Here is a 60,948-nt window from a genome sequence, read left to right on the forward strand (position 1 = left end):
AGCTAGGACATGTAGCTCCTGTTATCATGACCAAGTTAAAAAAAAAGGACAGAAATGAGGGGAGAGACAGAGAGAATGAGCTGACAAGATGACAAAAACAAATCTCTGTTTTGCATCATTTTCCTGAATCATGTCTTTTTTTGTAAATCGTGCACTCAGGGGAACACAGTGTCAGTCAAAGAACACACTCACTCTGTGCTGTTCTCATGATGCATTTCAAACAGCATTGTTGTGTTCTGAATCATCATAGCTCTAAATTACGAATTACGGAAGAAGGTTCCTGCATGGAACTGCTCAACAACAAGATTATTTTTGAGTGACCAAGTCGTGACTTGTAGAAACAGACACTGCTCTTGAGTTTTTCACATTTTTTTTTGTAAACAGAATCCCCTCTGCTCAGCCAGTATCAGGGATCAGGTGCTGGTCGGTTGTAGGAACATCTCAGGTATGAACATAAACCAGCGCATACTCAACTGAGTCACTGTCATTTTATTTGAAGTGAAGTGAAAAATGTGTTTCAGCTTTGGCTTCTGCAGGTTTGCTCAACAGAATCACATGAGCGCCCACAGATGTGATAAATATACATGGGTCACATGACTAACTATAACAGTCATTTAATTTTTTATTTATATTCTGAAATGCCCATGTGGTTTAATGTATGTGGGCCAAACAAAGCGTCATCTTCAGCTGCTGAGTGTTTTGAGCGTTTGCCATTACAAACAGGAACATGAACTACACCATCACTAAACACTACAAGGAGAAAAACCATGGATGGGCTATGTAACCAGTTTTTAAGAAAGGAGGCATATGGGATCCATATGGACTAAAAGAAACACAGGATTTGAAGCCTCTAGGTCTGCTGTCGCTCTCCCTTTCCACCTAACAGTGTAGAGGGACAGATTTTCAGCTCAGTTCAGCTTACATATAAAATGTTTTCATTGTAACTCTTATGAATCTTGCTATTTTTTCTGATTAATGTCATTTTGTTGCTATGTTTTCTGATAAATGTCATTTCGTGTAAATCATTATGCTCTTTTGCAGTATCACATGATGTCATACTCTGAAGTTTATGATGCCACTTCTGCAGGAACTGATCTTTTAACCTCTATTCATCTGTAAGCTTAGGCCAGTTGATATAATCACACTTCTGGTCCAGCCAAAGGTATGAGAATCTACAAATGAGATCCACGGTGATACATACAATATATTCCAGTCACATACAGATTAAATAAAAAACAGTACAACATCCAGCTGAGTTTTGTTTCCTTTCAGCAAACTCCCCCAATAACCAATAAATCTAATTTTAATGCTAATACAGAGTGCATATCTTCCTAGCTCTCTGTATATCACGTTATTACAAGTAGACAGCTTATCTTTTAAAATGTACTCAAGGAATTTCAGTTGTAGCTTCTCTAAAATGCCCAGTGAGAAACAGTTTTTTCCTCATAGTCTTATTTTCTTCACCTACTATACTTTTAAGTAGGAACTGGCAAGTATTTTACTGGTACCTGTTATTGGTACATCTTCCTGATCTTTTGATTTACCTGCCTGATATTGGTACAAGTGTTGTGTTTCTGAGATGGCATTCTTTTCATGTATCTATGCATGTTTGCTGATTATTATTATATATTGACCCAATTTGAAATGTCCAGGTCCCTATATTCTTTTCCAGTCTCTGACACTACGAGCTCTGATGCTGACCTGTTGTTTTATTATTTTGGCTCTCTATAAATACTATTACAAAGAGGTCGGTGTCAACTATATAACAAATGCCCTGAGATAACTTCTGCTATGATTCTGCGCTATATAAATAAAACTGACTGTACATGACTTGGTTTCACTGAGGCAAAGTAAATATAATGTACCTGAATAAATGCATAGACCTACACAAACCTGACAGACACCATACTGTATTTCATACAGATAAATGGACTGAAATGAAATTCTAACCACAGTGGTTTTATTTTAGAAATAATGCAGGCTAAATGCTGGGAAACACATATTTTAATCCTCTTCTTTGGCCTTTATAAACATCATGGCCAACTCATGAGTCATACTGGCAACTTGTCTGTAGTCTGCGAAATGTTTTGTGGCTGTTTGTGTTGTTACGTGCTGCTCTGCTGACAATAAGAACATTAAATATCATATTAAACAGTTTTTGTGCCACAACCCATGGATTTGTCTTGTTTTTTTGTTGACATGAAATGTACAGGTGCTGATTTTAATTACAGGTGTGATCATCTGCTGAAACTGATTCCTTTGCACACAGAAGCAGTCAGCCTTAATGGTGTTGTGCCAATAGCCCTTTCTGGCAGAAATCTTGCTATTATCACTAAAAACATGATTTGTTTCCCCCCTCTAAACCCAAGAAGGGCTTTTAAAGTGTTCAAAAGAGATTGGATGGTTAGAATTTACAACACAGAACAGGTAAAATAATACAGATGATAAACAAGAATATAAGACCAAACACATATACAAGAGGACATGACATTATGTTTATTGCACATTATGACTGTTTGATCCAGATAAATGCAGCTGTTATGATATTAGATGTATATAAACTGGTTGATTCAGTTTTTGGTGGACTAACGTTATCACTTTTGGCTCGACACAAGTCAACATCAGCACCTACGGTCCCAAAATGTTTTCCAGTAGTAGTTGTACAGTACAGTAGTAGCACAAGTAGCAGTATTGACAGGTTACTGACAGGTTTTTGGCATGTTAGCAAGCTAACAAACCTTAACTTTAGCTTACTGGATTTCTGTGTGTTTCAGCAAACATTAGCAATTTGTCTTTATCCCTGCAGATGTTTCTTTAAGTTGAACATCAAGTCTCTGGATGATGACAGTGTTTTGACAACTGGGAGACATAATTTGATGTTGTTCCACTTTTCTGATTTAAACTCAAAATGATGCCGGAGTTTCCATCCAGTAAAAGCATTTCTCTCTCCGGCAGTGGCCATAATGATGATCGACCGTAGCTTACATTATGTTGACACACGGATCGAGGCTACGCGTTGGTCGTTCCACGTGTTGATTTGTTGTGGTGTTGAGTCGTAAAGTGTTGCAATGCGTGCGCACTGTGCATGTGTCTGCTGCATTGTAGTATATCCCATTTGATTTTAAAATGTAATCTTTCTAACTAATCCCTGTTTTTATCAAATATACTGGTAATCTGATTACATATTTTTGTCTGTACTGTAACAGATTACAGGTACCTTTTTTTGTATCCTAATTACAAAACGCTGTTACATGTAATCCGTTACTCCCCAAGCCTGACAAAATGTTATTGGCTTGTAAGTTAAAGAAACGCTCAGCCTTAACAATAATGTTTACAATAGATACATCAGTTTTCAATTCTCAGTGTGAACAATTCAATGTCATGAAATGTGACTGCATTCCCTCCAGGAGACACTTAAACACATTAGTCACATATTTCAGTTTATGACTCTGTGCATTCAGTTTTATTTTATTTTTTTTATTTTTTTTTACAGTGTGAATAGTACATCTTTTTTTTCATCTTGTTCACATCTACCACTCTCAGTTTGACCATGACTGAGGTCATCGCTTGTTGTGACTTTATGCAACAATGAAGAAGCATCAGGACCAGATGACAGAGGTGGTCTGATTGAACCAGATTTTGTTTGTTTGTGTGGGGAACAGCTGCTCTTTCATCAAAAAACAGCAATCCTCCAGTTTTTTGTGACTAAGTTAACAAAGAAAAAAAAAAAAAAAAAAAACAGATTTACAAACACTGGACCAATACTATGAATTTGAAGACTTGGACCCGAGTGCACCAGCTGGGTGTATACCTGGGTGTAACGATACGTCCAAATGGAAAGTTATGACCAGTTTAAGGTTGAGACGAGTGCACCAGTTAGACTTAAGCCCTGTGTGTGTTCCGCCTGGGTGTAACTTTTATGCCCAGTGTGAAGCAGGTGTAAGTTGAAAACTCAGACTTGTATCCGTGGTCATTTTAATGGAATCACACAGCCAGAAAAGAGAAAAAAGAATAGCAGCGCATCTTGTTCACAGGATGATTAACAAGAGGGCATTCAGAAGAGAAAGAGTCATCCATGACAGGATAAACCCGCTCAAGATATATTTAGAAAGTGATGGAGAAGTTTCATTTTAGCAGACAAGCGCTTTTTGAAAATTAAGGTGCTCTCCCCTCAACTGCAGTATCTGTTGGACAGAAACTTGGTGCTGTCCCCCACCCTGCAGGTGCTGATTGCAGTTTTATGCCAACAGAGCTTTTCAAAATACTACGGGAGACATAATAAATACTTAAAATGCTTTGTGTGTTGCTTAGCAACAATCAACAATCTGCATGTACTCAGCTTGATGCACATTGTAAGACCAGGCACAGCTACAACCGTCAGTCAGGCTCGGTGTACTCAGTGTAAATTCTAATCACAACGGCGGACATAGTTAAGTCCGGCCTAAGAGTTAAAATCTTCTTTTTTACACCCAGCAGGTGCACTCGGCTCCTGAACTGTTAACTTGAAAAACAGAAGTACGAAGCTGAAGACCAGAAATACAAACTTGAGGACCAGAACCACAAGGCTGAAGAACACAACTATGAAGGCGAGAACTATTAACTTTACTTAATCAGGTGAATCCCACTGAGACAGAATCTCATCCAGACCTGAATAACAAAACACACCTGAGCAGGAAATTGAAAGAGAAACTGCAATACACTTTAAATAAGAAGTCACAATAAATCATAATAAAGTACAATTGTGATGAAACAGTATATAAAGTCATTTAAAAACATAAAAATGTTTGATGAACACAACTATTCAACAACATAAAACCTCATCACTTAAAACAAACCTTCTGTTGTTAGAAGGTTTAAGATATTATTTCCAAATTGTTGGTGACTCATTTTTTTAAGCACACTGCCACTTATTCCATGTGTGAGGCACATTGAATTCATTAGCAGTCTTTCCAAATTCTGAATTGATTTTTGGGTGTGTAGAGTGTGAGCCAAATATGAGACTGTATCTGTTAAGACTGATGAGACCAGAGAGATGAACTATGAGATGGAAGTTTACCAGTAAGGGCTTTATAGATGGATAAATAAATACCAGTGTCTGTTACATTTCTCTGAGGACCAACCCACCCTCTCATATAAGCTGCAATAATGGCTACTGAGTCCAAAGAGGCAGCATGACTATAAATGACATCACCATAATCTAAAACAGACAGAAATACTGCTTCAATAATCCTTTATCTGCAAACTGGGGGAAGCTGGCTCTGTTACTGTACAGCAGACGAATCATCTGTCACAACTTTTACATGAGTATCGACATGAAGTTTGAAATTAAGCTTTTCATCAAGCCAGATGCCAGCAGCACAAACTGTCTGCATTGTGCTGTCATGATGGTAACCTCCGATTGGTGATGCAGAGTCATTTTTCCCGTTTGCAGATCATATTAACTCTTTAAATTGACATGGTATATAATCCACACACTAAAATAATGATGAAGCAACTACAGACACTTTGAATACTTTTTACTGTTATCTGTTTTGTCTTGGTGATTTTGTAGCTCAGATCACTGATTAGAAAATTCATCATCATTTATCACAGACAACCTTAAATCAGTTACTCATTTTACATTGGTTTGGTCAAAAACTTTAGTGATGTCCATGTCTCTGTCATCATAGGACAGTGTCAGACTTCATCATATTTAAATCTGCTGTATGGAGTTTTATTGTTTAATGTGCAGTTTTCATGTTAGAATAAACGGCAGCATTAAGACCACATTTAGTCCATCAGTCATTTTCTGACGGCATTCTTCTTCTCCTGCTTTATTTGCAGCAACAAATGCTGCTTTTTACCGTAATGTATTTTGTATATTTTTCACAGCTCATAATTATAACAACTTGATCATTTTGACTTAAGTAAGTGGCTCACGATCGCTTCATTTCATGCGGAAGAAGAGTCAAATGACGCAACAAACGCCACTTTTATGTGAGTCTGAAGACGAAAGCCTGGATTAAGAAAGTGAGTTGATAACCACCATCGTGATACCTGTTAACTCAGATTGCGGTTTAAGGCTTTGTCGATCCAGATCATGTAAAGAAAGCCTGGCTGTGTTGAGCTTGCTTCATAGTATACCTCAGGTAGCATAGCACACTGTTGTGGAGGCAGCAGTGAACATAATAGGTACGTTCGAGATGAACTGCGCCTCGCCTGAAGAGTAGACGAGATCAGGCGGCCACAGCAGGAGGTGGAGACAAAAGTCTGCAGTCAAGTCGGACAGTTTTCAACAGACTTACGAGAGACTAGAGGAGGAGACACGAACATCCTGTTAGATCACCTGTAGGTTACCTGTAGTTTGCAGATCATGCTCATAGCTGAAACTTTTGCTTTAAAATGTCACCTTTTATTTAATATGTTACTTGGTGTTTGTTTGTAATTATGTATCCTCATTTCCATATGTAAAGTTTATCACTTACATCAAGTAAAATTAACTAAACTACTGTAGTGACTGCATAACCTGACACAAGAAAGTAAAATGTACTTCACAATAGGAGTAAATCTGACAACCTTGTGCTGCTCAGTGGGTTTGGTCAGAGGAGAGTTTGCACTTTTTCAAAAGTGACACCAACCGAACCAGCTGGACAAGGACAACGGACTGACTGTGGTGGTTTTGTCACTTATTTGATTAAAAAGAGTCATGGATGTGAAGCCACAGGGGTAAGTTAAATGCTTAATTAACTTTGTATATTCCTGTTGGCCTGTCAGCTTCAGTCAGTGTTTGAGTCCTGAATATTTTAAAATTAGCATTAGTTTATCAGTTTAGCTTGCTAGCTAGTTATCTTGCTGACACACATGCTGCTTTTCAAGACACAGGCTGCTACTTTTTGTGACCAGGTTTTCATTTGCAGAAGAGGATGTTGTGTTTGAAACGACTGAAAAGTCACATTTATGATGTATGCTTTATCTGCTAGCTAATGCCTTTCTTAGCTTGCCCTTTTAGGCACTGTTGCAGGCTTACAGTAGCATCTTTTTCTGATATGGAGGTATATATTGTTCTCTTAAATAAACTTATGTCAAACAGCAACATGTTGAAGGCAGAACAGATGTCTGATGGGAAAAACACCCAGGTAGAGTTTGAAAATTTGTTTTTCCAATGATTATGTGGACCATAATAAACTTGTCTTTTTTACAACCTAATAATCTGGGTTAACTTTTTAATTCAATTCAACAAATTTTAAGGCATTAACTAAAATTGGCATTTATGATACAGTAAGTTGTTGGGACAAATTTTTACATGTACTGTATCTTGAATGTTTAAAACATTTTACCTTATTCTATTTTGTAACTTATGTCTTAATTTATTTGTCAATCATTTTTTATTCAGTTTCTGAATTTATTTTGAAGTTGAATCCAAATCTCAAAGCTTATCTCAGGTGTTAAAAATGAAAAATGAAAAATATTAACTTAATATAACTTAAAAATTAAAAATATTTGTGGTCCATCTTGTTTTAACTTATTGCTGATGCCAGTGACAGGTACTGTACAGAAGACAGCTAGCTAACATTGCTATAAAACAATACACATTAAATTCACAGTTTATTACATGGCTAAGAAACTGGTTAACAAACTTCAGCATATCAAAAGTTAAACAGAATATTAGTTTGAAATTGTGAATCAAAGTGCTGAACTTACTATAGTGGACTGTGTAATCAGTATTTAGTGATTTCAGACACTTACAGGGTCGGGTAGTAATGCATTGCATGTAGGCTGGGTAATAAATTGATATTATATAGTATTGTGATATGAGATGAGATATTATGATAGATTGTGGATATAGTGGTATCATGACATGGCATAAGTGTTCCTGGTTTTAAAGGCTGCATTACAGTAAAACTATGTATTTTCTGAACTTAAATATAAATCTAAAAAACCATAATGAGCCCCAGTGAGATCTGAAAAATGTGTGATGAGATTATAGTTACATTGTTAAAGATTATTTGATAACACTTTGATTACAGCTTCAAAATATGACATTAAAATAATGAAACTTTTTTCATAATAAATAGTAATAAATAATACTCTGTTAACACAATAAAAGTGCATCTGACATACAGCATTTCCTAGATGAGTGCTCCAGAGAACCCGATGCACAAAATGCATTTTATTTGAAATGAAAGGATTTTGAGATATTTAAAAAGTAAAAAGAAGATTTATGGAAATCAGAATTTTGAGGGAGGAACCTTTTTTTTTTTTTTTTTTAAGTAGAGTAGTGGAATTTTTTCAGTGTTTGATTTTGAAGGAATCCACATGTAATCCAAAAGTCACTTATTCTTTGGCCTCCTAATTTCCCGATGCCTCCTGTTGTCTTCTCCATGTTAGCACTTTTATCTGCCCTTTTGAGGGGAAACAAAACAAAACAGAACAGAAAACACTCCTGGGCTACTGTAGAAACATGGAGGACTCCGTGGAAGAGTGGACGCTCCCTCTGTAGATATAAAGGACTCATTCTACGCGAACAAAAACACAACAATTCTTCTAACATTCTTAGAATTATTTCATTCAATTTCTGACAATTCTGACTATAAATCCCCCTAAATCTGACATCTTTGACGACGTTGCATTAAATGACTCACAGTCAAAGATAAGAGGAGAGGGAGACAGTCGCCTAAGTATGGAGGTACCAAAACATTCAGAGCTGAGTAATAAATTAGTAATACAAAGTTTAAATCAATTCTACAGAGACAGGAAGCTAAAGTAAAGCTGCTGAATAATGTACTATTACACATTTGTTGTCTCAGTGTTACTTTCTCAACATCATGTGCAATATTACTTTTTAATATCTTGGGCTATATTATGTTCTTTATCATTCACAGAAATATTTTTTAATACCATGGGCTATGTTATGTTGATCATCATTTGCAATATTAATTTTGTATTCCATTTAATATTGTATTTTACTATTGTGCGATATATTTTTCAATAGCATGGGCTACATTATGTTCATTATCATTATTTTTCATTATCAAGCATTACATTATGTTCATTATCATGTGCATCTGATCTTATTTCTGTTGTTATTCTATCCTTTGATCTACCCCTCATACACTTTATATTTTATGTGTCACTTATATTTGACGCTCTTTTGTTCTTATTCTTATCTCTTATATTGTGTCAAATAACAACAACAGTAATAACAAAATAATCATAAAGATTATTATATTATTATCATTAGTATTAGTAGTAGTAGTAGTTTTCAGTGCAGTATTACTCAGTCATTCATTTATCTGATTGTTTTATTAATCATTCATTTTTTCCTCCAGTCTGTTTTTGTCTTGTTTTTCCTGGTCTCTCAGCTCTTCCTCTTCGGTGGCACTAATCACCCTCCATACCTCACAGCTCACGCCACCCTCTCGCTCCATAAAAGAAGCAGGGCGCTGACCAGCAGCGGTACAGTCATCTCTAACACACGTAGCCTTTTCCTCAGGACACACGGTGACACGACATGAAGATGATGAGAGGAGAAGCGGACCGGCAGCCGTGTGTGTGAAGGTGAGCCTGTTTCTGTCGTGTGTTTCTCTGCCGCTCATGTGGAGGATGCTCCGCTCAGCAGCATCAGCAGCGTGGATCACATCCATGATGGATCCACATGTACACAGCTGAAATAATACAGGCACTGTGTGATCTGCATGTTCAACGATCAGTGGTGGATACGTGGTCACAGACGCCGCTTCTCTTCGATATTAACACGTGTCTTTATCACACTAACTGGACAAAAGCTTCGTCCATCGGCTGCATCTGTTTGCATTAATCCCTCTCATGGAGCTGTCTCTGTCTCTAATCCATGGACATGTTCTGCCAGACAGCAGCGCGCTGCATGGAGCGAATACTGCGATTTATAGAGAAGCATCAGCAGAGGAGAATATTATTCAACACACACACACAGACACACACGGTGTGTCACCGTCATTACAGCACATCATCCTTCATTCAGTGCAGATATTTATGATTCAGTGCGAGTAGAATATGAGCAAGGTTGGGAGGGTTTCTTTAAAAATGTATTCAGATACAGTTACTAATTACCTGTTACAAAATGTAGTCAGTAATGTAATCCAAGTATCAAAATACCGAGGCAATGTAACGTGATTACTTTCTAATTACCTCAGTATAAAATATGGTGAAATTGTTTAGCCTAATATAGTGTTTTTAAGGTTGAACTGTCATTAGCGCTTAATCAGTGGATTATTTTCTCATTGGACCATAAAATGGTGAAAATGTTGATCAGAGTCCAAGACGATGTCCCCAAATGTCTCATTTTGTCCACAACTCAAAAATATTGAGTTTACTGTTGGAGAGGAGTAAAGAAGTCAGAGTATATTCACATTAACAAATCTGAAATCAGAGAATTTAGATTTTTTTTAAATTAAAATATGACCAAAAACTATTAATCGGTTAATTAATCTTGTCACAGTCTTGTCAGCCAAAATACATCTGTGTGCTCCACGTTTGGACCTAATTTTCAAGTCTCTCCTGTAATGATTATTTTCATTATTGATTAATCTGTTGACCATTTTCTCCATTAATCCATGAGACTTTTGACCATAAAAAGTCGTAAAATGTTGATCAAAGTCCAAGATGACGTCCTCCACAACTCAAAAATATTCAGTTTACTGTCAGAGAGGAGTAAACAAACCAGAAAATATTCACATTAAAGAAGCTGAAACTAGATAATTTGGTTACTTTTTATTTTTAAAAAAAGACTCAAAACAATTGACTATCAAAATAGATGCAGATTAATTTAATAGTTAATTAATAATTGATTAATCATTAAGTGTTTTATGTTTCGGTATATTCGTTTATCCAGCTGTTCCTTCCTTTATTGTGCACAATTTATTGATTGATTGGTTGAATTATTAATTTTAAGACAAAAAATGTTGAAATTTCCACAAAGTGAAGCATTTTTTGGCAGCTCTGTGTGCACTGTGTGTGGTAGAATATGGTTCTTTATTTTAAAATTGTAATAATCCCCATTTTCACTTAATGTATCTGTAATTTTTTTTATCTGTAACTGTAAGGGAACACAGTTACAGATTACATAATCCCATTACCTATAATCTGTTGCTCCCCAAACCTGAGTACAGAATATACAAAACCCCTGATGATGTGATCGTGTGTTTTAGTCCCATCATCAGTAGACAGACACATTCAGTGAACTCTCTGTCCTGAGAAGCTGTAGTGATCTGGCACTAGTTTATCTGTCTGTATCAGCTGTGAGACAGCATGTGTGAACCACTGCAGGTTGCGAGACAGACAGTTGTGGTAGACTAACATACGTGTCTGATAGCGTCGCTTTGTTTCCTATCAGACACGGTGAGTGTGTGCTGTTTTGGTCTGAGCTCAGGGGACACTGAGCACGCTCTGTGTGCCCATGTGATCACACAGTAACGATCATCAGGGGATTACCCACAACTCCTCTGTGCTTCACAGCAGAGAACAACACTGGATTATCAACCATAATAATACGAAAGATTTCATATTCACCAGAGAGCTTAAAGTTATTTACTTTGATTTATTAATGCCCAGATACACTGTGATATACACACAGCATTTGTCTTAATGTTGTAAGTGTTAAAGATCCTCTCTAGACATGTTTCAAGAAATAATGATTTGAGTGATAAGTTTCTTAAAATAATAATAATTCTTGAAATAACACCCATTCCTTTGCCCTCTTTTATGAATCCATAATATACTGAACACAAAAACTGACAGCCTTTTGTTTTATCTGTGTGCACGTCACACTTGTGTAAATTGTATACTGAGCTATGATTGGCTCAAATTTAGCTGTTCTGTCCTGTTGGTACTTGTTTTGACTAAAATGTTATAATGAGCTCAAAGCAGTATCAGCAGGAATCACGTGTTGTCCATAGATTGTATTATAATGAATAGATAGATAGTGTATGTAAAGATGCCGCCCTTTTAGTCCAAGGAGAGTTGCTCGCTTGGTGCATAAGCCAAAAAAAGTTTCCGAGCTTCCATCCACAGATATTTAAATCCTTTTCTCAGCTCAAGGAAAGTTCAAATAGAAAAAAAGAAGAAGAAGGTGGTATTAGTTACTAATACCCGTGGGGAAATTACATTTTTCACTCTGTAATTTTGTACATTCACACACAGCCTTTTATGAGGGTGGTCTATGGAGGAAAATGCTTTTTGGGCTGCAGGGGAATTCTTTGTGGCAATACCACAAATGACCACTGGGAAATACTGGCAGCAAGGCTGAGCAGCAGTGTCCTGTCTGGGTTTATACTGTATGATGTTCCCTGGCAAAAGAAAATATCAACAGCCAAAATGTCCAAAATGCGCCCCTCAACAACAACAACAACAACAACAACAAAAAATGGTGGAAAACCATAGAAATCTATTTTAAAAAGCCGATTGTATTACTTTAATTACTAATTACTAGTTTCTATTCAATACTGAAGTTTGCTGCAGGCTGCACATAGAGCTGAATGAACATTAATGGGCTCATCTGGCTGAGTGACACCATGCTCAGTCCTGACAGGAGTGATGGGGATTAAATTCTGCATTGTTAAATTAGCATTTGACATTTTGTTTTGTCATTAAACATTTCTTTTGTTCGCACTGACGGCTATGCAATTATTAGTATCAATTTGTAAAGATCAACATATTGGTTTTTATGAAGTGGCAGAAAGAGTACTGCAAACCTGTACTCAAGTACAAGTGCTGTTATATTACTAAAATATTACTATTACAAGTAAAAGTACTCATAAAAGTACAAGTGCCCTGAAAAACGTTTACATTTTGACGTTCTTTTTTAAAATGATAATCTATATGTGTGTATGTCTCGAGTGTAATATAACTACCAGTGTGTCATCACTGAAGTAGGTGGGGTGGAGAGACAAAAAGTACTGGGAGACTCAGTGAGTCTGCCTTTCGGTTGGATTATTGAAATTAAAAGCTTGTTTTGATTTTCTGTTTAATATTGTAATTGTGAAACCTCAGATAGGATCATATCCCCGGTGTGTGTGGATGAGGAAAGGACAAAGAAATGAAGTTGTCGTCACTTTTTTTTCCCCCAAGTGAAGAAACAGAAGATTCTCAGTTCATTCTCAGTTTCAATAATCTGGTTTTTTTTGTTGTGTTTGAAGATCCACTCATGACTGAAGTGTATGTCCTTGAGCAGACAGAGTGTGGTTTTTGCAGTGAGAAGCGTCTTTGTCCAGTCTTTTTTTGCACATTGTTAATGTGCTCTGGGTGTAGACTGTAGAATTATTATACTGGATAGTGCAGTGTTTCCCAAACTTTTTTCTTGGGGACCTGCATTTTAAAAATGACAAACACGTGACCCACGTCACAGTAAGCCTTCTTCAGCTATTCTGGGAAGAGTTTATTTTTTATGTTTAGTTCATAAATGAACTTCTCTGACCATTTTGACTGTCACATCTGCATCACTGTATACTATCATGATGCTTTATTGAAAATATACACATTAAAACTTTATAAATGAGAAATAAATTAATTTAGGATGAGTTAACAGGTCATGTCTTGTTTTTATTTCCTCTTATCAGGAAAACAACATGGGACATTTTAACCTAAATGAAACAAAATAAGTGCATTTAGACAGAATTAACAGGCTTTTGTCTTCACCTCTCCTAGGTAAAACAGTATGCACATTTTAAATGCTTTATGAAAGCTGTACTGCAGATATAAATCTTACATTTGCAGAATTTCCTCCAAGTCTTCTGTGGGTCCCGACCCAGTCTTTTGTATAGTATCTAATCATCTATTCGATGTACTGTAATGCAGTTTCAAATGATAAAACTTTTTTGATCTGCCTGCACATCTGGAAAAGCGGTTTTATTGTCAAACTGTAAAGGCATCACTCTGCACAGTGAACCTGAAACATCTAAGAGAAGTAACAGGAAGCTCAAGGTTTTCATAAAGAATAACCCTGTTCTTTACACTATTTATGGTCAGCATTTCTCAGCAGCAGCTGCATTAGTTTTTATTGTCATAAATACCACCTATACATGAGGAAACCACAGGAAACAATGCAGCATGTAACCTTGCTGTGCTGTTCCTAACTTTATCTCATTCATATCAGCCTCTCTGTTCACTGTTTATTCTCCTGACCGTGTCAGATAGAACCACTGCAAACGGAACATTCACTGCTGCTTCTGATTCACATTGAATGCACTTCACCAGAAAAAAACATGCTCGCTCGTTTATTTTCTAAATCATACTCACACATGTGGCGTCACTGTTTGTATTGCACTGTAATCTTATCTAACATTGTTGGCATACACATGTGCACACACACACACACACACATAGAGTGACAATAACAGCAGTCATTAACCACAGTGATGCAGTGGCAGTTTCTGACAGCTGTCACAGCAGTCTGTGTTTACTGGTAGAAGTGAGTCAATCTGTCATTTTGTAGTGAAATCTTTGTTTTTTTGGTGCCTCTTATCTGACATGGTGAGAGCAGTATCAGCTGACACATGAACGGCAGAGGAAAAGATGTGAAAAAAGTCTCAAGACAAAGCTCATTCTCAATTTTATGATGACAGCTGGGAAAACTCCAACTGTGAAGTCTGCTCTGGACTTCAGATTAGATTTGTCAAATCCCCCAAACCCTGGACATGTAACAAATTAGTGACAAACTGGGTTCTTTCTGCGATAACCTAACATTTATTTAATGACAGGAATTAAGACTCGACCCTGATTGTTGGTGGGAACCAGTTTTCAACAATTAAAGTCAGTTAAGCTCTTTTTTTGTTTGTTTCTTGCACTGTAGGGGTCGACCATTGTCTTTTTCGGGGCCAATATACCAATACAGATACGGATCCTTTCCATTATGTTGTCAGACTGTGTGAAAAAGGGTGAGAGGATTACAGGAGGGATTACACTGCAGCGGAGTTTCACTTCTGCCACTGGACCAATAATAAAACTAGCCATTTGCAATTGAAAAATCCAGAATTTCCCCTCTAAGAATCTTACTGCTGCTGCATGAGGATATCCTCTAAACTGATCTCACATGTGTTCAGGGTGGGTCACAGAGGCAGCACGGTTCTGGTTAGGACACAAAGTCGCTGTCTCTTTTCCGGATATTACCTTGGTTTGATCCAGCTGCCAGAGTGCTGATAAAGACTCCCATCATCTGGCTGCTGTGTGTAGGTGTGAGTGTGTGGGCCAGGGCTTCAGTGCTGCTATATTTGTTTGATGTTTTTCAGTCCAGTAATTATAGTTGAATGTATTCAAAGCAGTATTTTTCTATATATTTCTATGTCTGATTCAGATTTTAAAATAATCTAGAATTACTTAGGGCAAGAAACAGTTAAATGTATTTTATAAGGTCATTAACATGTTATTTTAACATTAATAATAACAAATATCCACCTAGAACATCACAAAAAATAATCAGTCTATGGGAAAAGGCTGGAAATGAATACAAAAATAAAACCAAAAAAGTTGGAAACATTGCTATTTGTAATAAGTAAGGGTCCTTTGTTTCAACATCTGAGAGCTTTAACACAAAAATTCAATGAGTTATAGGTGCAGAGACAATAAGTGTTACAACCATCCCTGGTCTCCCCTACTTTATTTTTAATTTAGTCTAATTAATTAATTTTTTGTATTTTAACATTGAAAAATTGGAAATCTGTTCAAAGACAATTTATGAAATTTTATTGACAAAGACAATGATATGATTAATGAATTGCTAAGCAACCATGATGCATTTCCAACTGTGCAAAAGGTAATATATATGTGGCAGTGACCAAAACAGGTAAAAATGATCACATTTTATTTGCCTTTTGTGAAATTGTTATATATATTAAAAAAAAAAAACAACAACAACATTTTAAATGACATTCCAGGCACTAAAACATTTGTACACACAGTTTAAGCACAAATCTGTGCGTACACACTGTTTGTGAATGAGGCCCAATGAAACTGTGAGTCAGACATTTGACCTGAATCCTGTCCTGTTCTTTATTGCTTTAAGACTCACTCACTCTGAGATAAAACCTACATTTTTGATATTTGTATGTGAGTATGCAGGCTTGTATTGCAAGTGTCTGCGTCTGTACGCTACACTGCACTAAAGTCAGTGTGTTTCTGTATGTGGTCTGTCAGAGCAATGCCTCAGCATTTCCTGTGGAACCATCAGTCATCTCATCAAAGGCTGAACTTTGCCTAAACTCTGCAGTTTGTTCCATCTTAACCACAGCTGCAACAAGCTGCTCACCGATTCCTCCATCAGTGATGCCATCTGTTAACAGAGGTGTGTTATTACCCTGATTTTAATCACAGTCCTGTGTGATGCACCATGTAAAATCACAGTGTGCATCTAATGTGGCACATCAGATGTTTTTTTGTAATGACAGCACAGTTCGGTCACCGTGGTGATAAGCATAGTGTGGAACTAATGCAGTTTAATTTGAAGAGATTGTCTGACCCAGTTCACAGAAAGAGACGGGGCCAGAGGAGGATAAAGGACTCGCCGGTGCTCCAGTGCTGTGCATTCAAGTGGCAATCGAGTTATGTAATTTTTAAGCCATGAAATCTCAATGGCTCCTATCATGTGTTAACATAGCACCCTAAGTTTATTGTCAGCATTAGTCTTTGCATTGTTTTCTCTGCTATGTCAGGGAAGACCAACTTCAAACCGTTTCATCAGCCTCATTCAAGGGTGCAGAAATTAGAGACTGTATGAAAATTACTGGGGTTGGAAGGGGGCTTAATCTGACATTTTTATGAAAATGCAAGACCCTCCTCAGTGTTACTAAAGTGTGGGGGTAAAAAGGAAGTTTTTCTTCTAAATACTTACACGTTAGAACATAATGACTAAAAAGTGAAAACAGAACTATGTAGTACTGAATCTCTGTGTTTTTTGGGCAGACCTGAAACATGGCTCAATGACATACCGGAGTCATGGTCCGCCAACACTATACAAGCCCACACATGAATGACACCGCCTTGCTCAGTTACAAAGGTACCTTAAGTGACTCTCTCAGTCCAGATCAGCCCAGCAGTTCACTTCAGCTCACTTCAGTTCCAACAACCTGACACAGAAGAAAAAAAATACCATCCTGTCACTGTCCTCTGGCTCTGGTGCCCCAAACATGTCTGGACATGTCCAATAAAGCTGCTAGACAGAGTGTCCATGTTTCAGGTGGTTTTCAGGCCGTAGTGGTGTTTGACACTGAGACAAAGGACACAGCCCCAGTGTTTCAGAGCAGAGAAAAATGCTCATTTTTTTCATGATTTTGAGTCTTAATTTTCTGATATTTAACTTTTTTCTAATCATTCTAATTTGGCTGGGGGGTTAATAACGTGTGTTTCTGTGGTGTGAACTCAAAATACGCAGCAATTGGTGCTTTATTCAATCTTTAATATTTTCCTTTTCTTATCAAAATAATATATTCATGATAAACAAACACTCTCTAATCTATACTTCATATATTACACAGGCTTTTCAAATATTAAAAAATTGTTTTGGTCAAATTGACATCCACTACAGCACTTTATGTTAGATATTCATTTGTGATTTTAAGTTTTTAAGTTAAGCAATTATTAATTTGTTAGCTTACCAAAAGTTGACACTTCTGTTGAAGAGTTACCAGCACATTTGCAGGTACTTTTGTTATCTTAATTTGTTTTGGTCCATATCAGTGTTGGAGTGAAACTAACCTAACTGAGACCAAATCATGACCAAGACCAAGTGCTGCCACATCTCTAGTCCCTTACCCAACTGAGGGAGTGGTGCTGTGGTGTGACACAGCTGATGCAATGTAGCTTTATGTGGCCGGTCTCTTAATTATTGTCACAAGCAAAAACATAACAATTTGTCACCACATGCAGCGCCCCATCAGTCTCTCACAAATTTAACACTGTATTAGCTACATGCTAAAATATGTTAACTGAGTCAGTTAGCTTGCGTGCTTAGAGAGGTGGCAAATATCTGGCAAGCAACTGAAACTAGCACTCTGAGACATACAGTGCTGATGTAGTTAGCTAACGTGCAGAGCTAATATTCAGTAAAATCACTCTGGGCGAGGGGTGATGAGATTTCTGAAAGTTTTGGCACAGAGACAGAGTCCTAATGTTAGTTAGCTAGCTTTGCTAGCATGACTCACACATACCTTACCTTTCTTTATGCTTACTGTCTAGGTGCCGACAGTTTACAGTGCTGATAAAAGTGTTGTTGCATTGCAGAGTTGAAACACTGCTGTGTGTTTTCTTTTGGATACTGTTTTGCTGATGAAATCTTTGTGGTTGAAGGAGCCAAGTTTGATCACAGAACATTAGTCTGACACCTGCACCCATAAAGTGTGGGTATGGGGCAGAGGTGACAGATGATAGTAACAGGAAGTTTTACAGAAATGAGAAGTGAGTCAAGTTATTGGTTGCATTTGAAGCACAAAGTTTAACACTCAAACAGAGCAATAATGTTAACAAGTAAATCAGACTGTGCAGTTTAGTGATATCTCCGTAGTCATCTCAACAAAATCCCAGTCCTTCTTGACCGAGTAAAAGGTGTTTATTAAAGACTGCTAAAAATATAATTGTTAAAACAATATTAGAAATTTGTGGTCAATGAAGACATAATTGTTGAGTATGACTCTGTTCCACTGGGATTGTAGTTTACTCAGTCTTGAGAAGTGGGACAAAACCATATTCTGAGGGGGTTTTGATTTTTAATTTTATGCTGGAAAATGTATTTTAAAAGATCAAAGTATTGGCTATTAAACTTTGTAATTGGCCGTCCAGTTAACAAAATAGCATAGTCATAGTGAGCAGCCATTTTATTTTTTTTAAAGTGTCTCAGAGTTTCTTTTAATGTTAATCAAAATACACATTTTTAAACCATAAAGCTTATTTATCTTTTATTTAGAAGGACTACAGAGTCAACATGTTATGGTTGAGACACATCTGATAGAAATATTATTTAATGAATTTGTCACAAAAAATAGAAACTTTACCAGTGTTTGAGCAGTATTCCCATCTTTTGAAAACCACAAAGTGAGACTGAGGATATAGCTAACCCTTTTTATGCCTGATTAAATCATGTTATCAGTAGGTATCATTAGTTTTATATTTTAAACACATTTTTAAATTGTTGATGTTGAAGTTGTGAAGTCTTGACTGGGACAAGGGTATTTTAAGGTGCAGAGCAAGTTTAGAAATAAAATAATAAAAAAAAAAAATTAAAGCAAAGCAAAACATTTTATAAATGGCATGTATTTCATATGTAAAGATTAAAATTTGTCTCAGAACTCTAAAATCAAACTTTGTTTGCATTATTACAAATAATTATAAATGTCAGTGGGATTCTGAATGAGGTTTTCTTAATTTGTAGTACCACTATGGCTCTGTATAGCCTGATATGCATAAGATCAGATCTCTGACTGTCTGTCGTTACATAATAAAAGAGCCTTATAACCCTGACCCTGTAATAACATCTGCACAGTCCCTTATTACAGCCTGTCTGAGGCTGATTTTAATCCTCAGCTCATCTAGCACATCACTCACTCACTGGTAAAGAAAAAAAGGAAGAAAAAAATTATGGAAAATGATTCAACTATGGGTTGTGGTTGAGATGAGTAACAAAAAGTTGCAGATTACATCATACTGAACAGATATAGAAATCTTAGTTTCAATATGACAGTAACGGTCACAGTCTGGTGCGAGAGAGAAGGCGTGTTCCTGAAAGTGTATGATTTAGCGACTCCCCCACATCCTCTGTGTTCATGGAGACAGCACTCTTTGTTTTTTCAAAACATATATTTCTGTGCAGTCATTTTCCTCCTCTCGCCCTCCATCGCGCCAGACTGAGAAGGTATTGCTGAGGCTTGGAGCAACTTCAGGTTCGCGCAGACAGTCAGAGAGCACTGCAGAGCTCTGCCGACAGCTTTCCAGGTCTCGCCTCCTCTTGAATGAGACGACGCTAACGTGTCTGAGTTCTGAGCCGCCCTATAGGCTGCCTTTCTCTGGGTCATTTCTTCCAGCTGGTTTCACCACCAACAGGAGGCAGCAAGGTCACATGTGCTGGCATGTCTGAGAGATGTAGGGCAGGAGGTTGATGTGAATCTGACTGTGAGTGTAGAAACATGCAGCCCTTTGTTTTACACACGTGGCAGCATCTGTGTGCTGTTATTCCAACATGTCAGCATTTAGATATTATTGAAAAAACATCAATCATGAAGGGTCCCCTGGGCCTCTAAATCTATAACGTCCTGGGTATAAGTTTATGTAGTGATGTCAATATTCAGTATTATGGAGTAATAAATCTTTTGGGTAAAAAAGAAATCACATTCACTGGGCAGTGTTCAAGATTTGGAACATGCATGTTGCAGAAAAGACACATTTATCAGATTTCTTAATGTCTTTTACCAAAAGTTTTGCTTGCAACATTATGATTCGGCCTCAAGCTGTGGAGATGTTAATTAGAAATCACCCCTGAGAAAAAATGCAATTATTTGTCCAAAACTATGATAGTTGTGAGTTTGAATATTTCAAGAAGGTGTACTTTTACATAAAAGTTTCAGTATTGTCAAGCAGTCAAGTGGTGCAACAGCAGAACCGACCCAAACAGAGACATGCAACAGTCTGAGGAGAGATGCAAAGTGTAATAGGAAAGCAAAAACATAAAAAAAAAAAAAAAAAAAAAAAAAAAAAAACTTACAAAACCAACAAAATAGGCAAACAAACAGTCCAAAACTTCACAGGGAGACACAAGGAAAACATAAGGAGTCTTGACCACAAAATGAAGACAAACTAGCAACTAAGGAGGTGAAGACACAGGATTAAATACACAAAGGAGGGGGAGGAAAACAAGACACAGGTGAGGGAAATCGAGAACAGGTGAATAAATAATAATCAGTGATCAAAAAGAGAGGGGAAAACAGACAAAGACAGGAAGTAAAGGCAACAAAGACACAAGGGAAGACATACCAAAATAAAACAGGAAGTGACTGAAAAACCCAAACCATGACAAGTATTTCAAAATTAGTGTTGTTTAAAACAAAACAATCACAATGTTTTGTGAAAACAGTCACAATATTTCAAGATGAAGCCATAAATGTATGAGATAAACTCACTTTATGGGGAAAATATATCAATATTTTTAAGCAGTCCAAATTATAATAAATAATTATGCAATATGACTAGTAAAGATCATAACATTTTGAGATGATTATATGAAGTCATAAAATTATGAGAATATTTTTTTTTGCATACTGACAATGACAACGCTGATGTTTAGCAGATGTAATCTTTACACCTGCTCCTAATGTCCACCATCTTACTTTAGCGTGTTAGCATGCTAGCATTTGTTAATCAGCAGTAAACACAAAGCACAATGACCATGCAGAAAATGACCATGATGTCATCATCACAGATGTTTTAAGTTTAAATACTGGCTATATATTAATATATATGTAAGCCTAGAAATGTCCTGTATTGGTTTCTTGATGAGAGGAAATAAAAACTGTGAGATGGCCTGTTAACACTATAGAACTGCAATTATTATTCAGTTATTCATTGAGTATCAAATTAATTGCCAACTATTCTGATAATCGATTAATCGGTTTGAGTACATTTTTAAGAAAAAATTCTTTAATGTGAATATTTTCTGGTTTCTTTACTCCTCTCTGACAGTAAACTGAATATTTTTGAGTTATGGACAAAATAAGACATTTGAGGACGTCATCTTGGACTTTGATCAACATTTTTCACCATGTTCTGAAATTTTATGAACAACTAATCATTTAGTGGAGAAATTATTGCCAGATTTATCAATAGTTGACATTTGACACAATTGACAAGATTGTGACATCATTAGTTTTTCACCATTTTTATAGACCAACTGTCTATAGTATATGAGCAACTATAAAGTATTTTGACCTGGGTCACAATGGTTTGTCATGTTCAAAAAGTGGGTCCTCAGAAAAAAGGTTTGGGGAAACACTGCCTTAAACTGGATATGAAATAGCCTGTAATCCTGTTTAATATACGAATCCTCTTTAAAAATCAAGTCAGTTATCACCTGGAAGGCCAAATATTTGCTTCTTCTAGCTTGTCAAATGTGAGTATTTGCTGCTGTCCACAGTTTTTTGTTGTAAACTGATTATCTTTGGATTTTTGATTGTTGGTTGTAGGAAACAAGACATTTGAAACTGTGATGCACTATATTCTAACATTCATGACTTTATTGGAAAAAGTCCTCTTTAGTTGCAGCTTTATATAGACTGCATGTTTGCGGTCTTTAAAAATAACTGTGACTTCCTGTCAGATGTGATAGGTGCTCCAATATTCTGTCACACTGCCAACTGCCAACTTCCTCATAATATTCTCGGAATTTATTTATTCAAATATTTATTCAAACCAGGAAATGATATATACGCCTGATGCACAGCACAGAGTTATTTGAATGTTTTGGTGTGCAGTTGTCAAGTGAGACTGCACTCCTGTCTCCTTCTATTCCTGTTCCTATTTTTGTGGAAGTGGATGGAGGGAGGAGGACATAAAGATGAGCAGAGCAGACAACAGAGGAGCTTCATGGCCACAGAGGTGAGGGCTAGATGAGCAGTGCTGTCTGTTGCCTGTGGGGCTCGTTGATGTTTGCTCTCTGAGCTGCAGCCAAGCAGAAGAGCGTTATTGGGTCAGTGGCCACTTTGTCCCATCCCATTAACTCCCCACAGTGAGAGTGGGGCCCCCGAGGGCTGGATTGCCCCGCCTACTGTAAGATGACTGACTACTGTACTGGCAGGACTGGAACTGGATAGAACAACAGATAGGAACTCACCTGGGTGCTAGTTTACTGGCCATGTATAGAACTGGTTCCCATGTGTGTCATCAACAACATGCAGTTAGCACTTGATGCAGCACAAGGTGGAGATGGAAAAGGGACAAATTTTGTTGTGTGTCATGGTATTGATTCTAGAAAATCTGATTTGATAGATTTTTGCTATCTTGAATAGAGCGAATTTTGGAATACCTAATTACTGAGATCTGGAGGCCTGTAGTTTAGCTTCATTTAACTCTTGATGCTCCAGTGTTGTGTTTTCAATCAGGTGAAGTCAGGTTTATAGGTCACTTGCCAGCAGTGTGAACCTGGAAATGTTAAAGGGATAGTTCACCCCAAAATGAAAATTCAGTCAGTATCTACTCACCCTCATTCTGACTAAAGTTCTGGTTTAGTTTTTAAGTCCTCAAAACACTGCAAGAAAACCATGTTGCAAAATCTGAAATCTGAAATCTCAAAATCTCAAAATCAGAAAACATAAAATGCCTCCATGCTGCTCGTCTGGTGTAATCCAAGTCTCCTAAAGCCCTGACATGCCATTTGCACACTGTCACACCACACACCTTGCTCAGACAGTGTGCATGTACTCGTGAACGTGGCTCCAAGCTACGGATCTACAGTGAAGATTCATGCTAAAAACATGGAAATAACTTATTGTTTAGTTAACTTGGCATGTTGGGTCTTTAGGAGACTTGGATTACACCAGACGAGCAGTATGAAGGCATTTTATGTTTTTATTCTGTTATTTTTTTAGCGTTGGAAACTGGTCACCATTCACTTCCATTGTTTGTGAGATTCTGCAGTACTGTTTTCCGGTGAAACTCCAGCGGTGTTCTGTGGACTAACAAACTAAACCCAACCTTCAACTGGCATTAGGGCGAGTAGATAATGACTGAATTTTTATTTTTGAGTGAACTATCCCTTTAAGCACCCCAAACATGTCAGAAATGTTAGTTAAAGAATGGGTCCACAGCTTTATGAAACTGCTGGTTGCTAACTTGCATATATTGGGGAATTTGAATACTTAGCGTGGACAATATTTCAGCAACTGCTTGGCCAATAAGGACAATATTGGCACAGTTTGAAGGTTATTGAGGATGATGAATCCATTTCAGAATTCAGAATGGCCATTTACACTGGACGTAGCCATATTCAAACGAGAGATGCACTGATCTCAATTTTCTTTATTTATATTTCTGATTTTTTTTTAAGAGTCTGACCTGCTGATTCTGATTTTGGCCGATTCTGATTTTTTTCTAAGAACTATAATTGACAGCATTCACAAACACTGCAACTTTTCTTGTAAATTTCACAATTTCATCACAAAACACTGGCTAATTCCTTTTACATTTTCTCTAAAAGCATTCCATAGCCAGGCCTTATTATATTATTATATTAAGATAATCCAGCATGCGTCTGAGTGTGTGTGGCTGTGACGTTACTGTCTGTGTCGCTGCATGCATGGTGTGACCATCATGGGGAGCGTGTGTGTGAATTTGACTGGTCCAGAATGGAATATATGACGCTGACCAGCCAATTAATGGTCAGGGCCAGTCACGTTGAAAACCGGGTGGCCAGTCGATCAGTGCATCCCTAGCTCCTAATTGTAATTAAATTCAAGTCCATTTAGAATACACTGAAAGAAGACGCTGAATTGTTTGGATTCCAGTAGAGTTGCAAAAATTTTCCAAGCAATCATCATCAGCCCATCCATTTCTCATTTAAACTGCCATTTTTTATTTTGAATGTGTCAGAAATGGATTCACCGTTCACTGAAATGTTGTCCATATAGATAATTATGCTAATTATGCTAATTGTCCAACATCTGCAAAGTAGCATCTGGCAGTTTCATATTGCTGTGGGCCCATACTTTACATTTTTGAAGAACCCCTTTTGGAACCCTTATTTCTGAGAGTGTACTGCTGCATTGGGTGTGGCTATCCCAAGCACTAACCTCCGGGGCTAAGAGACGAAGCCAACACGGGAAGATTGTTATACTTTTAATTATTTCATGCATACAGCTATCTGCTAACTGTAAGGCTTCTGATGAAATTAAACAGTGTGTGATTTTGTTCTTGAGGGCAGATTGCGAGCAGGTTCCATCCAGGACTGAGGCGTGGAAACCCTGCAGCAGATGAACTGAACCCATGAGCAGCATTTTAAACATGCTCTGTAAAACCAGGGGAAATGAAGGATCTAAGAAGGGACGACTACCAAGAAAACAGCAGATGCACTGTGTATTAAATGAGAGGAAGTTGTGCTGCAGTGTGACAGTAACAGAGACAATATGTTGTCATGGAAACAGGTAGAGCAAAACATTACAGTGAGTACAGCAGATGGAGATGTTGGAGTTTGTTTTCCTTTGTGAAAAGTGAGCCACCAAAACAAGTCTGGAAATACAGGCGTGTTTAAAGCCCATCTGTGGTACACTATTAGACATAAACTAACTAGAACCATACACAGTTCTCTGGATTTTCCCCATGGGAGAATGCTTTTTTTTCTACCTATAACCCAATGTAAAGGGTTATACCTAGGACCGTCTGTGAAAGGTTCCACCTGGAACCCTGTATGACAGGTTCTACGGAGAACCCTTCTACACTGTAAAAAAAAAAACAACAACTCAAACTCCTGAGTTTTGAGACAAACTGATGAAAAAGTTTTGCCGACCTACAATCTTCAGCTGAGATAATTTACTTTTCTTCTTTTGATAAACTTGAATCTTTGAGTTTTAGAAACTTAAAACAATTACATTTCAAAAACTTTATCACACTGAGCTGTGAACCTGATTTGCCATTATTTGGGTGCCTGAAAATTAAATTGTTTTAATTGAAAATATTAAAATATTAACCAATATTCACTTTCACCTCAATGAGTTCATTCTAATTTTTGAAATACATTTTTTTGGGGTTTTCTGAAACTGAAAGATTCAAGATCATCTATAGATGAGAAGTAAATTATCTCAATAAAAGAGTAGTGGCTGCTAAAACTTTTTCATAACTTAAGAGTTTAAGTTTGGCTCGAAACTCGAACTTGGCTTGAAACTATCTTGCAGTAAATCGCCTTGAAATTTGAGTTTTCTTTTACAGTGTATGGTGTAATGGTTCTACCCAGAACCCTTTCTGGGGGTTCTTTCCTGAACCTTTAAACCTTGTATTGCTAGGATGCTAACCCACCCACGGGGTTCCACTGAAAATCCATTTATATCCCAAGAGTTTCAGGTAACCCAGCCAGGGAGTTCTACTGAGAATCATTTTATACTCCAGTGGTTTCCCCTTCCCTTCTTGCCTTGTGGGGGTTCTACGAGGAACCACATTGTATTCTACAGAGAAATATTGAGGGTGAAGATCTTTTAACACTGATGCTTTCAACAATCCTGGAAGAAAAATGGTTCTTTGGATGAAAAGGGCTGTTACTGGAACCTTTAGTCTTAAGAATCCTCCCCCTTATTGCAGTAAATGAAAACAAACAGAGCACACACATACACAAGGAAGTGATTGCACTTTTGCTGCAAGGCACAAACAGACGCAGAGAAACAGGAAGACAGACAGACCAACGGACAGAAGGAGCCTGAGGCAGACGGTCGCACAGTCTGCATTTGGGTGTCTCTTGTTTCTGCTGTGAGACAGGTCAAGCGCTTCACTGACTGAGACGAGCTGCATGTAGTAACAGTCTGACACCCACCTGCTGAGGAGCAGTCTGTCTGTCTGACTCACTACATCTTTTACCTTCTGTCACTCTTTCTGTCTGCTTCACTTCATTTTTAATTGCGAATATACTTTCCCTCATTGACTGGAGTCACTACACTATTAGTCTGTTCGTATGCACTTTGTATTCAGTTCATAAATTGTACTTTATGATATATAAAGTATATAAAATGTCTAATATCAGTGAAGATAGTGGAGGAGCTGCAAAACACATTTGTTTATTCTGTCTGAATTAAGCTTGTTTCTGTCAATGAATTTGCAAGCTATAGGTTGAGGTGATTCTGTGATTCTGTGTATTTGTCACATTTTTATGCCAATTTTCTTGACATGCATTTTAACTTTGCACTAAATTTGGATGGAAACGTAACTAACAATTCATTCAGCCACACTTCAAACTACTTGTATTACGCAATACTTGACGTAATACAATGTACAGTTAGATACTGAGAAAAAATGCAGAAAAAAACAGAAAAGTTATTTTTATTTCCAAATATAATCAAACAGCATCATGTAATTATTCAATGCATTTTTAGAGTAATAAAAGTTAAGAGTTTTAGGTGGTTAAGCCAAGTCAAATGGACATGACCTACTTAAATCTTAATCTTAATGATTTTACATTTAGTGTCCCAGCAGGTTTTCCCAGAAAAACAAAATCTGTGGTGCACAGATATCAACTCTTTAACTTTCTTCAAAAGCAATATTTCAAAGTCATGTAAGCCTAAAGCAGCTGGTTCTCACAAGAAAAATTATATGTCGTCTGTACCAGCAACTTTTTAGGAGAAATATTTACATTTCTTATCAGGTGGTGACCCCTGGTGGCTGTAAGTAGTATCAGAGTAGTATAAAGAATAGGAACATTCATGTATGGAGGAGGTGGGGTGCATTAGAGGGTGCAACAGGAGTGGATTTTCACTCCTGTCCTGTCCCACTCCCAGAAGAATGATTCCCATCCTATTCTGTTCCCGTAAATCCACGGTCCACACACAACATTAGACATAAAACTGTGATGATGATTGATTCATATGATTCCCACTCCAACCCATTCCTGTTAACTTGTTTTTCTGTCCTGTTACAGTCCCACGACAGGACAGAAAAACATCCCACAGGAATCCTGTATTCTTGAAAAAAAGTCCTCTCTAGTGTGGATGGATGGGTCAAACACACAGGACTTTTACCCATGAGACCGGGTTTCAAGTCCTGTTTGAACCCAAAAGTCAGCGGCCACTATCCAAAGCATGACCATAGATGAGGGCTGGTACACTCTCTCTTTGCTATGATGGTCGTGTACCAATCCATCATGCTCCAAAATATTTGAACTCCTTCACATGGGGCAGCAACTCACTCCCCACCCGGAGGACCATGGCCTCAGACTTGGAGGTGCTGACTCACACTTGGCTGCAAACTGCCCCAGTGCTTGCTGAAAGTCTTGGTCAGTCAAGTATCTTCTTTAAATATTCAACCTTATCTGCAACCCCCAGAGTTATGAACAAAGAAAATGGAACAAAATGAATCAGAATCCACCATTATGGACCCAGACTGAGATGAATAAAAGCTGACCATAGATTCCTGCTGTGAAGGAGAAAGACCTAAAGGCTCTCAGGCTGCTGTCAACACTGTGATCATCTTCTGTCCTACAAACAATGGTCAAACTGTATGTTACATTAGTCTTGACAACATGTACAGGGTCAGTGAGGGCAAATGCACAAAGCTGCAAAGTTTCAGGGATGTATGCTTGTCTACTTTAAGGTTCAAAGAGTTTGTTCCTGGAAATACATCCGTGCTCGCTTCAAACAGGGTTCTCACAGTGGACTGAATCACAGCTCCATTACAGTTTGTGCTGTACTACAGTTTTACAAAAGGAATATCCTGCTACTGTAAAAACGATTGTATTTCATTGTTGTGGTATCTCATAGCAGTGTGTGTGAACCCCACAGTCTGTGAGCAAGATTGACAGTTTGGAACTTCATTTAAGTCTGTTGTTTCTTGGATGTGTAATAACCACATGAGAGACTTCCCCTCGATACTTCAGAAGCCTTTGTTTACCAGAGGAAGACAGAGTCCCCCGTCCAAAGCAAATAAGTTTCTGCTGTGAAGATAAAGGAGCCGGTAGGTAGGGCAGAGCCCGGTGCTTATTAATATTACAACTCCTCGCTCTGATCTCACTTTGAAAACAGAAATGAAAAGGCGAGATAGAGAATTAGATAGGAGTGAAATAAGAAAAAAATAAGCCGTTGAGAACTTTTCCATTTCTGGCTTTTGATTCATAAGCAGTCAGGGACAGAAAAACAAACAGCAGGACAGGAGGTATTTACCTCACCATACCTCATTGTTAACAGAGTGCCCCGGTTCAACTTCCAAGACACTCCCACCTCGAGTCGTCTCATCATCACCTGATAATGACCCATTCACTCCCCCTTACCCTGCCGCTCATGATGCCCTGTAAAGCTTCATCAACTCCTCTAACTTTATACTTTATAAGAATTCACCTCAGACCACCGAGGACAGAAAACAAGGGCTAACTTCATTTGGCCATCCATCAACTTGTCAATTAAACATGATAAGATTTTAATTGGATTTTATGCTCTGGCTTCCCTCCCAAACCTTATTATTCCTGCTTATCATGAGTGATCAGCTGAATAGACAACAGCTCACAGTAGCATGGGTGGATGGTCCTATTCAGTTTCTGTTGTTCAGCAAACAGCTTTGCTTGTCAGGACCTTCTGCTGTTCAGAACTCGGTGATGTTCATGGAGAATAATGAGCTTGGGTAGCTTGCCACCAACCACTTTGCAGACTACTTTTTAGTTGCAGCGCTAAAAGTTGCAGTTATTAGATAAGTGAAAAGAGCAGTAGCAGTGATGGAGAATTTCTTTACGTTCATGTTTTCAGTAATAAATGTTAGCTGTCACAGGAGATGTGTTAGTCTCTTCTCAAAGTTGCATTACTGCAGTGGATACTTCTGTATCTCTTGCCAGATTGCTGCAGAGTGAACAGACTGTGGCTGGAGTGGGTGTTGTCTTTTAGTATCCTTTGGGCTCTGCACTGGCACCTCACCTTCCTGATGCCCAGTAGGTGAAAACCAGTGATGTTCTTGGTGGTTTTAATGACCCGCTCCAGCGTCCTCCTGTCCTGAGCTGTTCACAAACCATGTCAAGAGTCATGTGTGCTTTATTCAAAGTTGGAATGTGTGGCTTCACTCTGAGGATATACAATACTTGGCTTAAGCTAGCAGTAGGGTTGGGTACCATTCACATTTGAACTGATACAGTGCAGGTATGGTACCCGAAATTCAGTCTCGGAACCCAACGGTGCTAATTTTTTGGTACTTTATGATCTCTGTGATATCAATGATTTCTTTTGCAAAAAATTTGTCTAAAATTTGTTTAATGCCTTTTGCACACCACATAGTATAAAATCCCTCCCTCTACCCTCTCAAACCTGACTCTACAACCTGCAGCCTGTCAGTCAGTGACCAGGGCAATGCTGTTCTTGTGTCACAGAGGAAGTATGTGATATCCTTAGCACATCTATACTTGCATTCTGCGATATTTCCCCTTCGATAGTCTGCAATACACAAATATTGGTTTCATACTAATGTTTATGACATACTAACAAATCTCACACTGTTGTGGTATACTAAATACCATGTTAGTAAGTAGTGGCCAGCGGCTGAGTGTTGGCTAATGCTAATAAAAATGCTAAGCCAACTAAGACAGTGAAAACAGTCCAGTTATGTCCAACAACAACTTATCCAACAAGCTAATTAATCACCTGAAGATGTTGATAAACTTGTTGAGGCCTCCTTTAAAGATTTGTTGTCCGCAGGGGGTTAAGTTTCACTGTTTTGACGCTGGCTGTACTGTAGTTCTGTACAGTATTGACTGATGTTACTTATTAATTAAATTAATTATGTAGCATCTTTCATTTATATTCAGTGCAACTGAGCTTTTTGTTCTACAAGAGTGCATCACACATCCTCACTCAGGACATAACTACAAACATCAGTGCTGCTACATGGAAACATGTTTCTCCAATAATTTGATAAAATAAAAATATGTGTACAGACCTGTCCACATACAACCAGAATAGAGAGCCGAAGTCACGCCCCTTCTGGTGTGGCCCATGGGACCTAACTTCAGAAAAAATATTTACAGTGCTGTATTATTTTTTATATGATGTTTGTCAATTTGTCAAGTAAAGAAAGTCATAATTTGTCGTAGTTAAGTTTTGTGTGAAACTGTTCAGTGAACTACATCTCTTGTCTCACCAAATATATGTCATCAATGCCAATTTCACTGCTTCTTGTAATTGTATTGTACCTGAAGCGTTTTATCAGCGATCGGTTCTGCTGGGAAGCTGACGTCAGTTCTTCTGTGGGCATACTTGCCAAACTTGAGACTCAGAGTTTGAGAGACTTTGTTTCCTGCATTTTGGTGACTTTTATAAAAGGAAAATCAGAAAATAATGAGTACACTGCAACAGCATTTTATGGTAAATACTTTACAGAATACAGAATAAGTTGCCCCTCTGGCATACGCTTTAATAAATCTCTGGCATAAACTATTATTCATCAGTTTTCTGTCATTCATTTATTTTTCGCCCCAACCCTAAAATAAAACTGATGCTTCAGACTTTACCAAAAATGCATGCCCCTGTCCAGATAAGCTGGTTTGGTGTAGCTGTGTTGTTGTCCGTGTGGAAACAGTAGACTTTTAGAGTCATGCAGGTCTTATAGGTCAGAAACAGGTTGTGATAATAAAAAAAGGGAAAAAAGTGTGAGAAATCAGGAAAAAATCAAGAGAATTGTGATCCTGGGAGAAAATAGAGAGAGGGAAATTGAAAATTGTGAGGGTTGGCAAGTGCACTGATACCGATGCAACAGATTACTACAGATTAAATATTTATTTTTTTCCCCACATTTGAAAATTAAATACACATTTCCTTTGATTTAATTTGCTGTGTGTGTGAGTGTGGAGAGACGTAGGCACAAATAATACAGTTTACCTACAGTGGGAGGCAGCAGAGCTCCGGTGCAGCAGCAGTGAGCAGTTATCTCTCAGGTGGATTATGAGGACTGGGTGCTCTCTCCTCCCTCCAGACTGCCTGCAGTCTGCCGGGGCGTGTGAATGTGCTGATGTGCTGCCTCAGCTCTGGACTATAAGAGGCTTTTAGAGATGGGCTTAGGACCGAGCATGGATACCTCTCTCTGACTCTTTGTCTTTATTTCACTCTTTTATCCTCGCTGTCAAGTTTTTCATTTATTAACACTCTTAAATGTCACCAGACCTGTAAACTATCATAAGCGGGAAATGGAGGTAGGAGGCTTAATAGAGTATATTTACATTTTGATTTATTTTTACATATTTAGAGATTATTGATGGATTTTGCTGATTTTCTTATTTTTTATGGATGATTATATTATTTGAATTGGCAGTTAATATAATTTTATTTCTAAAGCTTGTGTTTATTGCATATATTTCAACTAAAGTGTACTGTTGCATGCAGAGCAGCAACAATGAAGTATATTACAGAGCTGCTGTGGAGGTTTTAAATGTTGTGGATGCATGAATGAAGGCTGGTGCAACCAAAAGGAAGATTCATACATCCATAAAACTTAATTTTATATTCAGTTAAAATCATGTCATGGGTTTAAAATATCAAGTTCATATTATATATATATTATAGTTATTTACACCATGTTTTTAGTCTGAATCTTCACTGTCGATCCTTAGCATGGAGCCACGTTCACATGCACACTGTCTGAACTGTCTGTGTGTGGTGTGATGATGTGGAAACGGCATGTCGGGACTTTAGGAGACTTGGATTACACCAGACGAGCAGCATGGAGGCATTTTTACATATATATATGTATTTTATATTTGATATTTATATTTTTCCAGTTGTGGTTATGTTTGAAAACTGGCCACCATTCACTTCCATTGTTTGGCAGATTCTGCAACACTGTTTTCTTGTGAAACTTCAGCAGTGTTTTGTTTACTAACAAAATAAACCCGACCCTCAGTTGGTGTGAGGGTGAGTAGATAATGACTGAACTTTCAGTTTTGGGTGAACCATCCCTTTAAATTAATTTCACTTCATTTTGTCTGAAACTGAAATATTTCTGCACAGCAGGAGGTAAACAGTTAAATAACACGTTGAGCTGCTGTACTCTGGTGAGATGTGTTTATCAGCTATTATGTTTACTTGTAATTGATTTTACGAGGAAATAAGTCCTGGTAGAAGTACTGCTTTTCCCTTTTCTACTTCTTCTTTGAGTTATTGACATTGTTACAGTACCTCAGGTATTGTTTACTTAGAGGAATGGAATGCTAACATTAGTAAATGTTAGGCAAACATTTACACAAGACAAACATGATTATTATTCAGGTTCTCACACAGCACAGTCTCCTCAAAGTAAAAATAAATTAGTTTCAGCTCAAAAGAACTAAGGCTGAACCAACAACTCTGAACCTTGCAAACAAATTTGATTTTACATTCAACTCATCATTTCAAGTTAGCAGAAGCCATATTTATGAGTTCAGAAGTGTTCTTAAAACAAAAACTAGAAATTTTAAGTTCAACGAACTTGAATAATTATAACTTAGAACCAGGACTGGAAGTATCTAACTACAAATATTCAATTTACTGTAATTAAGTAGTTTTTTTGGGCATTTGTACTTTTATGTGTAGGTTTTCAAGACTGTACTCATACTTCATATGCATTACACTGTTTAATCTACTTAGTTACTTTTAAAATCATAATTGAGTACAACTTGAATTAATGTCCATCCTTTCAAATGAATTTTTGTAGCCAGTAGGAGAATCTGAGGGCAAACAAGTGAATGAAAACATGACACATGAACAAACAACAATATCACAGCAGCAGCACAAGTTTGGAGTGAGGATGTTAATGATTAATCATTAAGCGATCAATCGCTGTTAAGAATATAACAATTTAAAAATGTATTAATCTGTATTTAGTCAGTAGAGTAGAAAGGGCAGTAATTGCACCTCATCTGACTTAGTCTTGTCTGGCAGTGATATTTGTTGAATAAGTTAACTAAAAACAAGAAAATAAGGGGAGAAAAGTGTTTTGTATCAAAAAAAGAAAAGAAAAAAAATCAATTTTGAGCTTCATCATTGGTTAAGGGTTGTTAGAGTTCTCTGTTGTTTGGAGAAACAGAAACCCCTTTGACTGAATAGCTGCTATTGATAATGTATTACACATCACTGGTTAAAAAGTAACTAAAACTCTGAGTAGTTTTCCAGTAGAATACTTTGTACTTTACTCAAGTACTTTTCTAGCACCAGTACTTTTACTTGCAATTGAGTAGAGATTTTCAGTGCTCTTTCCACCACTATAACATTAAGTTAATGAGAAAAGATTAGTTGATTCCACTAAATTCCTGCATGATTTTTTTTTTCAGTACTTGTGTGTGTGACCATACACATACGTGTTTGTGTGGAAAAACGTTGAGTCATTCTTTGCTGATGATTTACTGCTGAGTTATGGAGAGGGAATCTGTTAAAGTTCCAGCTTCTGTGTCAGCATCTGCTCACTGTCAGCGGACGACAGCAGAATAATGACGCAATGTTTTAAAGCTGCGAGTCAATGGCTGTCAAGTAACCTCTGGCATGACAGGAATAACTTGTTTTGTGTCAATACATAACTAAGAGAGGTCACTCAGTACAGTGCAGATATCCACATGCAACATGGAACGAATATTCAGATGTAACCCCTGTGTAATCACTAACATTTAGATTAGTAATTGAAATTTGTATTTCTTCTACATACATTCTACATGTTAGAAAAAAGTGGCTATGTAGTACTGAATTGTGGAGTTAGACTGTCAAACTGTTGATCACAATTTCTGTGTTCAGGATTTTTTTTGGCAGACCTGAAACATGGCTCAGTGACGTGTGGTGTTTGACACTGAGACAGTTGAATGGACACACCTCCAGCAGAGAAAACTCATTTTTTCATGATTTTGAGACCTAATTTTACATACTTTGTTATTTACCACCTAACCAAATTTGAATGATAAAAAGAAATCAAATTTCTGTGGTGTGGAAAACACTTTTGCTATTTCTTTACAGTATCTTTACATGTAACTAGTTATTTTCCATCATTGTCAGTAGGTGAGCCTTGTTTGCCTAGCGGTCCTCTACCGGTCAGTTAAAAGAGGTGAGGAGTGAGCAGTTGGTATTAATTATATATAGGTTTTAAATATTTTTTTCAAGGTTCTTCAGCCACTTTGACCCCTTGAGGTCCTTGAGCATACAATCATAAATGTGCACAAAAGATTTCAAGCTGATGGGTTCAGTAGTATAAGAGATGAGCTGCGGACAAGCTCCAGTCCTGTTGGTCACTCATACAGTTGTGTGCGACCCATTGCATGATCTCCTCTGGACTTAAGCACGGAGATGATAAAGACTGTCCGCTTTGGCGCCCCTATAGCTCAGTTGATAGGGCGTGCACACCATGTATTGTACCTGCAGCCCATTTTGCTGTGTGACATTCCCTGTCTCTCTACCCCCTTTCCTGTCTTATTGTCAGCTGTCCTATAACAATAAAGGCAAAAAGCCCAAAAAATAATCTTAAAAAAAAACACATTACACATTAAAGACACAGTTTGGACTATTTAAAGTGGGGTGAGATATTTTTCCACAGTCAGTGTGCTCTACCACTTAATCTTGCTGTCAGACAGACTTTTCTGATGGGTAACCAGAGTCAAATATCACTGTCCAAACTAGGGGTGCAACGGATGACAATTGTCCCGTGTTCTGTACAGATTACCTCCCACAGTTTGACACACATGTGATCTACTATACATATAATAGATATAGTTTTCTATTATATATATAGTATATACATAGGACTGTAAATACAGTATAGTATACTGTATTCATATTATACTGTATACTATTATTATTAATGTTTTTTATATATATACATTTTTTAATATTATCTCCATCATTGTTTTTATTACATTACATTACTATGGTGATGCCTACGGACAGAGAGCAATCAAAGCCAAGTGCATGTTTAAAATAATCCCACCTCTTTTTTCTTTTTTTTGCTGATCTGAAAAATAAGCCAATTCCTGACTCAAAACCACAATACGATCCGAACCGTGAATTTTTCACCTGTAGTCCAAACCAAACAGACCCCTTTGACAAAAACAGTGATTTTGCCTCAATCTGTTAGTTAGTTTGAGATATTGTGTTACTTTTGTGAATCCAAACTAACCTTATAAAACTAACCCCAAAGTCACACAATCACACAAACTAACTAACAGGTGGAGGCAGCAGTAGACCAGCCACCTCCGTGTTCTGTGGGGTAAAATATGGATCTTGCCATAGAAGCTTGGTTGGTTTGGAGAGAAGTGATATTTGGCTTATGCAACAGCGATTTCCTGTTAGAAAATTCTGTCCGATAGCCAGGTAAGGTGGTGAAAATGTTCCAAATATGGTGTTGCTGACCTTGTCCACAGCAGTACACTTCTTGGGTTCTTATACCATTGACTGCCATCCATTGTGATAATGCACTGACTCTAAACAGTATCTTATACAACCTCACTTCAAAAAATTCTGACTGTCCCTTTAAGCAGCATCAGTTCAGACTCCTGGTTGATAAATGAATAACCATAACTGGATAGTGTCCATGCTTGTATGTATTTATTAGATGAGTGTGTTGTGAGTATAAATGTGGATGTTATGTCTCAAGCTACACTAATTAGTGAAGTGAAATTTTGTTATATAACAGCCAGATCTGCACATTGTTTTTAAGTTTATGTTAATGAAAGCTGTCGTCTGTATTTGTGCTTGCTGGAGCAGAGAGTGCTACTCATGCTTCATTACCAGTGTGTGTCATTTGAGGCTTCATAAGTTGTGTGCATGTTTGTGTGCAGTAATTTCTTCGTAGACCGTGTTGGTAATTAGAATAGCTTGAGTCCCAGCACCTTTCAGGAAGCTGAATCCATTCTCTCCGCCCACTGTTGTGCACAGAAGACACCAGGCCTGATTAAATACCCATGTGGCTGTGTGCATGTATGTTTGCCTGCTGTGGCATCCAAAAGTAGCAAAAAAAACATATTAGGCAGCAGGCACAGACATCACAGATCTCACACTGTCAGCTGTCTATTCCAGGCTCCATTTTACAGAAACATACTAACTTCAGGATCCTATCTTAAGTGTTTGGTAACCATGGTGATTAGGACTTGGGGAAAAAAAAGACATTACAGTTTAATAGTTCCTATTAATAATTAACGTTTCCTATCCTCTTAAGACAGCAGTTAGAAGACAGTAGTAACAGATATAAAAGTTTGTAAGTGATGTTGGATTGAGATTTCTCATAATGCCTGGACTGAGTAGCTTGCAAAATTTGATGTTTTATCTTACAAAATGCAAATAGTACTTTTATTTAGTGTTTGCACTATGTTCTATGGAAGCCTTATAGTCTCTTATGTCCTGGTTTATAGTTGTGACCTCCAGTGAGAAGGCTGTTACATTTCTTGAGCCCAGCTGTACTAGACTAGTTTGTTTATGGCTCCTGTCCACTGTGTTAAATACCACTGAAGTGGCTATATTATGTTTTCTGGGTTTTCCCTTAACTTCCATGTGTTATATAGCTTTCTGCGTGTGTAACAGATCTGCAAAGTTACAAAAACCAAAGTTCCAGCCAAGGTTGTTGCTTTTTTCCACAGAAAATACTCCAGAGGGCTGTACTACGAAGTAAACTCAACACAGCCAGGCTTTCTTTGCATGATCTGGATCAACAAAGCCTAAAACTGTAATCAGAGATAACAGGTATCACGATGGTGGTTATCAACTCGCTTTGTTAATCCAGGTTTTCGTCTTCAGACTCTGTGCACGCTCACATAAAAGTGGCGTTTGTTGCGTCATTTCACTCTTCTTCCGCATGAAATGAAGCGATCACGAGCCACTTACTTAAGTCAAAATCATCAAGTTGTTATAATTATGAGCTGTGGAAAATATACAAAATACATTACCTTCAAGTCTTTAGCCCTGTTGTAATGTAATGTTGGCAATGCTGGGCTGACAGGCCAAGTCAAACTGAGTCAAGCCAGGCCAACTCTGTGTATAATATGTGTATCATATTGGCCTAAAAACATTTTGTGACTTTTTCTTTGCATTCTTCTGGCATTTCATACAGGTATTTTGATAGTTACTGAACATCAGTACTATGCATGTAATTGTTTTTGTTTTGTTTTGTTTTTTTTATAAAAAACAGTTAACTTGACATTGGGAAGAACAAACTATTGAACTGGATTTATTGCCAGTGTAGATTCTGATCCACCCACAACTTAGTCCACTCCATAACATCTTGTTAAAATAGCTACTGAGGCTTATCAAATTGCACCATCTACTGGCAGGCATTAGAAATGCATTTAATGTATTCAGTCTGACCATAGGCTGGGATAACACATGTCTTGACTGGGTTTAAAAAACGAATGACTACATATATTATACATATTGGTATTTGACTTTTTTTTAACTATCTAATATCGGTATTAGTCCCAGTTATCCAGTATTAATGGATCCCTAATCATTCATTAACGTAACTATTAAAAATTTAGTCTCTTATTAAAACTGTATTTATTCATGTATTTTCTCTCTTTGTCCTCCACAGGATGCAGTTTCTGACCTTCAGTATGAAGCAGTCTTTCCAGTCTGTCCAGTTTTGTACACACAGGTGAACAACAGCACCTGAAGAACCTGAACAGATCCTCAGCAGCCCTGTGGACACATGGAGTCCAGCAGCCGAGAGTAGATAGCACCTCAGATAGCAGCCTGAGAGAGTCTGGCCACATCCACCTCACCTTGAACTCCTGTGGATTCACTTTTTCTCTGCTGTGATTGTTAAGATATCTCTCTATCATTTTAAAGACCTCCCACGCCCCCACCGCCCCCTCTGTGCACCACAGGACCTCCTTAGCGCCCCTCAGAGGGGAGATGCCAGTCTTGCTTAATACCGACGCCTCCTTCAGCTCCAAACAGGAGCTCCTGGACTTGCAGGACTGCCCTCTCAGTGGGGGTCCCTCTCTGGACACTCCAAGCCCCCCAGACTCTCAGACAGGCAGCCCAGTAGGCTCGGGTCCCAGAAGCCCTGGCAGTCCCGGAACCGATGGCCCCGTTCGGCCCTGCATTTTCACCGGGGCGACCTCACTCCCGGGGCAGCTGTATGGGGCAGAGACAAGACCCCTTGCTGAGACGCCCATGGGGTTGAAGTTGATCTCCACAGACTCAGATCAGCTGTGTGGGTGGGGGGCTCTGACACCCAAAGCTATCCAAGTGTTCAACACCCCCCGCTGGGTGCTGGTCTTCCTGTGCATGGCGTCCTTCCTGCAGGGGATGATCATCAACGGATTCATCAACACTGTGGTCACCTCCATCGAGAGGCGCTTCGACTTGCGCAGCTACCAGACCGGCCTCATTGCCAGCTCCTACGACATCGCTGCCTGCGTCTGCTTGGCCTTCGTCAGCTACTTCGGCGGGACGGGGCACAAGCCTCGCTGGCTGGGCTGGGGGGTGCTAATCATGGCTTTGGGCTCTCTAGTGTTTGCCCTGCCTCACTTCACCACACCCCGCTACCAGGTCAGCCTGCCTGAGAGGACAGGTATGTGCTCTACCAACCGTACCAGCCCGTGCCAGGACAAGGAAGGTGGAGGACTGTCTGGCTACCGGTTTGTGTTCATGCTGGGTCAGTTTCTGCATGGTATGGGTGCTACGCCTCTCTACACTTTAGGGGTCACATACCTGGATGAGAACGTCAAGTCCAGCTACGCTCCTGTTTATATTGGTGAGTCATTTCAGTCAGTCATGTACTATTACACTGCAGAAAGAAAGTAGTTCCTACACAAAACTGCTCACAATAAGGTCTGTGGATTATCTTGAGTAACTGGGTCATGACTTTTGGAAAGAGGCACTGGTTTTTAATTTTTTGAAATGTAATTTTATGGTACTTTGAGTGCCATAAGCTGAGTGCCATTTAGTCCCATTATGTTGGAAAGAATCTCTATGGCAGATATCGCCAAAACTCTGCAACTCACATAAAAAAGAAGAAGAAAAGATGAATAAACAGCACTACAGGCCAGAGGAAAAAATATGTATTTTCTTATTTTAGGGTAGACTGTCCCTGTAAAGTAAATTTGTTTAGCAAATAAGAATTAAATATAGCAGTAGTTCTCAAAAATTCAATGATGAGTCCCATTGCAGTCAAGTGCCTCCTGACTTTTGGTAGAAAAGAAACAGGCGATATAAAGAGGTAAAACTCAGCACTGCAGCATCAATAAGGTTAAAACTTAAATAAGGTTAAAACATCATACTGTATTTGCCCCCCAACTGAGAAGCAATGCAATATATGACTGAGAGGGGACACACTAAAGAAAACCATCTAAGATCTTGAGAAAAAAAATTGGACTATGATCGTAGGTAGGGATGTCTCAATACCACTTTTTCATGTGTGATATTGACACTGCAACCTGCAGACACTGATACCAATCAATACAATTTTCCTCCTCTCTTAAACAACTGAGCTGTTAATAATAACTTTGATGTATCGATACCTGTTAATGGCCACATTTTGCTTTACCTAGCCATCTAAAAAACATCCTGCTCAGACCATGAAACCAATATTCTCCTCTCCTCAAGGAAGGAATACACAGACCATGACATGGTTCACTTATACTTTTCATTTTATTTAAACTTTTACATGCACAGAATTTTGAACATTTTAAATTGGTCAGCACCATTCAAACATTTAAAATTAACCCTGTAGGAGACAAAGTTCACACTTCTGATCAGGTGTAAATCTCACTATTGTGTGGCTCACTGTCAACATATGTTAACTTCAACACCTCTAATAAACCGCAGCTCACAGCCACTACCCTACACTTTTGGATGTGACTGAAAATAAGTTTTTGTTTGTTTTTTTTACTTGGCAAAATGAAAGCTACAGCCACAGTAGCCCCTGGATCATTCAAAAACAATAAAACATCCACATGTAATCAAATCCTGTAGCCTCAATCATCATATAAATTACTTTGCTCAACTTTGAGTGACATGCCATGAAGACAGAAGTGTCACAAGTAACAGAGATGAAATGTATTTTAAAGTGACCCTGAGATGGTTGTGTTACTGTGTCCGTCTGAATGGGACACTACACAACTACACAAAATGATTCTTGGCTGTAATAAACATGAAGCAGTATTTTAAGTAAAATGCAACTGAAATATGTGAAAACAAAGTTTATTTATCCAAAAAGTAATGTGAATGTGAACATGCTTATGAACTGAATGTAGCCAAATCAAGTAAACTTTATTTATTTACATAAGGAGGCTGTTCTTCACACTCCAACACAGTTTATGTAAAAGTTTGGATTGATTTAATCAAATCTGACTTTAGATATTTCATTCATTCACACTGACTCAAAATGATAAAAAAACTCTATCTGATAATAAGGTGTTTATTAGTGAAAACTGCAACTTGTGACTGCACTCTTGTTTAAATAAGAGCACGACTACAGGACTTTAATTACATGCCCATAGGGTTTGACACATACACAGTATAATAAATAGTGGAAAGAGTTACTGTGATGTAACCTGAAGGTTTCTGAAGAGCTGTTTCGAAGCTCACAGAGTAGCGGCTCTGGCTGTCGCCCTCTTGGCAGCGCCTGACTCAGCTAACTCCTGGCTAATCCAAATATTCACAAAGAGGTAGTTTAATTAAATGAACACCAGTCAAACCTCAAACTGTGAAAAACAATGCAGAAAACATGATGGAAATACTGAGGAATGTTACAGCCTTCTCATCGCTCCACACAAGTCTGATGTTTAAGTCTGCTACTATTTTTTGTCTCTTCAGTGGAGTGAAGGCTTCAGTGGTTATTTAAAGGGACAGTTCACACAAAAATCAAAAATACGTATTTTTCCCCTGGTCTATAGTGCTATTTATTCATCTGGATTTTATTTTTATTTTTATTTTTATGTGAGTTGCCGTGTTTTAGAGATATCAGCTGTAGAGATGTCTGCCTTCTTTACAATATAATGAGACTAGACTCGGCTTGTGATGCTCAAAGCACATTTGAAAAACTAGTTTGCCTCTCCAAGAAAGAAAGTAGTTCCTGCAGAGACCAGTGTCTCATTCCAAAAAGCATGACCTGGTTGCTCAAGGTAATCCACAGACCTTATTTTGTGAACTGTCTGTGACAGTGACATGCTTCATGTATGTTGTGATTTATTTGCCAAGTCTGTATCCGTTACACTTTGTGGCATTTTGCTGTTATCGATACAGCTCACCCAAGTGTAAAAACTTTCCCCCTCGATATTTTCAGTTTTCTGCCATTTCCTTTTAAGTTTTTGTTTGTTTTTTGAAATTGAAAATGTGCATAAAAATGAGTGGATAGAGACAGTCTCAGCACACAATTAATGCTGAGGAATGTTTGTTAATTGATGATGATGATTGTTAATTGTTTTGAATATACAACCCCAATTCCAAAAAAGGTTGGGACATTGTGTAAAGCTTAAATAAAAACATAATGCAATGATTTGCAAAAAACTTTTCAACATATATTCAACTGAATATGGTACAAAGGCAAGATATTTAATGCTCAGTCTGATTACTGTAATTTTTTTTTTTATAAATGTACTCTCATTCTGAATTTGTTTCCTGCAACATGTTCGAAACAAAGTTTGGACAGGATCCTGTTTGCCACTATGATACATGAGCTTTTCTTTTTACAACACTCAGTCAGTGTTTGTGAACTGAGGACACTGATAGTTGAAGTTCTGAAAGTGAAATTCTTTCTCATTCTTGCTTGATATATGACTTCAGGTGCTCAACAGTCCAGGGTCTCTGTTGTTATATTTTGTACCTCATAATGCGCCACACATTTTCAGTGGGAGACAGGTCTGGACTGCAGGCAGGTCAGTCTAGTACCTGAACTCTTTTACTACGAAGACACACTGTTGAAACATGTGTACAGTGTGTCTTGCTGAAATAAGCAGGGACGTCTCTGAAAAAGACATTGTCTGGATGGCAGCATATGTCGCTCCAAAACCTGTATGTACCTTTCAGCATTAATGGGGCCTTCACAGATGTGACAGTTACCCATGATGCCATGGGCACTAACACACCCTCATACCATCACAGATGCTGGTATCAATCTGGATGGTCCTTTGTCTCTTTAGCCCGGAGGACACAACATCCATGATTAGTGAAAACAATGTGAAATGTGGACTGGTCAGACCACAGCACACTTTTCCACTTTGCGTCAGTCCATCTCAGATGAGCTCGGGCTCAGAGAAGTCTTCAGTGTTTCTGGATGTTGTTGATATTTGTCTTCCTCTTTGCAGAGTCTTAACTTTCATTTGTAGATGCAGAGACAAACTGTGTTTACTGACAACAGTTTTCCAAAGTGTTCCTGAGTCCATGTAGTATCCTTTATACAATGATGTGGGTTTTTAATGCAGTTTTTAATGCAGTGCTGCCTGAGGGGTCAAAGGTCACAGTTGATTTTCAGTTTTGTTCCTTACATGCAGAGATTTCTCTGGATTCTCTGAATCTTTTAATGATATTATGGATTGTAGATGGTCAAATCTATAAATTGCTGCAGTTTAGTGTTGACAAATGTTGTTCTTAAACTGTGGGACTATTTGTAGTTTTTTACAAAGTAGTGAACCTCACCCTATCCATGAATGACTGAGCCTTTCGAGGATGACCCTTTAATACCAATCATGATACTGTCACCTGTTACCAACTCACCTGTTTACGTGTGGAATCTTTTGTTGCTTTTTTGGAGTGTATATTTACAAAAAACAATTTTACGTTTATCAGTTTGAACATTACATATCTTGTCTTTATACTATACTATATTTAAGTCAAGTGGGTTTGCAGATCATTGCATTTTGTTAGTATATATGTTTTACAGAATGTCCCACCTGTTTTGGAACTGGTTGGTACTTTGATTGTGTGGTATAATGAGAACACATGGTAATAGCTGGGCTTGTAAAACTTTCCACCTGCCTCTTTTTGCAATAATTACATGTCTTTTGCAGATGTAGACTCAAATATGTCTGTTGTTTGGATGAATGTGAATGTAGATTTTTGTGTGGTAATCAGCAAACAAATATCAACACACTGGCCAGTAATGTAACTGTTAACAGTATGTCTCACCAGCTGTCTGTCACGTTGCATTGCGCTGTTTTCCTCTTGTTTTGAATGTTTCGAAGTTTAATCAAAGTCTTCCCTCTAGGATCAAATAAACTGTGTCTCTCTAATGGCACTGTAATGAGCAAAGTAATTAGAACACAGAATTGTTATTATCTCTATTACTGAGAATTGGATACAGATGAAAGAGCTTATTGGATAGAAGTAACCAAATGTGCCTTGTGTGCACATAAACACCCACATAGTCGTGTTTCCATCACTTCAGAGGATATTACGTTGACTTACATTCATTTTCTGGAGACTTACCCTGACCTGGAGGTCTACAACCTGCAGCCCCGCAGACACATGCAACTCTTTAGTGGCTCTCCAGTGGCTTCCTGTGACTATGTCAAAAATTATATGGAGATGAATAACATTTGTTTTTGTTTTTTTTACCTTTTCATTTTCATTTATCATTGTTGTGGGTTTACACTGTAAAAACAAAAAATTGAGAAAACTCAAACTTAAAGGCAACATACTGCAATAGATTTTTTGGGTTTTGAGCCTAACTGAGATTCTTAAGTTCTAACACACACACACACACACACACACACACACACAGGCAGTCAGTCAATAAAGCTGCTCAATCTCTTTCTGCACATCAGTAATTCAAAATACTATACAAAATAATATATGTACCTTGTCCTCATTGCCCAGTTCAAATAACAGCAGAGTTCAGTGTAACCCACTCAAGGAAATCCTCACCAACACACACACGCTCAGTCTGTCCTTTTGAATCATGAAACGGTCACTTTGTGGACACAGAGACTGGTAAAAAACAATGGGGCAGTTTGAACTTGTGGGACAGGAAGAGGAAGTAGACAGTCAGTGTACCGACACACCCTCTGTGCTCTCTGTGATCTCTCTCTGTGTCTCCCCAGGGATCTTCTACACAGCGGCCATTGTGGGTCCAGCAGCAGGCTACCTGCTGGGAGGATACTTCCTCAACATCTACACCGAGATCCACCTGACGTGAGTCTGCTGCGGACGGCAGGACAGACTAGAGCTGACTAGAACAGAACCAACTAGAGTGTAACAGCATAGCACTGACTAGAGGATTGTCTAGCAATACACCCATTCTTGAGAATTGGGACAAATCATGTCCTACCAAAACGTTTACTACCAGCATACTAATTAATATTTTTTGGTGAAAAAAAAATTAAGGATATATTATTATATTATTATTATAGATTTTGGTTTGCTTATTTATTTATTATTTCTGAACTTGCTCTGTGTCAGAAAACAGCCTTGTCCCAGACAAGAATTGACAACTTAAACTTCAATTTTAAAATGTCTTAAAAGCCTTCAAAATCAATATTATTCTCTATATATATCATCTTTGGCATAAAAAGGGTCAGCTATACCTGAAAGACCCCTGTCTCACTTCCTGGTTTAAAAAAGGCAGGGATACTGCTCAAACACTGGTAAACTTTAGTTTTGTGAAAAAATCATTAAATAATATTTCTATCAGATGTGTCTCAAACATAACATGTCGACTGTGTAATCCTTCTAAATCAAAGATAAATAAGAATTATGGTTTAAAAATGTGTATTTTGATTAACATTAAGAGAACTCTGAGACACTTTAAAAATAAAAAGGCTGCAACTATGCTGTGAATTGAAAGAAATATAACATTTTGTCAACTCTATAAGACGGAGATATTCAAATATTCTGCTGACAGAGGTGACATAACTCTCACTTCTCTGTAATAACTGAATAATGTGTTTAAAACTAGTACCTCTTTTTCAATTTAATTAAATACAAATAAACAAACAAACCATAAATAAATAAGTAAAACGTAAGTGCCCCTCAGTCAAAAAAGTCTGGATGCGCCCCTTTATGTGATGTCAACTCAATCAGTAGGCTGTTATCTCTGTCATAGACAGGTTTTCTCTGTTATGTTCAGTAAATATATATTCATAAAGATTTATTAAAGAGTTTACATCAACAACAAAAAAACTCATGGTACACCTATTGTTTGCTTTTTGTGTTATAAATGATTATTTGATGTTCGCATATGATCTCTAAGAGAAATCGTAAGTGGGCAATATTAGTCATTTCTTTAATAAAAAACAACTGACAACAGCACAGCTACTTTAATAACAGCTAATTTAATAATCTTGTACTTAATGTGACAAAAAAGTTAAACATTTCCTACATGTTTTATATTAATACTATGACTTCTGTGTGTCTGACAATATTCAAGTGCTATTTAATAAAAAAAAATGTAATCACTAGGAGGTTGGCCTGTTACAAGGTTTCACCTTTTAAAATATATTTCCCAGCATGACCGAAGAGTAAAAATCAAAATCCCCTCAAAATGTGGTTTTGTCCCGGTTCTCAGGAATGAGAATGTGATTCATACAGCATGTGTGTGTTGTGTGTTTGTTGTCACAGGACAGAGATGACTCCAGAAAACCCTTTGTGGGTCGGGGCTTGGTGGATCGGCTTCCTGGCAGGAGGAGCAGCAGCTCTGCTGATAGCGTTCCCCATCCTGGGCTACCCACGACAGCTGCCAGGTACTGCTGTCCTCTTCTGTCCACTCCTGTCCACTGTACACATACACTACACACATACATAAAATCATCCACACTTAAGTTTTTATTTGAAACAGATGTATAAATTAGTACGGGACCGACCAATGTCCCTCCCAGTCTCACTGCTCTTCCTCCTCGTTTATCTCCAGGCTCTCAGGAGTACGTGGCCATGCGTGTGTCTGAGGCCCACCAGCTGAAGGACGGGAGTCACACCACAGCCTCAGACCCTCAGTTTGGCAAATCAGTCAAAGACATGCCAAGGTAATGTACTTCATTCCTTAAGTGTATAATTACAGAGCTCTGGATAGTTTGATTAGAAAGTGGGGAAGAAACACCTGTCTGAAGGTAACAAGAAGCTCACAGTTACTGTTACTGTTTCGGGCTGTTGTGTTGTGCTGTGTTGGTGATCAGTTTGTCTTGTATTAAAGTGCAGGTGCAGTTTTGCAGGCTCATGCCCACAGTTCTCAGTACTGAAGCTGACCTGTTAATTCAACACATGATTCAACACACACTCACTTACCTTACCCATTTTTGAGACCTGGGACAGATCATGTCCACTTTTTGGTGAAAATTTACTCTTTAAGAAATTCTGTGAAATATATGTAATTTATGAAATGTTTTAGTTTGCTTTGCTTGCTTGGTGCCAGAAAACATTCTTGTTCTAGACAATAATTCACACCAAACCAAATAGGACCTGATGGGTTTGGGTGAGGTCAGCCCATATTTCTCACATATTTTATGGGCTTATGTCAGGTTTGGGCTGTATTATTTTTCTTTTATTTATTTATTTTTTTTCATTTGTCTCCTCAATTTTGTCATTGCCAGTTCAATTTCCCACCGTGTACTGTCCCGTCACTGCCAACACCTGCTGGTTGGTACACAGAGGGAAGCTTGCTAAGACAAATGTTGGGCTGTAATCAGGTTTCGGCTGAAATATGCTAATGAGGGATGGTTTCGGGTTGGGTTTGGACAGAATTTTGGTGGGCTTGGGCTGTTTCAGGCTCAACTTTTCAGGCCTGATTATAGTTCTACTTACAATACCTACTGATAACATAAGTGTAAAAATGTGCTACTATAATCATCTTTGTTTTTTTCTATGGAAATGTATAGCATTTAAAGTTGTGTCCCACATTTCTGTCAACTCCCTTGTCTAACGTCCTGGTTTAAAAAAGACAGGAATACCACTCAAACACTGGTAAACTTTCTATTTTTCATAAATTCATTCTATAATATTTCTATCAGATATGTCTCAACCATAACATGTCAACTCTGTAGTCCTTCTAAATCAAAGATAAATAAGAATTATGGTTTAAAAATGTGTATTTTGATTAACATTAAGAGAACTGTGAGACACTTTAAAAAATAAAATGGCTGCTCACTACAGCTATGATGTGAAATGAAAAAAATGTAACATTTTGTGGTTGTGTCTTGATGCCAGGTAATACATTTGTAGATTGATGACTTTAGATGGAAAATCCACCACATTGTTATAATATACGAGAGAGAAAATCACAAACAGGTGTGGAGAAACTTTTCATTATCCTCTGTAATGCCACTATTTGGCATCATTTCATAGCACTGAAGCCTTACCTGCATATTGAGTGGCATGTCTAATCATGACACTGTGGAGATGTGTTGTCTACACTGTAAAAAATAAGTTGAGATAACTCAAAATTTCAAGTAGGGCTGGGCTTAAAAAAAAAAGATTACTTAATTCTAATCGATATCTTTGCCTGGTCTGATATCAATTCATAAAATCCCAAAAATGATCTTTTAATATACAGCTTTTCTCCCACAGACGTTCAGTACAGCCTGCAGTTTTAGTAGTCTCAATGTAAACATTAATATTTTTTATTAATGCCCAAGGTTAGAGGGTTTAGAGTTTAGAGCCCAGCTCAGACTCTTGAGTTTTGAAATAAACTCCTCTTCAGATAAACTTTGAGTTTTATAAACTAAAAAAAGTATTTCAGGAATTGTTCAGTTATTTGTCATTATTTTGGTGCCTGAAAATGAAATATTAAATCTTACACTTTTAACCATTATTCACTTTTAATGCCGTGACTTTACTAATAATTTTTCAAATACATTTTTTCATGGTTTCTAAAACTTTTTTCAAAAGTAAGTTACCTTGAAAGTTTTTCTCAACTTTTTTATTTTTACAGTGTGCACCCTTGCTGGGTGCATGCTTGATTGTTTGAGGCCAGCCTATTATGAAGGAATGAAGTATGCAGGCAGTCAACATTTGTTCTTTTCTGATACGTGGTAACAGTAGTCCGTCCATCAACAGATTGAGATATAAAGGAACTAAGTGCCACATTGTCAGAGCAGCTGTATTTATACAGGCCTGATATGTGTGACAGCCCTGCCTCTTTTCAGTTTTACATTTCTTTACTATGAGCTCAGAATCCACGGTATGATGTCATCTGTTTAGTGGTGGGGATTACAGGGACAGTAAGGCGATAATCACGCCACAGTATGCAACATGACGATATATCTGTGGATCTGGTGCAGTGTTTATCTGTATTAGGAACATCTACAGCTATGGGGATTAGAGCAGCTTGGTTTAATTAAAAAGGAAGCTCAAGTTTATTCACCCCCTCACTCCTGCCTCTCATTCTGTCTTTGTGTTTCCAGATCTGTGCTGCTCCTCTTGAAGAACCCCCCCTTCCTGTTCCTGTGCTTGGCTGGGGCCACTGAGGCCACCCTCATCGCTGGCATGTCCACTTTCGGTCCAAAGTTTTTGGAGTCACAGTTCAGTCTCAGTGCTTCAGAGGCTGCCACATGGTTTGGTGAGTTGCTAATAAAGTGGTCAGTTGTTATGACATGTCCAGAGCAAACCTAAATGATTGGTTAAAGGAGAAATTTGTAATGTATTAACTGCAATTAAAAAAATGATGTGTCATCAGAGAGCCAGGAAACATATTAATTTGAAATGTTTCACATTAATCAGAGTACAAATCGATGCCAGATTTTTGCTGAATGAGTTAGTGTCTGTTTATGAGTCGTAAAAAATAATTAATAATCTTGCAGAAGGTGTAGATGTTTATAGATGTTAAATTGAGTAAAAGGTTAATGGAGTAGCAGCAGTGAGATGGGCTGCCACTGAACTCATCATCCAGAGTGTGTTATTTCAGAGCAGTGTGCTTTTGTTTTCAGGATAACAGGCTGAACTTTACACTGACAGACAACTGACAGTTATAATCAGCTGATCAACTTACAGTGGAGGACTCATCCTCAGTTTATAAGGTTGTCATGTCTGGGGGGAGGGGAAACAACTCGCTTCAACCACAGATCATACGTTAGATAGGATCAAAATTTAAAATAATACATAATATATATATGGCTCCAACTTTCCAGCTATTTGACTGTGAACAATTCCGTCAGAGATGTTGGGAACATTAAATATCTGATCCAACATTTTGTTTCCACTAACATCATATTTCCCAGCAACAATGAAGCATTATCATTTAACTACACTAGGGTTGTTCCAACACTGATACAAGATTCAGAAATGCCTCTGATACAGACAAAAATGCAGGTGTCTTGTATCAATGGGTGTGCAAATCTACGCACCGATTTGATACTACGTAATTTATAAGTTCTTCATGTGCAGGATACGTTACAGTACAATAGTGTCAGATCTTTTTTTTTTAGACATTTGTTGTTGATTCTAACAGATTTCTGACTAACCTTGGCAAGATAAAGTACTGACGTATTAAGCAGCAGGGAAGCTGATGCAGTGTCTGGAATGAACAGAGTTCGTCCTCTAGGTAGCATCAGTGTGCTCAGTAATTTTTTTTTATGTTTCTGCAAGTAGAGAATTGTGCAGAAGCCCTGAGAGGCAAGTGAGAAATTCTGGTGATCCATTCTGATCTAAACTGTCCTCTCTCCTGTATTTGTGAAAGAAAAAAAGGTTTTGTCAGGATCATTTTTTAAAGTGTTTGTTGTTGTAATACTCATTTTGACAACAAGAGGCTGACATTTATTTGGGATTCTCCAGGATGGGAATTAATTTTACAATGCATCACAAATTGATTGGGATAGGACAGTAAAAAAAAAAACTGTCAAGAAGAGCAGGCAGGGTAGGAATCATAATAACAACTGGCAGTTCTAATAAAGTTCTAACTGTATCTTTTGCTGCCTTTAGCACATACACCCCTGCATCTCTCTCTCACACACCAGTCAGTTCATGGAATATCAGTGTCAGTGTTTTAAACCAGAAATGCTCAGCTACTCACCAGTGGAAGAGGCCCAGTCTGTGCTGAGAGTAATCATCAATAAGCTTGCAAAGCCAAAAAATCCATAATTCATAGTTCACCTGTTCTACAGAATCAGATTATTCTCCAGCTCCATACAGACCCAGCATTAAGCCACCCAGCTCAAAACAATGCACTGTTCGGACCCTGGATTCCACCGGGCGTGGCTGAGCTGTGTTTCAGCTGTGCTGCAGCCACCGGAACTCATTGCAGCCGTTCTACACAGAGCTTGTGATTCCGCCAGATGTGCTACAGCACTTTGCAGAAGTGACTCTGCGCTGTGTGGAGTGTCAAGCTGCACAGAGCAGATCGAGCAGTCAGACAGAAACAAACAGAAATAATTATGAGATAAAAGACCAAATTATAGAGATAGAGATAAGGAGTCATAATTATGAGATTTTAAAAAAGGCAAAATTATGATTAAAACGTCAAAAATATTAGACAAAAATATGTTTTATCTCATAAATTCAACTTTAATCTCATCATACTTTTACTTCATAATTCTGACTTTTTTTTTCATCTCATAATTATGACTGTCCATGGGAATATTTTTTTTTCACTGGTGGAAATGAGCGTACATACAAATACTACTGGACTGATCAGCTTAAATTTCTCAAGCACATTCATGACTGTATACAGAAAGTCCTCCGTTACCCAGCTGATTTTCAAAATAAAACCTTATTCAGACTTGTAATCATAAAAAAATAGACAAAAAAAAGAAACAACTGAACTATGTAGCCTGAGCAAGTCAACTTAATCAGGTGAATAAAATGCTCTGCTTCTGGAGTGGTGCTGGAGGGGCGTGCAGCCGTGTGCAGCGCTGATTAAAACCGTGTCACAGACGTGACATGCCCAGAATCAAAGTGTAGGCTCATCTAATAGACAGAAGACGTGTTGCAGTATTTATTTTTGTTGGCTGACTTTTATATTGAGCTGCAAACTGAGTAATTTGTTGAAATGAGGAGTCACTGGTAGCTGATCAGTGGGTTTTGTGTTGAGCAGTGGTTGTGTAAAAGCCGACATTATGATGACCTTCAACTTCTAGTGTGTTTCTTAAAGTAGTTTAACTACTAGTAGAAGTTTAACTAGCTCTGTGTATAGTTAGTTCAAATCAAAATCTTTGCACTGCCTAAAGACTCCCTACAAAAACAACAACACAGGAACGGAATGGGACAAAAGTCATTTTTATGGCACTAGGATGGGACAAGAATTTGTTTTTTGCTACACTAAAAGTGTAGTCCTATTAGGATCATGAAGTAGCAGTGTACTTCAGCCTCCGGTGGCCAAAATCAGCATTACAACAACAAAGACTCAACACTTTGTTTGCACCTGACTTGCAAAAATGATAAACTTACATATGAAAAATGTATTATTTTTAAACCTGACTCCAACTTTGAGGTTAATAGTAATTGCACTTAAGGTTAATGCTAATTGCCTCTTCTAGTATTTTGAATGTAGCTGGTTGTTCTGATCATCCAATCAAGTTTTTTTTCATTTTGCAGCCTTGTTTCATATTCTACTATGCAACTTTCTGACTGAGTGAATGCTTCATACATCAAGCAGTCATTGTAATTTGCTCATGAATTTTACATCATGTGTGTCAACACAGAACAAATTAATGATTTTCATGAAGACAGAAAAAAGAAAAATGATCCTGGCAAAAAAAATAACCATAATCAAAAACACAGAAAAGAAAACAATTTAGATCAGACTTAGAAAATGGATCACAAGAATGTTTTTACTCAGTTGCCTCTCAGGGCTTCTGTAGATTTGACCTGAAGGTGGTGCTCAAAGAGATCAGGGGCCACTCAAAATATGAGGATTAATCCCTTGGAGGCAAACTCAGTGAAGTCCATGAAAATCTGTCCACTCCAAGACTTCTCTCCTCTCTTACCTGCAGTCTGACTGCATTTGTATGTCTGCTCTTTTCCTCTCCCTCCCAGGATACATGGTGGTCCCAGCAGGAGGTGGTGGCACCTTCCTGGGCAGCTACATCGTGAAGAGACTGAACCTGCGCTGTCGAGGCATCATCCGTTTCTGCATGATGTGTGCGATGGTCAGTCTGCTCGCTATCTTCATCTTCCTCATCCACTGTCCCAATGTGCCGATGGCTGGTGTCACAGCGCCATACCAGTCCGGTCTGATGGAGGAACACCAGCTGGACCAGTACAAACAGCTGTACTGCAAACTGCGCCTGAGAAACAGGTGGGCAGTGTTTATTGTAGCACATAATGCTAATTTAGTTTCAGTCTTTTGCTTAAAATGTGCTCAGTGTTAATGTTAGCTTTTATAAATATATCACTCATTCTTTAGAATTGGGACAAAACCATATTTTTTATTTTCACTCTTCAATTATGCTGAAAAATATATTTTAAAAGATAAAAATCTTGGCTATTAAACCTTGTAACAGGCCAACCTCCTAGTGAATTAACTTCATTAAATAGCATTTCTTACAGCTGAGGACTCGAATTTTGTCACTTCTGTAAGACAGAAAAAATTATTTATAACTTGAAGAACAAATATTAGGTATATGATTTTTTTGTTGATGATGTAAATTCATTTTATAAATCCTGATGATCATAAATTCTCTATGAATTCTCTGTGACAGCCAGCTGACAGAGTTGATGTCGGTCGGTTTATTAAATTGAAAAAAGTACTCATTTCAAACACATTATTCAATTATTATAGAGAACTGAGTTATGCCTCCCCCATCAGCACAGATGTCAACTCTTCTCTTAAGTTCTCTTAATTCTAATCAAAATACACATTTTGAAACCATAATTATTATTTAGCTTTGATTTAGAAGGACTTCCTGCCTTTTATTAAAACAGACTTAGAGTATAGCGAACCCTTTTTATGCCTGATTAAATCATGTTTTTGTAAAAATCTGACAGAGTTGACAAAAATACAAAAGCACAATTTTACATCCATGTTTACCAGTAGATATTGTCAGTTTAAGGTTTTGAAGACTTTTTAACACATTTTTAAATTGTTTGAAGTCGTGAATTCTTGTCTGGAACACAGCTGTTTTCTAGCACAGAGCAAGTTTAGAAATTAAAAAAAATTCAGGAAAAGCAAAACATTTCACAAATTACACATATTTCATATATATAAATCCTTAAAGAATACATTTTCATCCAAAAAATGGAATTAGAGTGTTAGTGGTAATAATTTTTAAAGTATTTTTGATATGACATGATTTGTCCTAATTCTCTAGAATGGATGGTAAGTAAGGGATAAACTGTTTGAGATGTGGAGGTGCAGAACCACCAGACACAAAGCAGAGGGTGGTTGTCTCCATGAAGCTACAAGTTGATTATTCCGCTTATACCCTGGTCATTTGCCAACAATATGAAATGAATTTTGCACTCAAAATTGAGGGCTATGAAGCAAGTTCTTCTGGTGTCATGACAACAAATAATCCAGCTCATGTGCTGCAGTTGATAACTAACACATATCCACATATACAAGCGATGTTGCAGCAGTGCACTGCAAATTATGAGTTATTTATTCATAACTAATATCATTTCCTTAAATCAGCCTTGTTTCTATATAGTTGGAGGACAGTTTACTTATTTGTAAGTTTCCTTTTTTCCTTCCAAACACTGTCATTTTTGCTGATATTCCTACAAAAAGGCTGCTGTGGAGCATATAAAAGGTTCTTCTCAGCCTTGTTAATTCATCTCTCGTCCTCCCTGTGACTTCTTTAATGAGGGGAAACACAAACGTGAAAAATGTCACATCCATTTTAACCAGATAAAAACAGGTTGGAGGTACGTCAAACTTGGTTGAAACAGAGCCAGGGCGAGAAGTAACATGTCACTGTGAGCTTTGATAGCTGTGATCTTCAGTGTTGCTATGGTTACATGAATTTTGAATGGTGATTAAAGTTGAGCCAAATTACGTGTGCGTTAAATGGTTTTAGCACACACCTGCCAGCCAATCAAAAAGAGCACTCACCCAGACCATGGGGTAAATATGAATATATATATATGTGTGGTCCTGATGTCTCGTCTTCCCCTCGTATCTGCAGCTCGTCTCTAGAGGAGAACCTGACAGTGGACTGTAACGCAGGCTGCAGTTGTGTCAGAGAGCTGTACAACCCGGTGTGTGGAGCAGACGGTGTCATGTATTACTCCCCGTGCCACGCTGGCTGCAGCTCCATCAATCACACAGAACCCTCCACAGGCAAACAGGTACAGTATAGTACACACAGCAGACGTCACTTTACTCTGAGCAGACCGGGGGGAAACAGACGTGACGTAGCAGGATCTGAGGCAGTTTGGCTGCCTAGAAGTAATTCAAAACAAGAGCACTGAAAAAAAGCATAAACCCAGGTGACAGCATCTCCTCCCATATACTGAACTGCCTCACAATATTCCTGTGACCGTTTCCTGTAACAATGTGTATAATGTAAATATTTAAATACAGTAAAATGGAGGATTTACCCAAAAATTCTATTAAAAAGAAAAATTTTATTGCAATAAATTCATGATACAATACAACCACAAACTGTTCAGTATTTACATACGATAGCAATGTTTTGCTTTTATCTATCTATCTATCTATCTATCTATCTATCTATCTATCTATCTATCTATCTATCTATCTATCTATCTATCTAATTTCAATTTAATAAACTATTGGCATGATGTTTTAGATCAAACAAGGTTGTATTATACACAACACATACAAAACAACATTAAAAGTGAAATAAAAAAAAAGAAAAGAATAATAGACAATATAACAATATTTTAACAATATATTAAGACAAAATTACAATTATAAATGAAGGAGAGCTATGACTTTATCTTCATCCATATACATTACTAACAAATACACACCTCTGCATACACCTGAACGAAAATATCTCTGTACACATGTATGTTGTCAAGCTTGCAAGACTGATTTAAAATTTTGAAAATTTAAATGCAAAAAAGTTAAATAATAATGATAGTATCAAAAAAGTTGGCTGTGTGTGTGTGTGTGTGTGTGTGTGTGTGTGTGTGTTGGTATGTGTGTCTACTTCCTTCTTAAACTGTATATAGTTCCCTAAGCATGTCTTTTTTGTATAATTCATCAAAAACATCAAAGACAATGTATTCCAGGGAGTCTGAGTATTATATCTAAACTCACCACAAAGTCTCAAGATCACATAAATGTAAGAATTATTAAATCATTAAAATATGCTTTAAATGTAAATGAAGATGTTCAGTTGGCAGGGTATTCCACAAAGAAGCGAAATCTTTTTGGAGCTCAAACTCAAAACAAAACTATAAAAAAAATAAATAAATAAGTGCACAGAGTGTTGATAAATGTTAATAACAATAATAAACCTCTTCAATACCTGTGACAAAATAAAATAACCCAATAAAACAGAAAATCATAAAACACTGTTGGTTCATTGAGACGTACATGTATGATTTTAGTGTGGGGGACTGCTATGATTGGTGGAACTCACAGGAAACTACAATGATTGGTCAAATTTGCAGAAAAGTTGTGGTAATTGGACAGTATTGCAAGGTCATGCAGACTTCACAGGGATTGGCTAAATTTGCTTTACTTGTTGTGACTGCAACATTGCAACTTCCTGGAGGAAAAAAATTACAAGTATGTCGAGTGTTTTCATTCTAAAATCTAGTTAGACTGTGTCTGGGTTTGTAGGTGTACTCTGGGTGCAGCTGTGTGGTGGGTAACGTGTCCTGGGGTGAGGAGGGCTTCGCTCTGGCAGGGAAGTGTGGTAGCTCCTGTCACCACATGCCAGCCTTCCTCTCCTTCCTCTTCATCATCATCTCCTTCACCTTCCTCTGTAGCATCCCAGCACTCACTGCCACGCTCAGGTGAGTGCCTGTCTCTGTATCTCTTCTGACTAGTCAAATTTAAATTATTGATATGTCGGCGTAGAACTATAACAGATAACAGGGATCAAATACAATTGTAACTGGTGAAAACTGTACAAGTAACAATTGTATTTAAGATATCTTCAAATCCTTTTATGATCAGTCCAATATGCAACAGATGCAAGTGTAATATGGAAATGGTGGAGTAGGGGACATCTTGTTTCACACTTGTGAAATAAAAAGACCTTTGGATATTGATCAGTTCTGGACTTAGGAAGAAAGGGTAGATAGTTTTAAGATTTTCTTTAAATGGAGTTTAAATGGAGAAATTTGGAAAAGTCGCATCAGAAAGATTTTTTCATTCAAAGCAGAGGATTTCTCTGTCTCAAAACATGTCTGGAAGGGATCTCTAACATAGCAGCACTGCTTCCCTCTCTGGCTGCAGACAGCTCCGTTTAAATTCACACATTGACAGTAAGACAGTGAGTCCCTGCTCCGTGTCAACCCTCCGTATGGCCGAGTTTCACTAAGGCGAACAGTTGTGCCTAATAATCCAAGTGTTTGTACTGCTAAATGAGGGAGCTGTTTGACAAATAGTCAAGTATTTACCACATTATGTCCGACATGTTCCCGTCCCACAAAGTTTAGCTTCATGCTGTGTGTTTGCACAGTCTTGCTGAATGAATGTGTATATAATCTGACTGGGGGGTGTACTGCCCCAGTGTGTGGCATAGATTTTTCACACATTTGTTTTTTTGGTGGTGCTTTATTATTTATATTTATTGGCTTAGGATTGCTCCTTAAAGGAACAGTTCACTCTAAAATCAAAAGTATAGATTTTTCCCCAGGCCTGTAGTGCTGTTTGTCCATCTAAATTGTTTTTGGGTGAGGTGCAGAGTTTTATCAGTTATAGAAATGTCTGCCTTCTTTACAGTATAATGGAACTAAATGTCACTCAGCTTGTGGTGCTCAATGCACCAAAAAATACATTTGAAAAATTCAAAACCAGTGTCTGTTTCCAGAAATCATGACCCGGTTACTCAAAATAATCCACATGCCTTGCTGTGAGCAGATTCATGTAAGAACTACTTTTCATTCAACTAGAAATATATATATTTTTTTGTGGTTTAAGCACCACAAGCTGAGTGTCACTTAGTCCCATTATATTGGAGAGAAGGCAGACATCTCTCTCTGCAACTCACACCAAAAAAAATAAATAAATAAATAAAATAAAATAAATCTAGATGGATAAATCGCACTACAGGCCAGTGGAAAAAACATATAATTGTGATTTTGGGGTGGACTGTCACTGAGCTTTAAAAGTCCAGTGCTTTTAGTCAGTTTCTCGGCCTGGAATATATTACTCATAAGCATGTTATAATTGTGTATAATTACTTGAAAATAGCAATTCTGTTTTCTTTGCAAGGGGTGTAACAATACAATTATCACAATATTGTAGTAAAAAAGGATAGCACTCTTGGATGATATTTAATATTACAGTCTTGTCCTTGTTGGTGAAAATTATATTATTATTTAGTACACACACACACACACACACACACACACACACACACACACATTTGACCTCCATGCCAAATACACACACATATATATATATATACATATATATGTATATGTATATATATATGTATATATATATATATGTATATATATATATATATATATATATATATATATATATATATATATATATATATATATATATATATATATATATATACACACACATATATATATACACACACATATATATATACAATATGTATATTGTACAATATACAATTGCCCCTGGTCTCTTAAAATGCTGAGTCAGTATCTCAAAATAATGAGAAACTTTCTGAAGGTATGTAAGTCATTTTGAGAAAGTTTCTCAATATTTTGAGATACAGTCAACATATTAAATGATTATTTCAACAGTATTGAATAATAATAATAAATGATTATTTCCACACATAATAAGACCTTTGGTCTTAGACCTTTGGTCTTATTATGTCTTTTATGTAGTTTTTAGTGTTGCTACATCCTTTTCGTCATGTTACAACTTTTACTTACTTTTTAGTATTGTGTCTTTTTTTGTTTTTCGTCTTGCTATGTGTTTTTTGTCTTGTTGCATCTTTTACATTGTTTTTCATGTTTTGTTTTGTTACATATTTTACATTGTTATTCATGTTGTTCCATTTTTTGTCTTACTATGTCTTTTATCTAGTTTTTATTGTTGCTAAGTATTTCTCATCCTGTGATATCTTTTATGTAGTTTTTTGTTTTGTTACATATTTTACCTTGTTATTCATGTCTTCTCACAAGTTTTATGTTGTTTCTAGTGTTGTTACATCTTTTTTGTCCTGTTAGTTTTTTGTCTCCTTAAGTCTTTTACGTCATTTTTATGTTTTATGTGATTTTAGTTTTGATACCTCTTTTATATTGTTTTTCATCTTGTTACATCTGTCCTGCTTGATATGTACTGGTGGATACATCAAGAAGCCAGTGTTTTGGTCTGTTATTGTCCCATCCATTTAGGTTGAAATCAAAATTAAAAAATTTCAATAATTCCACACAAATGCATTAAAACTAAAGTAATGAGCCTGTTATGAAAATGTAAGGAGTAGAAAGTACAGATATTTATGTTAAAATGTAAGGAGTAAAAGTAAAAAGTTGTCAGAAAAAGTTGAGTAACAAAGTATTTGTACTTAGTTACTTCTCAGCTGTGTGTCTGACCCTCTCTGTGCTGTGTAGGTGTGTTCCAGACAGCCAGAGATCCTTTGGACTCGGCATCCAGTGGATTGTGGTGCGCACATTTGGTAGGTCCACTGTACTCTGTTACTTAGATTACTCTTTACTTTTAACCTCTGAATCACCACCAAAGGGCTGAGCTGCCTCCACACAGACGCCATAATGTTGTCCAATCAGTGTTGCTGTTTGTCCACAGGTGGTATTCCAGGACCCATTGCATTTGGCTCTGTGATTGACATCTCCTGCTTACTGTGGCAGGATCAGTGTGGTGAGCAGGGCTCCTGCTACCTCTATCACAACTCAGCCATGAGCCAGTACACACTGGTAGCTGGTGTCATCTATAAGGTACTGCCATACATGCAGTAGAAAAATTTACTGTAGTTACACTCAGTTTAAGAATGTCATGTTTTGTATTTTGCCTTTCCATAAGACATCTATAAGAAAACTATTGATGTGGGTGTTTGGTTGAATCTTGAATCTTAGCATTATCATTTTCTTTGGACCATTCCACTGTCATGAGTGTGGGTATATGTGCATATAGGAGTGTTATATTTTCTCTTATCCTCCTGGATCCATCAGCTTTATATATTTTGTTCACGATTATGGCTGTATGATCTAGGACCTCTCAAAACCTTGAAACATGTATTTTATTGACTGCTCTGAACTGTTCCTTTAAGTTTATACACTCAGGTGAACCCAGGATACCATTCAGCTGTACTATGTTTTGGTGCCATAGATTGCAGTTGTCCCATGTCCTGTGCACGGCCCCCCCAACCAGTGAATTTTCTTCTGTCTACCCTTTATCTGGACTTTTGACTATCCCCCCTCACTACTATCACCTGTCCTCCTCTTCTTTAGGTTTTGGGGACAATCTTTTTCCTGTTAGCGAGCATCCTGTACCAGCCTCCTCCTGAGTCGCCTCAGAGCAGCTGTGAGAGCACTGACCCTGGAGTGGGAGACATGAGCGACCTGCCTGTCAAAGACCAGCCTGAAGATGGCGTCATTGTCAACCCCCATGCCAGGTTATGATGTCAGAGACCCCCCCAACCGCTGAGTCTCTGACTGTGTGTATGTATGTATGTATGTATGTGTGTGAATGTGTGTTTGGGTGGTGATGGGGGGTGCCTCTCTATACCAACAGCCTTTTCTCAGCCATAATGACACCATCCAATAACATACACATGTGTGCATGCAGACATGTGCAATCACACAAATTGACAAAATGAACTCAGACACACACACACAAACCACAAACTCAAACAGCCCTAGAATGCCTTCATGCACATCCATACACACACAAACATACACACACACACAACTTTCTGTAGTACATGATGACTTAAAATCCTGCTGTGACTGCATGTGTGTGGGCGTCTGTAAGGAAGAGGATTACATGTTCTGTTCTGAGTGAATTCTGACTTTATTCTGGAATTCGGACTTTATTCTCTGAATTCTGACTTTATTCTCAGAATCCTGACTCAAATCTCAGGATTCTTAGTTAAATCTCAGTTTATTGTCAGTCCTCTGACTTTACTATGAGCTCACAATTTTGGAATTGCAATTTTATTCTCATAACTCTGACTTCATTCTCAGAATTCTGACTTTCTTGTCAGACTTCTGATTTTATTCTCAGAATTCTGATTTTAAACTCAGAATTCTAATTTTATTCTGGAATTCAGATTTCACATAATTCTCTAATTTGATTCTCAGAATTTCAACTTTATAAACAACTGAAGTCTGAGTTTAAGAGTCAGAATTCCAAATTCTTAGACTAAAGTCAGAATTCTGACTCTAATCTCAGAATTGGAAATTTAAA

The 60,948-nt window shown here is 37.6% G+C and overlaps 1 protein-coding gene across 2 annotated transcripts; it reads left to right on the forward strand.

Annotated features, from left to right (window-relative positions):
• Positions 1–9,407: 9,407 nt before the first annotated feature.
• slco4a1 (solute carrier organic anion transporter family, member 4A1) lies at positions 9,408–60,726 on the forward strand. Of its 2 annotated transcripts, none has more exons than XM_084721958.1 (12): positions 9,408–9,537; positions 38,173–39,342; positions 44,630–44,720; positions 46,146–46,267; positions 46,435–46,546; positions 48,920–49,074; positions 52,485–52,746; positions 54,575–54,737; positions 56,206–56,381; positions 59,136–59,200; positions 59,329–59,477; positions 59,991–60,726. In XM_084721958.1, exons 2-12 carry the CDS (start codon positions 38,496–38,498, stop codon positions 60,159–60,161), a joined length of 2,313 nt encoding a protein of 770 aa, XP_084578084.1. In that variant the 5' UTR covers positions 9,408–9,537; positions 38,173–38,495; the 3' UTR covers positions 60,162–60,726. The 2 variants fall into 2 exon arrangements, with proteins under 2 accessions (XP_084578084.1, XP_084578085.1); XM_084721959.1 differs by lacking the exon at positions 9,408–9,537 and adding an exon at positions 31,707–31,834.
• The last annotated feature ends 222 nt before the right edge of the window (positions 60,727–60,948 follow it).

This window comes from Lutjanus erythropterus, chromosome 6 (assembly GCF_056507025.1).
Source record: "Lutjanus erythropterus isolate fLutEry1 chromosome 6, fLutEry1.hap2, whole genome shotgun sequence".
Lineage (NCBI taxonomy): Eukaryota > Metazoa > Chordata > Actinopteri > Lutjaniformes > Lutjanidae > Lutjanus > Lutjanus erythropterus.

Coding starts and splice junctions, on each gene's coding strand:
- slco4a1 (XM_084721958.1), top strand. CDS start 38,496: ATGCCAGTCTTGCTTAATACCGACGCCTCCTTCAGCTCCAAACAGGAG. Junction 44,721..46,145: donor TACACCGAGATCCACCTGAC/GTGAGTCTGCTG, acceptor TTGTTGTCACAG/GACAGAGATGACTCCAGAAA. Junction 54,738..56,205: donor AACCCTCCACAGGCAAACAG/GTACAGTATAGT, acceptor CTGGGTTTGTAG/GTGTACTCTGGGTGCAGCTG.